Genomic DNA, 66,239 nt, shown 5'->3' with positions numbered 1-66,239 from the left:
AAAAAATAAAAGGAAAACAAAATTGAAAAGCTAGAATAGTACAAAGAGCGTTAGAGAAAACACATTATAAGCTCTTAGTCCTTACTACTTTGACCTTAGCTACCCTTAGACCATTCTCCTCTCATCTACAATACTCATTCTCAATATCAAAGAATCAGGTTAAAACATTTTGAATCTTTTTGGCATCATTATACAGACTGTGAGAACAATATAAAATCAAATTGGCAGTATGACATCACTGGAACTCCAAGATTTAAACTTAAATATTATACGCCCATTTGGATTTGATATTGAAGAATCATTATCTCATATCTTTGCTTCATGTTCATTTACCAGGGCAATCTAGTTCAATGATTTAGGAATTAATTCCTTTGTTATTTTAAATCAAGGCCTATAAGATTGCACCATCTTCTCTTTGTTAGTGATGATGGTAGAAAATAATCAAAGCATGATCAAAAGCATTATAATTATGGTCAATTTGATTTGGTGGAAAAGAAATCAAGTGATTCATCAAGGTGCAAGTTTCTTTCTATCTTAGATAATAACATAATTTAATTGCATGATTCACTACCTCAAATGTTGGATATAAAAGAAGGGAGACTTCCAAGCTCAATTAGCACAGGCTATAACATCCTCAAAAATTATAATCTTAACATGCAAAGGTTAATCTAGGGTCAAAATAAAGGATTAGTAATCAAATTCAAATTATTCAAAACCAGCATCTAATTTTAGGCTCAACAGGCCCAAATGAAAATCTTGGATCAAGACATCGGGGATTATTGGGCCACTTTAGGGCCTAAATAGGATCGCTGGAAGGGGGCCTCTCCTACTATACTATCTGTCACAACAAAAGATGTGTACATTGCAGTAGATTGAGCCATTTTCAAAATTTAAAGGGCATGATAAAATAAAAAATAGAAGAGAGGGACAAGAGAAGCACTAAGAAGGTGACTTTTCTATACTAGGGTTAGGAGTTTTCAGCCTTTAAAAGCTAATTGACACTTGGGTAAACGCTAATACCTTCTCTCTACCTTTCTTCATAGTTTTAATTCTCAATTGGGTTTATAGGGTGAAGATTTGAGACTGGGATGATGTTAAGTTTCTTTAATTAAAAGGGATTATAGAAGTTTAACTAAGTATTCTATACTTTGGTCTAGGTTATTTCTAGCGTTTTGAGTTTTAAAGAGACATTTATGACAAAACCGTTGTATGGATTAGCTTGATAGTTAGTGATTTACAAATTTAATGAAAATTATTAGTGGGTGGGAGCTTAAATAAGTTATTGGAGTCTAGGTGAAGGAAAAGATAAGAATTAGGGTTCATAAGGAGGTTTGGGTCAAGCTTAGATTAAGGAAAATCTATTATAATATAGTCTTGAATAGTCTTTAATGTCAATTATGATGCTTGAATGTAGTCTATCACTATCTTTAGAATGCTTGAGTTTGCTAGAGGTTGCCTTAGGCTACTTAAATGAGCTTTTAGTTTGGTAAATTGGTGGTTAAGGTAATTGGGCTTTACATTCTTGCATATGATTGTTGCTTTGCAAATGTGTGATTTAATTAACTAAGGGAATGACATTAAACTACAAATGGAGCAACAATACATTGAAACTAGATGCTTGCATTGCGACATCCTATATGTGAAGCTATAGTTTATATGGAGCATGGTTTAGTGGTACTTGCAACTAAGAGGTATGTTGACTACATGACTATGTTTGCATTTTTGTATGAGCATGTTTACATTCAAAGCTTGAATGAACATGAGAAATAGAAGCCTAAGATACTTATAAGGGAAGTTTGATTGTGATGAGCATGCTTGGGTACTTGCTTAAATTAAGAATGCACAACCCTAATTTGTGTTGATTATGATGAGATGAGAGCATGGCTTGAGTTGCATGATCACATATGGGTAAAGTTCACCTGAGAGTGTAGAGCGAGTATGAAAATCCAAATATGATGCCTCCACTAAGAGTGGTGCTTCATGGCTGAACAAAATGATTAAACAGTGCTTAGTATTGTCATCATACCACAAGATATAGCATGGGTTAGGCAAATGCTCTATATCACCTATTTCTTAAAAGGGATTATATGGGTTGGGCACTAAATGACACCCTCAAGTTTCATGGAAGGAGGAATCCATTGTTTAAGAGTGGGTGAGAATACCTTAGCTAAGTAATCCCTCACAATTATAGAGTGAAGTTAACTTAGCCACATGAGTTAGTTCTATGTATTAATAGCTTATAGATTCATTCAGAAGAAATAAAGAGAGGAATAAGGCAGGATACATGATCATGAGCACTTCATAAATTATGCTTGCATGCGCGCACAAGTGTGCCTGAGAGAAATACTACTAGCTACTTACAAGACTGCTCTCATAAGCCTGGGCATTTAATAATGCTAGCCTGGACAAAATTATAAAATACCCTAATCAAACCTTAGTTAATAGTCAACATTTGTAATTTTTAACAGTGGGATAAAAATACTCTGTTTTTGAATCTTTTAGGGCAAAAATCTCCAGAAAGAAGTTTAGGATGCCAGACTTCTCCAGAAAAAAGTTTCAGGATATTTTTTCTATTTAACCATTATGAAAATATAACATAAAACTTAAATTACAAAATAGTATATATATAATATATTGCATACATAAAAGATATTTATTTTATAAAGATTTTGTATAACAAAAATATTAATAATAAAAAGTAATTATTATTTGGTTATTATTGGATTTTATGATATATTCGTGGATCTCTATTTATAAAAAAAATTAATTTATTATTTTGTTATTTTAAAATTTTATAATATATGTGTATCTCCATATTTTTATGGCATTATCTCTCATGTACCATAGATTATTTTCAAAAATTATCTAAAGTAGCTTCTCAATTAAAATAATCAAAAATATGTTTTTCTTTTCAAATTCGGGTTACTTTCAAAATTTTAAACAAACATCATAAAGATTTTTTAAGATTAAAAAAATAAATAATTTTTAGATAATTTAAAGATTTTATAAAAATATTTATTTTGTAGATATTTTATAAAAAAACATATATTGTTTTATGTTTGATTATAATAATATAAAAAGTTATTATTATGTTTGGATCTGGCACTCTAGGTTCAAATGCATACTTGATAAGGCCCAAGTCACAGATAAAGTAAATAATAGCCCAATAGGTTCAACCTTGTGAACAAAATAAGTAGAAAGCTCTGTTTATGAGGTGTAGTGATCCTGCATTGGCGATTTCCCTGATTTCTTGAAGAAAGTGGAGCTCTTACCTTAATACTCTCCCATAATGAGGCACACCAACAATACACAAAACAAAGATTAGGGTTACTTGATCCTTTGAGTGCCAAAATTAAATTCAAAGGAGTGTATCGTTGCCTTCATCTATAAAAGGCAACAAGTCCACCCAGCATGACTCATTCTATTTTTATAGCCTAGGTTTCATAGGTCATTTATTTAGTTTTTCCTTCCATTCATCGAAGCACCAATTGTATTTATTTGTCAATAAAGCAATCATACTTCTTGCTTTCCTTAGTGTACCTTTAGTTTTTTTTTTTATTTTAACACTCTAAGATTTTGTTTGGTTCAAAGGAAGGGGAGGGGAGGAGAGCTCCCCCCCAATTTGGGGGGAGGTTTTGGAAGGAAGGGGAAGGGAAATTTCTAAAATTTTTCCTCCCATCCCCTCTAACTAAACAGAGTTTAAGAAAATTATTATAGATGACATTAGGATCACACACAGTCAGTTGATTCACTACTCACTTTGAGGGTCTATTTTTTTGACATGCTTGGTAAATTCACTAAGGGCACCGCACTCCAATTCTAAGACCAAACCAACAATTAGTTATTTTTTAATTTTATAATATTTATCTTTATTTATGTTTTATAAAAATAATTTATTATTTAATTATTTTAAATGTTGATAATATCTTTGTGTATCTTGCATTTTTAAAACATTCTTTCTCATATATCATTTTAGATCATTTTTAGAAACTACTTAAAGTAATTTATTAAAATAATTAGAATTTTTTTTGGATTTTGAATTATTTTCAAAAGTTTAAATAAATATCATAAAAATATAAAATAAAATTTTCAAAAAAATGATTTTTTTAAAAATAAGTTGAATCAAATCAGACCAAAATTTCATAAAATAGATTCTCTACAAAAAAATAAGTGGTTTTTTTAATGAAAAAAGCTCGACTATTTTTTTTTATGAAAAATAAATTGGTCCATAATTTATGTTTGACTGCTTTTTTTTAAAAGCCAAAAGTTGAAGTAAAAAATGTATATTTTCAGTTTTAATATAAATGGTTTTTGAACCAAAAGCTCTCCTTTGGCTATTTTGTTTTTCCAACATCTTTTCAGGCTTTTCAATAAACTTTTATGACTTAAACAACTTGGACTACCCAAATTTCAGCTTATATTTTATCCAAACATAGCCTTAGTTGCAGATGCCTTAAGCCTTTAACACTCCTTGAAATCATACTTTTTTCAGAAAAGCTTATGCCCATGAAAATATAACAGAAAACTTAAAGTACAAATTAGTATATAAATAATATATTTCACACATATGACAAAATCACTGGATTGAAATCTATAAAAATATTAGGTAGCTTAGCATATATTCTCAATAACCAAGAGAGATGCTCTTTGGATTGTTGCAAAATGTCACAAGCTGTATTTAATTGCAAATGATGATATAGACTAGTTTTGAAAAGAAGAGCATGATATTAATTAATTGAAACCCTTACAGATGAATAATTGAATACGAGGAGGAAGCATATGAAGCTTGCAAAGTTTCTCCTTAAAAAAAAAAAAAAACTGTCATAGCCATCTTTTCATCGTGTAAATGTGCCTCTTGTTTCTTTGCCTGCCAGGGGGATCTTTTTATTTTTATTGGTCATAAAGTTTTTGTTCTTTTTGTTGAGACTGTTAGCTTTTACCAAAGAGAATGACAAAAAATTCGCTCGTCCCCTCCTTTTAGAGTCTAAAATTTGAGCAGGTTTTATTTGAGTTGGACTCATTTTAAATATAATTTATTCAGATTAAATTTAAAATAATATATATATATATATAAATTATATAGTTAAATTCGATCCTAATATATAAAGTTTATTTGAGTGAACCCAAAAACCTGAATTATTAAATATTATTTTATTTTTTAGCTAATTTCAATTTTATCTAAAAAATTAAGATTTTCAACTTTTATCTTATTTTAGGTTTATTTTATTAACAATATAAAATTTTGGATATTTGAGTTAAGTCCATTTAGGTTCAGCCTTAGCCCAAATTTTTTTAAGTTTATTCAAACGATTAGAACAATTCAGAAGTAAAGAAATCTTCGAAACTCTTAAACTTAATTCCAAATTTTTTTAAGTTTATTCGAGTTGGCTGATTGCATTTGACCTCAATAATAGCCTCTAGTTCCTTTATAATAAGTGACACAAGTCTAATACCAGCAATCACTTTCGATGACAATCTTAAAAAAAAAAAAAATTATGCTGGTTTTAGAATTGGTGTATAAAAAATCTAACTTTCTATATTAATATAACTTTGTGGGGTTAAGATGTACATCTACTTCAGAAGTTTTACATGAAGATCATCCGATGTTCTTAACTAATGAAAAGGATAATGTTACCCTTCAAGTATCTGAAACAGTGCAATGTCCATCCTTTTTAATGGTATAGCAATGTTGATTATTAAATGATTAATTTTGATCAGATCCTAATTGGCACGCCACACGTGAATATTTTCTTATCTCTATCTTCTTTAGTTTCGGTATCTCCTAATCCTATTCCTCCCCGAATCCCAGTGTGAATTTTTCCCCCTCACAAGACACCTTCATCTCCAAAATTCAAGCTTTGGTGTACTCCATTTTGCAAGTTGTTGTGTATCTTAGATTATCACCATGGTTCTTCACAACCCATTTTTCCTATTCATTCTTATCCTTTTCTCGTACACAATTCATGTTAGTTGAGTTGGAGAATTTTAATAAAGTCTTTTGAATGTGATATAGTTTCAACAGAATTTCAAAAAATTTTAAAATTTCACAATACTTCTAAATTACTGAAATAAAGTAAATTCTCTTACTTGAATGACTAAATTACCATTCAATTATAATTGGTATTATTAAAATATCAAATCAAGTTATAATTTGTATAAATAACATTAGCAAAATAATAAATCAAGTTATAAGTTTTATAAGTAATATTAATATTAATAGAATAAACATAACTTTCTATTATTTTTATAATATTACTTATAAAAATTATAACTTAACTTGTTATTATAACAATGTTACTTGCAAAAGTTATAACTTGCATTGCTATTTTATTAATGTTACTTTAAAAATGGTAACTTGACTTTTTATTTCAATTATATTACTTGTAAAAATTACAATTTAACTTGTTATTATAATAATATTATTTATAAAAATCATAATTTGACTTGTTATTCTAGTAAATATACTTGTAAAAACCACAACTTAACTTATTATTTTAGTAATATTAATTATAATTAAAGGGTATTTTGGTAATTCAAGCAAGATAATTTATTTCATTTCAGTGTTTTAAGCCTTTAGTGAAATTTCAAAATTCTTTGGGGCTCGAAAGAAATTATGTCACATCCAAGAAATTTTGATAAAATTCCCCCATGTTAACGCCTTCGTCTTCGAGTGTGTTTAAATTTCAGTTGGGTATAATTGATTATAAAAAATTAATTAATATGATTGATTTAGATATAATTAATTATATTATGTGGTATATAACTAGTTTATAAAATTAATTAATAAGATTGATTTTAATTGAAATTGAAAAGCAAAATAAAAAATAAAGTAAAATTATAGTTTTGTAAAAATATATTTAAACACCCATGTTATATGTTAAAATTAATTATGAATTCAAAATCATATTTTAAAAAAAATCTAAACATCCATTATGCATGCCAAAATAAATTATGAACTCAAAATCATAATTTTCTTAAAAATATCCAAAGAGCCCCATACATGCCATAACCAATTATAAATTCAAAACCATAGTTATCTCATAAGTTACTATTATCTACTTTTCAATTCAATTTTTTAACTATATATTTCTAAATTTATGCAAAAATCATATAAATTATTTTACAAATCATATTTTTAGTTCATAATTGATTTTAACATAATAAGAGGTGTTTAGATATTTTTTAAAAAATTATAAATTTAGATTTATAATTGATTTTAGCATGTATAATAGGTGTTTGAATATTTTTAAGAAAATATAATTTTAAATTTATAATTAATTTTAACATATAATATACTTTCTCCGTGTAAAAATGTAAGGCATTTTTTATAGAGTTGGATGTTAAAAAATATGAGGTATTTTTAGTTTTTTTATATGTAATTATTAATTTTTTTATAAAAGTGCCTTCATTGATAATAATTTTATATTTATTATAAAATTTTTAATAAAATAAATATAAAAAATATAAATAATTTTAAATTAAGTAATAATTTTATTAAAATAAAATTTAATTAAAAATGATTATGTAGAGCCAACTTATTTTTTACTGAGATTGGGGGTTCTTTTTTTTAGGCCAATGAGATTGGGTTTTTAGTTCCACGTAATTTATGAAAGTAAATGGTAGTATTCTGCATAAATAATATTGAAACAAAATAATTATGTAGAGCCAACTTATTTTTTACTGCTCTTGTTATCTTATATATAAAATAAAAAAATTTATAAAATATTTTAATAATTATTATATTTATTTTTATTAAATGTAAAAAATTTTATTAAATATTAAAATATTATATTTTAAAATAGATATGTTTAATAAAGTTAGAGTTATAATTTATTAAATTTTTAGATAGAGTTAATAAATTTTAAATTTTTTTAATTTTAATAAAAATGTTAAAAATTATTTACGAGAGAAATTTATTAATTTATTAATAAGCGTAATGCGCGTAACTTTTTCACATCTTTATCCGTTTCAGACTTTCGGTGACTGGGATGTTCGGAAAGTGAGTACGTGTTCACGTGCTGGTCAATATATACCGTATCAGAGGCTGAAAAGGCTCACATGGTTCGCACCATACCGTAATCCCCCCTTGAGATTCTCACTGTCTCTGTAATTCAACGCAAATCCCTGCCCCACTTTTGTCTTTCCAGCCCGCTGATTCCGCGGCGCGCGTCGTTTCAGTCGCATACCCCACAATATAACATTCCGATTCTGTCCTTTTCATTATGCGAAATCCATTCTACCCTCGTCTTCATTAATTCCCCTCGTCATCACCAATTTGTCTTCTTCCTTTGAAATTTCCTCGCTTTTAAATCCTATCGCTTTCACCATATCGTGATTACGTTCTGCATCTCTCTCTCTAACTCACTGAGTTACGTTCCGTTGGACTCAGCTAATCATGAGGCGTTTCAGGCGATTCGAGGTCATTGAAGAACCATGCTTCTTCAGAGAAACCTCGATTGTTTGTCCAAAAACCCTCACTTTCCCCTTGTTCATTGAAGAAGATCTTGATGTTAGCTGCGCTCTTGATCTCTTCAATTTCAGCCGTTTCACGCTTCCGAGCCCCTTCGATTTCGACGTAGACGATGTCGTAACTGATCTGGTGCGCATTGATCGGACGCCGTTGTTTAAGCGAGTTCAGCGAGTGGAGAGGCTGGTGGGAACTGACTTCCACTTGCAGTCTCTGAGCGACCGTGTGGCCGAGTTGGAATCGCGGTTCGATCGGCTGGTTAAGTCGAAGGGGATCGACAGCAGAGAGCGGAAATACACGTGGACGGCCGAGATCAAGGGTCCGGAAGAGGAAGGGTTTGATAGGAAGTACCAATGGGTAGCAGAAATCGTAGAAGAAGCGAAGAAGAAGGAAGAGGAGAAGGAGAGGAAGAAGAAGACGAAGTGTGGGATTGCGAAGAACTTCAAATGGACCGCTGAGATTAAAGGAAAAGGGGAGGATAGTGGGAGTTCAAGAAAATACAAGTTTGAGGTAGACTGTGGGGATCATTCGAAAAGGACAAGAAAGAGAAGGAAAAGAAGAAGGGTGATAAAGATCAGGAGAAAAAGAATGAATTGCGCATTGTGGAGATTGAGGAGCCCCGTGAAGAAGGAGCTGTCATTTTGAGACAGGTATGGTGACTCACATTTTCTCCTGTGATTATGCTTGATTCTGTATTTGTTTGTCTTAAGAACGATGTCGTTTTCACTTTTCATTCCTATGATCTTGATCTACTTCCCACTTAGATAGGGATTAGGGAGTGGTATATAGTGCTAAACAGCAAAAATAATTTGGATTATACTTCCGTTTTTCCTATTCCTCTTCTTGGTTAGGATTTGGTCGGGTCAGCAAAATTATGTTAGCGGATAGGTGTTTCAGCACGTGGCATATGTACCGTGTTTACAGCATTGATGAATTGATTTCTATTCTACCATATTCCGTTTATGTTTGCGTTGCCTGTTACACGTAAATGTCAATTTAATGAACATATATTGTTTTAAGTACATCCGAGCAAAGCAAGCAAACGGAGATTTTCTGCAACTATGCAACAGCTACAGAAAGATAAGTCCTATTTAACAGTGGGTCCTATCATATATGATCATATCTAGGGAGAATGACAATTAAATTCGAAGAGCAACTATTTAACAGTGGGTCCTATCATATATGATTATATCTAGGGAGAATGACAATTAAATTCGAAAAGCAATGATTTAAAAATTAGACCAAACCGAATGGTCAACTTGAGTCGTTAAAGGTTCAGTTTGGATCAAAAATGTTTTTTAGGATTGAGTAAGATTGGATTGGAGTTGAGCTGTTATTGAGCTAGAAACTAGAGTTAAGTCGGCAACTAGAGCGGTTTTTAGAAAACCGGACAATTTTAAATGTAATATTAAAAAAAAGCTTAAAAAATTAGAAAAATTCAAAATTTAAATCACACTAAAAGTCAACTTTATTTTTGGGTAATTCATGTGTGTAAAATATGATTTGAGATCATTTTTTTATGAAGATGTTGGCAATTATAGATGAAAATACAGATACTGTTCAGTCTACTCATGTATGGTAAGTTATAATCATCAACCTATATTTGACGAGTTATAAAATTATAATTTATAATATTATTAATTTACAATCATGTTATGTCATTTTATTAACATACTATAGATTTTTTTTTTCTTATATTTATTTAATATATACATTTAACATTATTTTTATTTAATTTTTATGTCACCGGTTCGGCCAATGGTTTAACCCAGCTCGACCATGTAAACCGTTGGTGTTTTTGGCTTAATATCTGGTCCGGTTCGATATCCAGTTTGTTTTTGAGAACATTGCCGAAAGGATTAAGTTAATAATAGTCAGGTCCCAACAAATAATTTTGAAAGATGAGTTAAAAATATTGATTCAGAATTGTAAATTTTGGCATTGGTTTGAAAGGGCATATGCTATTGATTTCGACCGTTAGGTCTCACATGCAAAGAAGTAAACGTGACCAACCTCGGTATCTGCTATTGATTCAATCACATATGGTTTGTCTTTGCATTTATTGTAGGAAATGAAAGTCTACTCATGAAAGCTGGTATTGGTTTCATACCAATCAGTCAGTGTTGAATTTTAGGTATATTCTAAGCCAAAACTGTAATGGAGAAACAGTCAATTGTAGCCTGTCAAGTAGTTTATACTATTTCAGTCTAAGAAAAAGGTATTTTATTGTTTTTGGGGCCGTCTCAATAGTTTAGATCATCAATCCAAAAATTATGACTAATGCTTAAGGGTAGGTATATCTGGAGTTCTGGACACGAAATAATGGAGACGTAAATGCATGGACAGAATTGTTGTTACCTTTTTTTCTTTTTCAGTTTGTTATGATGAGAGAAGAGAATGAATAAGTTTTAACTAATCTTTCAAAGTCCTTCCATCTAATATATTGATTTCTTTGGACTAAGGGGACTTTGATGGAGAAATTAATTTTTATTTTTCTTTTAATTTTTAACACTCAGATAAGACAACTTTAAATTATTTATTTCATCTAATCTATCCCTTTGCACTCTTTTTTTTTTTTTAAATCTATTTGTTAATGTAGTTACCCTCCCCTCTTTACCTTCTAGCTCTCAAATGTGTTTTAAAAAAATCAACTTCACTTCTTGATGGCAGAATATAGTTTATCAGAATACCTTTTATTTAAAGAAATCAGCTCTCAAAATGAAGGTTAAAGACTGTGCTCTGCTTGCAAATTTTAAGAACGGCACTATGCTTGAGATATTTGAAATACTGATTTGATTTAGAAACAACAACAACAACAACAAGCCTTTATCCCACTATGTGGGGTCGGCTACATGGATTGCAAGACGCCATTGTGCTCTATCATTTATCAAACTTTTAGAAATATTATTAATTAAGAGATCACGTTCAACAACTTCCAAGAGTGTTCTCTTAGGCCTTCCTCTACCTCTCTTAATCGGACTCAAAGTTATATGTTCTACTCTTCTCACTGGTGCCTCCCTTGGTCTTCTTTGTACATGCCCAAACCATCTCAACCGATTTTCTACCATTTTTTCCTCAATAGGTGCCACCCTCACTTTTCACGTATGTGCTCATTTCGAATTTTATCTTTACGTGTATGTCCGCACATCCATCGTAACATTCTCATCTCTGCTACTCCAACTTTATGCTCTTGCTGTCCCGTTAGAGCCCAGCATTCACTACTATATAACATTGCCGGTCTGATAGCAGTACGATAAAACTTTCCTTTAAGTTTATTAGGCACCTTACGGTCACAAATAACTCCTTTAGCTTTTCTCCAATTAAACCACCCAGCTTGAATTCTATGTGAAATATCTCCACTGATTTCGCCATCATTTTGAATAATGGCTCCCAAATATCTAAACTTTTCCACTTGAGGTATAATTTGATCTCCCAATTTCACTTCCAAATTATTTTCGAATAGTCCTTTACCAAATTTACAATATAAATATTCCGTCTTACTTCTACTCAGACGAAAACCTTTCGACTCCAATGTCCTCCTCCATAACTCAAGTTTGCAATTAACCTCTTCTCTTGTCTCTGCTATAAGAACTATATCATCCGCGAAGAGCATACATTTCGGGATTTCCTCTTGAATATGTTCTGTCAAAACATTTAAAATCAAGTTGAACAAATAAGGACTCAGAGATGATCCCTGATGTAGTCCAATCTTTATAGGAAAATCCTTTGTTTGACCACTAGGCGTTCTTATACTAGTTTTTACCCCCTCATATATATCTTGTATGGCTTTAATATAAGCAATCCGTACTCCCTTTTTTTCCAACGCTTTCCAAAGCACTTCTCTTGGTATACGGTCATAAGCTTTTTCCAAATCAATAAAAACCATGTGTAGATCTTCATCTTTACAACGATACTTTTCCATTAATCCCCTTAGTAGATAAATCGCCTCTGTAGTTGATCTACCTGGCATAAAACCAAATTGATTCTCAGAAATACTTGTCTCCAATCTCAACCTGTGCTCAATTACTTTCTCCCACAATTTCATTGTGTGGCTCATGAGTTTAATCCCTCTATAGTTAGTACAATTCTGAATATCTCCTTTATTTTTATAAATAGGAATTAATGTACTTCTCCTCCATCATCAGGCATTTTCTTGGACCGTAAAATCACATTAAATAACTTAGTTAACCATCTCACCCCTTCTTCACCTAAACATTTCCATGCTTCGATAGATATACAATCAGGTCCGTTGGCTCTACCATTTGCCATTTTCTTAAGAGCTTCTTTTACCTCCTTATCACGTATTTTTCGATAGAATGACAAATTTTGTTCTCCTTCACCAGTTACTAAATCCTCCAAGTTACTAGATGAATCCTCTCCATCATTGAAAAGTTTAGAAAAATAAGTCTCCCATCTATTTTTAATTTCATCATCTGTAACTAAAATTCTTCCCTCTTCATCCTTAATACACCTTACCTGTTCTAGATCTCTTGATTTTCTTTCCCTACTCTTGGCAATCTTATAAATATTTTGCTCTCCTTCCTTCGTCTCAAGGTTCTTATAAAATTCTTCAAAAGCTTTAGAACGAGCTTCACCCACAGCTCTCTTAGTTTCCTTCTTAGCCATACGGTATCTCTCCCAATTTTTCTCATTGTTACACAAATGTATGGCTTTAAAACAGTTCTTCTTATACTTGATTTTGTCCTGTACACTATTATTCCACCACCAAGACTCCTTATCTCTCGGACCAAAACCTTTCGATTCTCCCAAAACTACTTTTGCAACCTCCCGTATCTTTTTAGCCATATCCTCCCATATGATTTGATTTAGAAACATTATAGTATATATGTTCTAGATTGTCAATAAGAGTAATCATGATCCTCAGAGTTTACAAGATTGGAAGATAAATTCATCGTGTGTAGTTGAAGATAAACAAATTAAAATTGCAGAGCAAACAATTGAAGTGAATTTTAATGTTGAAGCTCCTTTAGTTTCTTTTTTTCTAGTTACATGTTATGCCCTGGCTTATAATTATTAGATACACCCCGCTTGATATTATTGAAATAGGAATGCCTGACTTAGATAATAGATACATTATATTATGTTCTGATGTTTGAACTGATTAGAAACATTTTGACATGTTTTTAAACTGTGAATGAAGAATTCGTATCCTTGAGCTGAGTTTATATGGGGCCAGCGTTAGAAGCAGTTTCTGATGTTACTTTCTCTAACTACATGGATGTTACTTTACCGTTTAACCTTTCTTCTCCAGTATAATCCTTAGTAAGTAGACTATAGATTTGTACAAACTACTGCTTGAATTTAGGAACATTATATGTAGTATACTGAGTTGTCAAGTGAGGTTTCTTAGGCATTTGCGAAGAGGTTTGGAGCTGTCCAAAACCAGAGGGGCAAGAAGAAGGAGTTATCTGCTCAAGATGCTGCATTGTTGATCCAAATGAGCTTTAGGGCTTATTTGATCCGAAGGTCAAAGGCTCTCCGTGCCCTTAGAGAACTTGCTGTTGCAAAATCAAAGTTAAAGGAAATCAGGGCTCAGTTCAATAACTTTGCATACCGACGTCGTTTATGCCGTGATGCGGTGGAGCGCCAAAAGTTCTCTGAGAAAATCATTGTACTGCTTCTCACTGTCGATGCCATTGAGGTAATGTCATTTCCTCTTTGTTTTAGTCTCTTTATGCTTGCAAAGTGCTTTAGCAGTTTCCTTGTTTGCAGATTGTTTTACTTTGGATGGAATTTTCATTTGTGAAGATATCATAAACTATTGTTGTTTTATTTTTATATATTACCATTTGTCTTCAATTAAAAACTCCCGTACATTTTCAATGCATCATGACCTTTATTTTTTCTTCCTAGAAAAATTGAGTTGTATCTGTTCATACATTGTCATGACAAGTGAAAATATAGGTATAGCTAGACTTCTTTACCGGTCTGTTATACAAAGTTTGAGAATAAGCTGCACTGTTCATAGTGCATTATTATTGTGGCCTGTTAAAGATCAATATCAATATCCTCGGTGCATCTATAAAAGTTGTGAGAAGTCATATTGTTTGTGTGGCTCATCTAGGGCTTTATGTAAATGCACAAGGCTCGCTATAGTTTAATGTTGTATATTTATGTATTGATCCTTTTTAGGGTTTTGGATGACAGGGGAAATCAGGCTATGTTTGGTGTATTCATTTAAGAGACAGAATACTTTTTTTGCACAAAAAAGTGAGACATTGTTTAAACTAACATCTATTGTATAAGCACCCCCAAAGAGATTTAAAAATTTTCTTTATGCAATGTCTATTATAATCTTGATATATTATTTAAATTTTCCTGTATATTTAAAATAAAATAGGGGTGTCAGAGTCATTTTTCATTCACATCTTCATTCTCCTTCACATTACATACCGGGCATTTTGTGTATCAAGTGGTCGCTAAGATTATGATTGTTGACGCAAAGTCTTGCAGTAGATTTACCATTTTCAATCAAATCTAAAATTTTGGGAAGTGTTTTATTGTATTTTAAAATTCAGTTTCTAATTTTATAATTAGACCTTAGTTCAGAGGTAGACAGGTTTCTTCTTCTTCTTCGTTTTTGGGCCAATGGACAGGCTTTGTTCATTGGAAAAAAGAATAATTCAAATTATTACTTATAAATAAATTTACAAAAGCTTATAATTTTAGAAACACATCCGGACACACTTTTCTATTGGTTCACCTCTAATTTATCCATACGACTTTTTCAAGATGAGAATTCTATCTGAACATATTTACAGGACGTTTTACAAAGTTATAGGATAGGATCTCATGATGAATGATATTTGGGTACAGTTAATTGTTAATGGAGTATAATAGTGTTGTGTGATCTATATAGGTTACCTAGTGTGATAAAGCTGCTTGTTGTTATTGTTGCTGCTACTATGAGTCTGTGAGTCTATATCTAAAGATTTATTACATATTCAATCATTTGTGAGTATTTCATTAAATATGTCTGTACATGTTCAATCTATAGGGAGTTGACATGATGGTGCGATCTGCAAAGAGGTCAATGGTGGACGAGCTGGAAGCTATGCTTGATGTTGTGGACCCTCAGCCTGCAGGTAGATCTCTGTCCATCAAACGAAGGACCTTCGACATGCCAGATGGCCTCATTCGCAAGGAAATTGAAGAAGGAGTTGCTCATATCGTGCAAATGATTGATGAAGCCGATCAGAGCAGCAGCACTTTTGAAGCTTGCTAAGAGAGCTAAGGGGCAATAAACCAACTCAGCCACAACCGTATTGAACATAACATGAACTTGTGTTTTATACGGATTAGTGTTGGCGTGCTTCTTAGGAGATGATATTTATGCGCTTTTGAACTGGCATGGTGGTTGATTGCTAGGTGTATTTTAGTCTTGCATTTTGGAGACTTCTAAACTGAGCTTTCATCTTATGGTTTTTGTGTTGTTGAACCTTATGTGGAATGAAAGATGTTGGCTTGTTTTGCGGATCATTTTTGAATGGTCCCTTTTGATGTTAAGGGGATTTGTCTTCACTTTGTTGCCATCTCAGTCTTCTGTTTAGAATGTTTCTTCTGCTTGTTCAGGGATTGGAAAATGACGAGACTGATCCGAGCCAAAGTGGTCTAGATACTGGAGATGGCCTATTCCTGAAAAAGTGAAACTGTTCTTTTGGCGAGTTTCTCATGAGAGGCTTATTTCAAATTCCCTCAAGGTCCTTTTGAGTGTTATAGTGAGGAAGATATCACACACATTCTTGGTGATTGTAACAGAGCTAGAAATGTCTGGAGCGTTTTTATATAACCTAACATGCTTCAAAGTTTGTTTTGTTGGAAATTTGCAGGTGTGGCTTGCTTGGAATGCTCATCATAATCCTGGGGGTAACCAATTCAGTCAATGGCCGTGGGTAAAAATTTTTGGACCAGTTTAATAAGTTCGTGTTGACGTTGATGCCTTGGTGCAGAACCGATGGCAGGCATCTCGTGGAGGTGTGATCAGAAATTCAAAGGGCAAATGGATCAAAGGATTCCAGAAGGAGCAAAGGCCAATGACTGTAGTTTCTGCTGATATACAAAAGAAGTGATTAAAACAGGCTTGGAAGTGTGCAAATCTTTGGGATACCTTGAGGTGAAGTTATTTTCTGATTCCCTTGAAGCCATAAATATTTTTAAGAGGGATGGGGGTGCTGGTAGCAGATTTAGAGATGTCTTGGAACTCACGAGGAACATTATTTTAATTTATTGTCAAAATATGATACAACAACAACAACAACAAGCCTTTATCCCACTAGGTGGGGTCGGCTACATGGATTGCAAGACGTCATTGTGCTCTATCATTTATTAAGCTTTTAGAAATATTATTAATTAAGAGATCACGTTCAACAACTTCCAAGAGTGTTCTTTTAGGCCTTCCTCTACCTCTCTTAATCGGACTCAAAGTTATATGTTCCACTCTTCTCACTGGTGCCTCCCTTGGTCTTCTTTGTACATGCCCAAACCATCTCAACCGATTTTCTACCATTTTTTCTCAATAGGTGCCACCCTCACTTTTTCACGTATGTGCTCATTTCGAATTTTATCTTTACGTGTATGTCCGCACATCCATCGTAACATTCTCATCTCTGCTACTCCAACTTTATGCTCTTGCTGTCCCGTTAGAGCCCAGCATTCACTACTATATAACATTGCCGGTCTGATAGCAGTACGATAAAACTTTCCTTTAAGTTTATTAGGCACCTTACGGTCACAAATAACTCCTTTAGCTTTTCTCCAATTAAACCACCCAGCTTGAATTCTATGTGAAATATCTCCACTGATTTCGCCATCATTTTGGATAATGGCTCCCAAATATCTAAACTTTTCCACTTGAGGTATAATTTGATCTCCCAATTTCACTTCCAAATTATTTTCGAATAGTCCTTTATCAAATTTACAATATAAATATTCCGTCTTACTTCTACTCAGACGAAAACCTTTCGACTCCAATGTCCTCCTCCATAACTCAAGTTTGCAATTAACCTCTTCTCTTGTCTCTGCTATAAGAACTATATCATCCGCGAAGAGCATACATTTCGGGATTTCCTCTTGAATATGTTCCGTCAAAACATTTAAAATCAAGTTGAACAAATAAGGACTCAGAGATGATCCCTGATGTAGCCCAATCTTTATAGGAAAATCCTTTGTTTGACCACTAGGCGTTCTTATACTAGTTTTTACCCCCTCATACATATCTTGTATGGCTTTAATATAAGCAATCCGTACTCCTTTTTTTCCAACGCTTTCCAAAGCACTTCTCTTGGTATACGGTCATAAGCTTTTTCCAAATCAATAAAAATCATGTGTAGATCTTTATCTTTACAACGATACTTTTCCATTAATCCCCTTTGTCAAAATATGATACATGAACTTAAAATTTTATATGTTAGTGTAAGGTATAAGTTTTACATTAAAAACACGTGCATAATGTTAGTAGTTTTTGTTTTTACAATAAAAACTGTCTTGAACCACCAACTAAAATTGATTGAGTGGAAAGACGTTCATCATTTAATTAAGTAGTTGGAATTCAAATGCTAATCCAACTTTATATATATTTATATATATATAAAAATTTAATTTGAAAAAAATTATTTTTTTTTCTCAATAACTTGAGATAATTTCTACTTATTATTATTTTTCCTAATTGTGTATTCTTTTTTTGGTTGCCTACATGTATTGTCCTGCTATAAATAATCTTGTTAGAAACGTTGTCGAAAATGTGGGTATTTTTCCTGTGAGGATTCAAAGTCAATTAAAAGATATTAATCCCTTTTACTGAACTCTAACTTCGTGGATTACCTAATTGTGTATTGCTTGTTACCTACCAACTTTCTCACTTGGTTTTCACATCCATTTTCAATTTGGACTCATGCAACTGAAAAGTAATCTAACTCATGTGGAACTGTTCAGCTGTTCAAGCACAACAGGATTCGGATTCACAATGTGAAACTAGGTTGCTGAAGAATCACCTGCCCACGAGCAACTTACAGGCGCAGATGCAACATTATACATTTATACTGAATTATTTATGGAAGATGAAACTACTTTTGAATTTAAAAAAGGCTAAGACTTATGTACTTAACCTTATATATTTAATATACTTATATCCAATTAATATTAATATATTAATTTAATTAATAACAAGAATTTACTATAAAATAAATAATCTATAAAAGATTTATATCTTTTGATTTAATTGGATGCAAATACCTTAACTCTTGGTTAGGAGCTTATTTTGATGATTTAAAGTAATTAAATGCTAATTAGCATGTGAGATGTTACATTTATCTCACCTTTTAAATCTTATGGGTAGCCCTTCTCAAGAGCTCTTATATTTTTCAAGCTGCATCAAGTGCAAAATGAGCGGGAGTGCGACTTTTTTCAACTTGAGAGGTAGAGTTCCGCTGCTACGGGTTAAAACTAGAAGATTAGGACTTATACATGTAACTTCATATATTTAATATATTTATATTTAATTTAATTATGATAAGTGAATCTTAAAGTGTTAATTAAATTAATAACAAGGATTATTTATAAAATAAATAATCTATAAAAAATTCACATGTTTTGATTTAATTAAGAGTGAGTATATAAGTTTTTCTCAAACTAGAAGACTCTCTTAGTTAAAAAATACTCCCTTTGCTTTCAAATATAGCAGAAAATAGCCAAATTTTCACACTTTAAAAAAGTTAGTTAAGTATAATAAATATGTTTGAAATTAAAAATTTTAGACTAAATTATCCCTATAATTAATAAAATAAATTTATCTAGTGAAAATAAATATTAACTTTATAAGGGACAATTTGAAAAAAATGTTATAAATTCTTCTTGAAATTTATAGTTTTTTTTTTATAAATAGAAACAAAAAGATACATGATAGTTTCTTATAGAGTTGCACATGGATAGGGTCAGGCGATGCATCACCCTTCCTAGTGCCTTGCCTGATGTGTAGTACGGGCTAGCTTGATGCTTGAGTGTTGCGGCTAGGTTTGGCCTGATTGACCTAAAAAATTTTTACAAGCATTTTTTTTATGAATATATAAAAATGGTTTCTTTGAAAAAAAATTATTACTACTATTTAAAATATATTCTTTATAAAAATAGTATTAGAATTAAAAGAAAAATTTTTAAAAGTACATATAATCAACAATTGTCAATTATTTTTACATAACATTAAGTTAAAAACAAATTTAAAATTTTGGAAGATATTTAAAAAATTGTAATGATAAAAAATGTTTCAAAAATCATAAAAATAATATAGTTCATGATAACTTTCAACAAAAAATGATACCATAAAATAAATATCATTCACAAAAAAATTTAAAAAAACACAAAAAATGGCAAATGTTTAGTCTAGGTTGGGCAAGGCAGGGTTTAGCCCCTGTCAAGTTTTCGACCCAAAGTGCCTAAATGCCTCATGCAGGGTTGGGCTAACTGAGCATTTGGGCACTATATATGCACAATGCTAGTTTCTCTTATATTTAAAAATGGAAGGAACACTTTCTTAATCTCATATTATAAGTTACTTTTAGATAAAATCACACATATATATCAATATGATCCATTGGATACAGAATGAGATTAAAAGAAAAGGCACAAATAACATCATTGAATTTTGTTCTAATGAAAGCAATAATAACCAATGAATGTTGGATTTATTGGAAAGGGCAAGTCCCGCATAAGTCACAACGCGGCAAATTATTTCTGTCATGAGAGGTGCCCACATTTAGTACTTAATAGTGTCTCGAATGAGATTGCCTCTATTAGAAAGCGACTTACAGCAATCAATAAAAAAAAAAAAAAGAAGAAGAAGCAATAAACAACAACCATTTGCTAAATGAGTCCTGTCCAAATGAATTCTGAGGTGATGAGCTACTAATATATAGTTAGAATCTCACTAGTTGACACTTGAGAAAAATCCTGGTGGAAAACGTAAATGGAGAGAAAATTAAATTAATCTAAATAAAAAGGGTAAATGGGCTGGCCTTTTCAAATATTTTCTTTAATATTTATGACAAATGCAAAAACAATTTTTATCAAACTCGTGTTTGATAAGCATAGAACCTTATTCCAAACATATATACAATTCAACAAAATTATTTTACATTTATAATTAGAAAAAATAGTCATTTAATCCTTTATCTTGGTTGCGATTTAATTTCGCAAGTTCAACTCATCATGATTCAATTTCTAAATTTTGGTCAATTTAAAATTTCCATTTTTAACATTAGCAAATCAATTGAACCACGCTAATGTGTCTCCAAAGATGCTAACTATTTTCACCATTACTTGCTTGGCATCATGATGGTTAGTGCCTTCACATAATGTGAGTTAGATTGATGAAATGAGTTAAACGAACCAAACTTTAGAGATTAAGTTATAATAAATTAAATTAAAAAAAAAGAGAGTTACAATTGAGTTCAAATTAAATGATGAAATGAGATGATTAATTTTTCCTTTATATTTTCTATTTGTTTCCTTAATAGATGCAATCAAGATAGTCCAAGTCGTCCTCGTGATCATTTTTTTCTTTTATTTTAGTAATATTTTTTTATCACAAAATGATATTATTTCCTTATGTTATTTCTTTCTTTCTTTCTTTCTTTGTTTTGTTTTCTTTTGCTTACATTTCCTGATGTTTTTATTTCTAATTATTTACAAATTATTGCCCTATTTGATTAAAAGTTATACATAACGGGTGGAGTTGTATTTGTATGTTTAGTGTTAGAAGTTATATAAAAAGACATTGTTTAAATTATTACGAATATTAATAATTTTAAATAAAAACTTTGAATATATTTATTCATTTGTGAATGGACGTATCTTTTTCAAAATTTATGAAAAAAGACATGAATTTTAATTTCTATCTAACGTGAGGGGATGAATATCTGGTTTTTAATATAAAGATAAATTTTAAAAGTTTTTAAATTTTTGTTATAAGGTAAAGTTAGAATAATTAAATTTATTTTTTAATTTGACCCCTTATTTATTTATTATGTTTAAAATTTTTGAATAACAATTTATTATAATTATTAATTACAGAGAACGGAAAAATTGAAAAAATTATATATATATTTTAATAATTTTTAAGATATAACTAACCTCTTTTAATAAACATGAAATTGATTAGGTTTGTTTTACATTAAAAACCATGAGTACAAAATACTCCAAGATTTAAGTTCATTCATTAAGGCAATTTTTTCATTCTGATCATAATTAATTAATGTTGATTCCAAGAATGAAGTGTGCGGCCATTCCATCAAATACTCGATAGGATATGTGGCCATTGCTTGAATCAGTTGCAATATGACAAACTTATTCCTGTTAAAATGCATTATTACAACTAGAACATATAAAGTTGCATCAAAAATTGAAGATTAGAACGGTGTTATTTTAAAGGGAAAATAACAAAAAAGAGAACATTTTAAATATGCAAATGATAATTAAATTCTGTGAAATGTAATAATGATTTTGATTTTTGATGAAATAATATATTTGTCCTCAATAATTATTATAAATTTATTCATCAATCAAGTGTAACTAAAGTAGTTATTTTTTAATCAATTTATAAATTACAAATTTAAGGAAAGGAAGTAGTCAATTTCTATTCCATTTTACTCCATAGCTCAACTAAAATAATCATTCAAAACAGTATAATATCACTGATTTTTAATATTTGCACTTGATTGTTGAACAAAATTTGTTGAAAGAAAATAATCATTTTATATTCTGTTTTAATTAATAGTCCAACTAAAATAGTCATTCCCAATGTTGGTAAAAATATATTCCATCCGTTTAAAAATATAAGATATTTTTGAGGTGTTGGATGTTCAAAAAATGTAAGGTATTTTTAGTTTTTTAAGGTGCAATCATCGTCTTTTTTTTCAAAAGTGCCCCTATTGATAATGACTTTATATTTATTGTAGGATGTTTAACAGGAGTCAATATGAAAAGATGGAGTTAATTGAAAAGTAAGTAACTATTTTATTAGGGGGTAAGATTCAATTAAAAATACCTTACATTTTTGAATAAATGGAGTATTTATATATATAATCATTTTCAATGTATAATGTCAGTGAGGAGTGAGGACTAATATGTCATCTTGTCAAAAATCAAAAAATGAAACAAGTTCCTACAAATTAAATAAATTATTACATGTTATGATACTTAATTTTTATTTGCATACTTTGAGTTTTTTTTTTTTGTGGTTCTCCTATTTTTAATGCAATGAACAGGAGATGTTAAATGTACATAAAATGAACTTACTGAATAGCTTTGACGAATCATTAGCTCTGAGAGTCATTCTCTTCTTATAAATCCTAGGAAATTAACTTGGTACAATCTCTTTATGATAGTCATACTTCTAATCTTACTCTCAACACTTCTCTTCCTTTTAATATCGCAAGAGGAAAAAATTATTTGGAGTGGATCAAACATTGATGAATATTCTGCTAAGAGAGGGTACGAATTGTTAGTGAATCATCAACCTATTCCTCCTTTAGCTATTCATTCTCAGTTTTGGAAACAGTCTACCACAAAAGAGTATTCTATTTACTTAGAAGCTTCTCAATCGTGCCTTACCAACAATAGACATCACATGGGATTATCATTTGTTGAATAATAATTTATGTCCTTTTAAATGCCCTCATGAAGAGTATCTTCAACATCTCTTTGTGTATTATTCCTTAGTTAGATCTTTAGAGTGTGTTTGGTGTTGTAATAATTGAGTGATGTATCAAAAGGAAAAGTCTCACATTACTCACTTAAGAGGAACTCCAAGAATACAAGTACCAACAAGTGAAGTGAGCTAGTGAATGGCCTAAACGAGAAATGAATTTATGTGCAGAAGACAGATTAATGTGAGGCACTTGTTGTTGAAAACAACTTACTTAGCCCCTTGCATGCAAGTAAATAGGCCTAGAGTTTGTTGTTGTCAAGTCATTTTTTATTGAATTTACTTTTGCAAAAAATAAATAATAATTCATTTAAAAATAGCCTCATACTTAAGGTTGTTTGTACTCTTATAATTTGTTCACGCAAATAGAATGACTTACACCAGCTTTTGAGTTTTCGAGCTATCTCTCCTCCACTCTAATATTGCCTTGTTGTTGTTGTATTCATGAGTTTATTCAATCTATTTAATCTTGATGAGTTGCCGTGCGATTGATCTAGTCTGATAGAATAACTTTTAAAAATAGTATTTTTTGATGAAACTTAAACTTAAAATTATTACCTATTGCTAGCTTTTGGTTGGAGAGGAATGAAATTTTTCCTCTCTTTATTTGGCAATACTATGGTGGAGAGGAGGGGAGGAAATATTTTAATTAATTTTTCCTCCCTTTCCCACGTAACTCTCCTCTCTTAATTGAGAGAATTCAGAGGGATTCCCCCCTCTCTCTTGGAGCATAAACAAGCACGTTTGTGTGTAAATAAATTTTAAAAGTAGACTTATATTTAAACTATTAAAATAAAACAAGTATAAGGATTAAGATCAAAGTGCGTTAAAAATATAGATCAACAATAATATTTTCTAAAAAAAATATATTCAGCCTTTCATGAAAGGCGGCGTAATTTACTCCGAGAAAAGAAGCTATAAAAGAAATTAAAAAAAAACACACACGTGGATCCCACTAAAAGACGTTTTTCTTTCTTTGAAATAATAACCCACTAAAGTAAAGTGCGCTGGGTTTGTTAGGACTTAGAATGAGGTGGTGAAGCCAAATTTTGTTACAAACTTGTGCGTCGGGTAAATAGCCCAATGGCTGATTTGACTGTCACTGACTCACTGATTCTCGTCGTCAATGTAATTTTAAAATATTATATTTATTTTATTAAATTTTATTAAAAAATTTGGACTTGGCTTTGTTACGTTTTGCAAATGTGCCTCTGCAGCTCCGCTGAATTTTTTTAAAAAAATCTAGACTGTTCATATAAATGTAAATAGTCTAAATTTAATATTTTAATTTTAATTTTAATTTTATATTTATTAAAATAAAAAATTTAATAAATTTGATCATTAGTTTGAACATTTTAGGTTTAATATGAATAGTTCATATTTATAAATTGTTTTAATAAATCTAATAATCAATATGAATAATTCATGTTTAATATGAATGATTCAAATTTATAAAAAAATTAATAAATTTAATTGTTATGTTAGATAGTTTAGATTTAATATGGATGATTTGAATTTAAAATTAAAAATTATAAAAATTATAAAAATTAAATCTATATTACCTAGAGTATATATAAATAGTTAATTTATAAAAATTATAAAAATTTTAACATTAAATTTGAATCATTTATATTAAAATTGTTGTTCAGATTTACTAAATTTTTTATTAATTTTTATTTTAATAAATATAAAAATAAAATAAAATTTAAAACATTAAATCTGGACCATCCACATTTATATGAACAGTCCAGATTTCTCTCAAAATTTAGTTGAGCCGCGGAGGCGCGTTTGCTCAGCAGAGCGAAGCCAAGTCCAAAAAATTTTTTTGTTATTGAAAAAATTGCACTTCATATTTATTATAAGACACCTCTAACCATCTAAAGGAGAAATAATTAAATTATTAATTTTATTTGACAAAAAGTAAATTTTTAATTTTATCTTATTTAAATGAATTTTTTTTTTAAATTTACATTACATTCTCTCTTATAATTAATAAATTTAAACATAGATAATATTAAAAATATATAGAGTAATTAATATGCTATCAAGTGTCTTATATTAAGAAGTATTAATTTTTTTAAAAAAGTGCCTTATAATAAAGATTTAACGGAGTATTTCTTTGGCTTGAAAATTGATCGAACCACATGCTCCTGTTTTTTTTTTTAGTGCTCCTGGCGTAAGTATTTTCTTATGCAAGACAATCCTATTCATTCTAGGATTGAGAATATGATAAGCAAATTTCAACCAATTCATAAATTTAAAAAAAAAATTGGTTAACTATAATAATTATAGCTAAAATTCAAAATAAATTAAATTATCTTTGTAATTATTGAAACAAATTTATCTTATGAAAATAAACTTTGATTTTATAAAAGATAATTTAGAAAAAAATGTAATAAATGTTTCTTGATTTTTATAGTTTTGTTTATAAAAAATAAATAAACTTGTAGTAGTTTCCCTTATAATAAAAAACAAAGGGAGTCTTTTAAATTTATGTAATTATTTTATCATTTTACTAACTTCTACCCAATTTGACGAAGAGGCGCTTAGCTTAATTTGTTAAGAGAGTTGAATTAATTTATTTTATAATTAATCTGGGCAGAAGATGGTATTATCCTTATGTTATCAAGATACGAGCGACAGAATAAAAAAATTATACCCAATTTATTTAAATAAAAAAATTACCTTCATAAATTATGTACACAAGGTTTGGCACATTTATATAGACAGTGTAATTTTTTTTACATATGTAATATTAATGAAAAATACTTATTTATATAAACCAATAACGTTTTAATAAAATATTATTAAATTTGTGCTAACCTCGGTATTGATTTTTTTTATTCCATCTAGTACTTAATAATTTTGATTTTACATTACTTTTTTAAAAGCACGAAACGAAAGTAATTTTTCCGCCATTTTTAAAATTTTTTTTATCGTGACAATCTTCAAGTTTCTATACTAAATTGAATAAATGATAAACAAGCTATATTTTTCTTGTTAAATATTTAAATCCATACATTTATAAAATCACATATAAACTAAAAAATTGACAAGTCAATACAGCCTTTTTCCTGTTGACGCAATACATCCTTTCAGTGGTAAACTGATAGATTTAAATTTAATCACAGCATTTTAGTCTTGGAGTCCTGATGAAGCCAAGTCTTTAAAGCTAAGTCAAGGCGTGTTAAGAAAATAAAATAAAAAGGAAGCATTTCAATAGTGACCTTTGAACTAGATTTATTTAAAATTCTAAATTTTTAAATTTTTGAAATTTTATTGTAATATATATGTACTGATTTGATATTAAATTTGTGATGAAAATGATAAAATTACCTCTCATTTAAATTAATATTAAAACTGTCCTACTTCATTTATTCATTGTCCTACTTCACTTATTTATTTATTTATAGAATGTTGCTAATTGTCTCACTTCACTTATTCATTTTTTTTTAAATAAAATCAAGTAAAACTTTGGCAATAAATAAGTGAAGTAAGGTAATAAATAACAATTTATAAGAAAATGAATAATATATATTATAGAAACTAATAAGTTGTATTAGGTTATTTAAACACCTAAAATAAAAAACCAGTTAAGTAGAGCAATGAACAATATTCAATAAGTAAATTAACAAGCAAATGAGAAGGTTTTAATATTAATTTAAATAAGAGATAATTTTATTATTTTTTTTAAAATTTAATATTAGATTAGTATCCTGCAGTAAAATTTTAAAAATTTAGATGTTTAAAATTTAAAGAAATATGATTCAATAGTATTTATTGAAATTCTCCCGAATAAAAAAGTGTTGTTGACTTCCATTAAAAAGAAAAACTAGAAGTGTTGTTGACGTAATGAATTGTCTGACTTTTTGGAGCCTCAAACTCACGCTTGGACCCATTCAGTTGATCTCTTTTTCAAAGATATCAAACTATGAAACCAACTTTTATGTAAATTACAATTTAATTTTTTTAATTACAGATGTGAAATTTGCTTTGAAGGAAGTTTTTTTTTTTAAAAAAATAAAGTTTTAGGTCCTGAAACTTTTTACCTAATTTGCAATTTAGTCTCTTTATTTTCATTAGTATTAATCAGTCCTTAAAGTGTAAAATACTTGTAGATTTAATTTTTTATGATTAATAATTAGCACTAATAAAATAGAAAATTAATAATGTCCCGTTATGCTTGTGTTAGTATGCAAATGTCATCTTAGTTGGATAATTATTGCAATAATATAAGACATTAATGCTTAATATTAATCATTGGGATTTACTCCATCTGATTTTAAATATTAAGACATTAATGTTTAATATAAATATCTTTTCAATTTTCTAATTCTAACATTGTTAGTTTTAAATGATTATTTTTTATGTCAATCATTATTATTTTTAAAAAGTTAGGAAAAATATATTTTTTGATCCTTGTACTTTGCTTTCGTTTTACTTTTGGTCCTTATTTTTTTTTTATATTTTAAGTTCCCACACTTTTATTTTATGCCTCTATACTTTATTTATAGAAAGACTAAAAGTCAATAAAAAACAAAAGTTTAAGGAGTTAAAATATTAAAAAAAAATATAAGGATTAAAAACAAAACGCAAGTAAAGATTAAAAGCTATATTTTTTTAAAAAAAATTAAATTTAACATGTTAGCATTTGATAATGTTTTCTCAATCTGTAAAAAATTAATGTATAATTGGGGATCGGGGAATTAATTGAATTTAAGACAGCTACTTAAGTTCAAGGACGGATCGAGAAATTAATACACAGGGACCAACAAGAAAAGATTATAAGAACGTGGGGTGGGTTAATATTAAATTTCACATGTATTATAAATAATATATATATATATATATATATATTTAAAGAAAATTTATATTATGGGGCGGGTGCAACTGTGCAAGGTCTCCTGCTTGCCCCCATTCTTGCTTATGATATAGCAAGGGGAAAAAAAAAGTAGAGTTGTTGTTTTTCAAGAGATCATTGCTATTTTTTTAAATAAAATATATGAAATAAATTATTTGACGTAACACACTAAGACTTCATTTGATTAATACGAGAAGAATAAAATAGTTGTCAGAATGGCAAATCTGCTTCTTTATTTTTTTTTATGTGCGTGTGTGCATACATACATACATTCATACATATATATCAATTTAATGTCCAAAAATATTATTTTGTTCTGAGTTTTCTAGCATCACTATTTTTTATTACAAAGAATACTTTTATTTAAATCCTAATAATTATCCACGCATCATCCCTTATTTAACACCTAATTAATTAGCACTATATATCTCTAACATTATCATTTTTTTTGGTAAGCATAAGTAGACCCATTGATCACAAAGATTATCTCCTCAACATGAGAAACAAGGGATGGAAGAGATTATTACATGGACTCGATTTATTGCATCATCTATATTTTATTCAATAAAATTGCACCATTTCAATTAAAGAAAATCTTATGTATCATTATTTTTAATGATTTTATTTTTATAATAGAATGTTTATTTAATTTCTTATATTTTTTTTTTACTATTATTAATGACATACTCAAATTATATTTAATGCTATCCAAATATCATGTTTCTATTGGATGTAGCATGGGTGATATGGTGCTTTGGTCCATGCATGAATTTCTTTTGAGAACAAATCATAAGACAGAATTTCATGAGGGTGCTCGAATCTAGATCCTCTCAGAAGCCATTTGTCTCAGCGCACCTTAGTGTCCCAATATTAGCAATTCAATAAATGTCTAATGTTTCATGTTTTGCCACATTATTTCATGTAAAAATACTTTTATTTTAAAAAATAATTCTTTCAACTTGTTCTAAAAAATTTCTCTTTAAATTTTTTAAATAAATTTTTATTAAATAGATCAAGCTAGATTTTGAATAAGCTAGGTGATAAGTATCTGTTCATAGTACTGACTTATTGTGTAAATTTTTTTAAATGAATTTTTATTAAATAAATTATGCTAAAGTTTGAATAAGCTAGATTTTAAGTACCTGCTTATAGTCTGATTCACTCTATACATTTTTTAAAACAATTTTTTATTAAATAATTCAAGTTAGACTTTGAATAAGTCATACTATATAATGAAGGAACAAGTTTTGAAAATAAAAATGAAATGAAAAATCTATTTAATGAAAGAATTATTTTTTAAAATAAAATTATGTTTATATGAGATGATGTGGCAAAATATGAGACATTGGATATTTTATTGATTGGCTAATATGAAGACGTTAAGGGACGCTGAGGCAAATGGCTTTTGAGAAGATATGAATCCGAGGGTGCTCATATCTAAACCTAGATTGTTTGTGATAAATTATTTTATTATTAATATTTAAATATTTTTTACTTCATAGTTTATACAAAATGTAACATAAAAAAATTAAGTAAGAAATGTTTAAAAGAATTTCAACTTCAAAATTTGGATTGGATTACCTATAACTTACATTTGATGTTCCAATTTGGTTTTAGACCATGATATTGCAAAAACAGATCAAGTTTCTCCCTACATCCTATTTCCTAAGATAAAGTGATTTGGTGTTCTATGATATAAAATATTTTGAAAAAAATAATAAGTCATTAATAAAATTTCCTTCAAAATCACACCGGATTATTGTATTCTTTAAATATTTTTCTTTTTTTCTACTCATTTAATAAATGAATTAAAATTTTATATTTTTTAAATTAAAATTTTAAATGATTGACTTTATTGATATTCACAATTTTATTAAAAAAAAAAACCTTCATATAAAATGAAGTGGAACTTGGAAGGAATGTTAAATATTTTACATCTTTGTTTTAAAAAATCCTCATAGATTTTTTCTTTTGGGAGCAAGAATTATTTATCCAAAGAAAGAGAGAGAGGAGAAACATCATTATTGTTCTGCCAAAAAAGCATCATTATTTCGGGAAAACAATCCTCGACAAATTTTCTTATTTACTTATCAGTAAAATTTTGTCAAAATAAATATCTTTTACTCAAAAAAAAAAATCTTTGATAGGGTTCGAATCTGTAATAATTCCATAAATTTCACAGAACCCCTCAGCCAGTCACGCTAAACAAGACTCCAAAAACGTGCTCGACGTGTGCGACTCGACATTCTGTCTCTCTCTGGCCCTGTGCTATTCGTTTTTCTTTCGCAAGAAGCAAGTTTCAGAAATTCGAATAGCATCTTTCTCTGCGATCATCCATGAAAATGACTCCCTCTCTTTTCTCACTCTCGCTGCTGCTGCTGCACATTGCTCTGCTCTCGTTCCTCTGTTTCGCTGGCGACCCAACTGTTTTCTTTGAGCTTCGGGTCTCTTACACCACTGTCTCGCCTCTCGGTGTTCCTCAACAGGTTCGTTCGTTCGTTCGACTTGTTTCGTTATTTTTAATGTGGTTCACGATGATAATGACGACGAGGACGAGTAATAATTTGCATTTCGCTCATGATTGTTCTGAATTTGCGTGCGTTCTTTCTGTTGGGAATTTGATTATACGGGTTATAGCACCTCCGTGTAGCATTCATCTTTCTTTCCAAAGATCATTTCTTACGTGTTAAAGAATGTATGTGTTTGAATGGTATAATGGATAGTTTGAATTCCACCGCTCATTGAGTAGAAAACGGGTCTACTTCTCTCAGTCTCACCGCAGTCCATCGTGCCTTTTGAGTTTCAAGATGGTGTCTTTTGAGCATCGTTGAAACAGAGCAGACTACCAACTTCTTGAACTGGGTTTTGCTGGACTTATAAATGAGATTTGAGATTTTATTATTTGATTTTGTGTCTATTTCTTTTTGTGTGTTTTCTCTAATTGTGTTAGTTCTGCGATCCAAAGGTTCTTTTTCTCTGATTCCCCAAAATGTACAACGCTCTTGGAAATTTGGCTGACTCCACTGTTCAATATAATCTTATTGCAGGTGATAGCTGTCAATGACAAGTTTCCAGGCCCTCTCATAAATGTTACTACTGGTAACAATCTAGTTGTGAATGTCTGGAATGATTTGGATGAGGATCTCCTTCTTACTTGGTTGGTATAAGAAATAAGATTTCTCTACTCTCTTTGGTTTTAAAAGCACAGATACTGATACACATGATGATATAATCCCCATAACAACAAACTATGTATTGTTTAAATACAATTTCATGGTGCCCTGTTATATCTAATATATGAATGTTTAATAACTAATGTATTCTGTTTTGAAATATCAGTACTTCATAGTCCTTGATTAGCATGCTTAACATTGAACATTGTGGAAAATATTTGTGCTAGGCCTGGGGTTCAAATGAGACGAAATGCATGGCAAGATGGTGTTCTGGGAACAAATTGCCCTATTCCTCTCAAATTGAACTGGACATATCAATTTCAAGTGAAGGATCAGATTGGGAGCTTCTTCTACTTCCCTTCTCTGAATTTCCAGAGAGCCTCTGGTGGTTTTGGTCCCTTAGTTATCAACAATAGGGAGGTTATCCCAATTCCTTTTGCACAGCCTGATGGGGATATTGTTCTTATCATTGGTGACTGGTATACACAAAACCACATGGTTAGTAACTGTTTCCACGATTTTTATTGCTTTAAAATTTTTAAGATGATGTATGTTTTCCTTAAATGCCTGATTGATTATTTATTAGAATACATGCTTCTCTTAAATTTAGGCCCTGAGAACAGTACTTGATGCTGGAAAAGAACTTGGTATACCGGATGGAGTTCTTATCAATGGGAAAGGACCTTTCCGATACAACACCACTTTGGTACCTGATGGCATCCAATATGAAACTATTAATGTTGATCCTGGTATTGTTCTCTCTCTGCATGGATACTTGAGAAAATAATTTGTCTATCAAACATTTTACAATTTTTTAAATTGCACCTAGACACCTAACATTTTATCGTATTATGGTTCCTTTGTCTATATTGTGTATTCTATTCATGTTGCTGTACAATGGTCTTAATCTATCCCTTATAGGGCATAACTTGTTAAAAATTCTATTATAAATTTATATTATTTCTTCATCCATAGAAATGATGTTTTGGTGATGTGGCCTATACTAATACTTGAAAGAGTAGACGTGCCTGTACTCTGTGTGTGTGTATTCAATATGGTATGCATACAGTTCTTTATAATACTTTTAACATGTTCATACTTATATCTTATTATCTTTTTGGCTCTTTTTTCCGCATCCAAAATGCTCTGAAACTGCACAGAAGTTCATAGAATCAATGAATCATTGAAATGCTTGTTTGACATTTTGTTTGAATCGAAATGCTTGATCAAAACTCAATTTTAGTTTTATATTTTCCATTTTTATGTGTTAATTTTTTTTTACTGTATATAAACACCTGTTGAAATGATATTAAAATTTTAAAACTTTTCATATTTAACATATCTTGCCACGTCTGATGAATGTACCAGTATTTAGGCAACATTGCAGCATATTCAATTTTCGTTTGGTTTTTTCCTTTTAATTTGAGGCATTTCCCAATTGCCACTGCCCATTGCTTTTGTGCAGCCTTTTCATGTCTACTGTAGCTTGGTGATCTTTAATCGCCTCAATTGCTTTCTTGAGTAGATTATTTAACTAATGTTTCTCATTGTAAGTTATTACACTTTCTGTTCCCAATGGACTTCAAGGTATTCCTGCTGTTTCATTTTCTAATTGATAATTAAAAATGTTTTGCTCATTATTTTCCCTAAAAATTTGTTGTTTCCAACAACCGGAACTGATATGATATGGGATATGAAAATGTGAGACACGACAAGATGTTTAATCTTTAACCGTGATTTGGAGTGTAGTGTTGTATTTGGTACTAAAACTAGCATATTGAATATAACACTGGTTAAGAATTAGTGTCCATTAACTTATGTTAATTTCTAGTCCTCTATTTTTGTCTGTTTTGTGGTTTGAACAACTTGAAACCTGATGATCAGAAGTCCAAATAAATTTGGCAGGCAAGATTTACAGAATTCGTGTCCACAATGTGGGGATATCAACTAGTTTGAACTTCAGGATACAGAATCATAATCTAGTTCTGGCAGAAACAGAGGGTTATTATACAGTTCAAGCAAATTATACCCAATTTGACATTCATGTTGGGCAGTCTTACTCTTTTATTGTGTCTATGGACCAAAACGCAAGTTCAGACTACTATATTGTGGCAAGTGCAAGGTTTGTCAATGCATCATTGTGGCAGAAAGTCACAGGGGTAGCAATCTTGCATTATTCTAATTCTAAGGGACCTGCTACTGGTCCTCTGCCAGACCCACCAAACGATCTATACTACAAAGAGGAATCAATGAATCAAGCACGAAGTGTGAGGTATGTTAGAAGTTGATGGTGTAAAATCTGTTCTGACGCTGATTGCAATTTTTCAGTTTGATTTTCCTTTGTTCTTAGAATATTATGATGTCTATTTGTCTTAAGATCCTTAACAATGGTATCAAGGTATCTTGGAATGTAAATATCCATTTATCATGTGCCTCTGTAGTGACATCTGGACAGATTTAATAGCTTGGCTTAGTTTGTTGCATAGCTGCAGATATATAACAGGAAAGCCAAGTTGTTCTTTACTCCATTCTTCATGATTTCACGCTTCACTTGAGTATTTGCAGTAATTTCTTTGTGTTGTTGATCAGGCAAAATACATCTGCTAGTGGAGCTCGTCCCAATCCTCAAGGATCCTATCATTATGGCTCCATCAACATAACTGACACTTATCTTTTAAAAGTTCTGCCACCAGTGACAATCAATGGAAAAGTTCGAGCTGCCATTAATGGGATTTCATTTGTTAAGCCAGAAGTACCATTCCGGCTAGCTGACAAGCATAACTTGACGGGAGTTTATAAACTTGATTTTCCCAGTAAGCCCTTGGATAGGCCTCCATTGATGGACAGATCTATTATCAATGCTACTTATAAGGGGTTTATTGAAGTTGTGCTGCAAAACAATGACACCACAATGCAGAGTTTTCATTTGGACGGCTATTCAGCGTTTGTAGTTGGGTAAGAATCCTTTAAAGAAGCAAAGGATATGAGATATGAGACTATATAGATAGCTAGACTTTAGGGTGTATATATAGTATTGAAAATAATTTAAATTATTGGGTCATTTTTTTATGAGCAATTATTGGGTCATATTTGATATGAGTGGTAGATACATATCAAATATAAAAAGCTCTATTTTTTTTTTAAATTGTTGGTATTTTATTGAAGGCGGTTCCCTCTTTTTATGTGTTTGAGTGTAATATTTTCTTTGATTGTCACATCACTAAAAGAATGATTTTTGAATTCAGGATGGCTTATGGTAATTGGTCAGAAGATTCCAGAAGTCAGTATAATAAGTGGGATGCCATTTCTCGAAGCACAATTCAGGTGTCTACTGCACTACTAAAAATTGTCACATGTACAATCCTTTTTATTGATGAGGCCATTTAACGTTTTTTCCCCTCTTCAATGGTATTGGATAAGACTTCCCTACTATTTTGTTTTGCCACTAAGATGATGATTATTTCAAATTTAGTATGAGCCTTTCCATTTATGCTACTTAGGTGCTATATTTGGGTCTGATGATTATTTCTAGCTAACATTCAAGACTAAATTCCTCTCACCTTGATGCAAGTTAGAACTAAGGTGGCCCGATTTATTTTTAAAGAAGTTGAACAAGAAACTATAGTCTTAAGTATTTTATTATAACTTGATTTCTTAGCAAGGTATACTATATATAGTCAGAGTTATCTTTTTTAACTTTCTATATTCATCTCAATAGGAAATTCTAGAAGAACCTTGCTTAAAGAATTAGTTCATAGGGTTGGAGATCGTACATTATATTATTATTGTCTTTATAGGTCTATGCTGGTGGATGGACAGCAGTCCTGGTTTCTCTTGACAATGTTGGATCATGGAACCTGAGAGCCGAAAACCTGGACAGGTGGTATCTTGGGCAAGAAACATATCTGAGGATTGTCAATCCTGAAGAAAATGGTGATACAGAGATAGATGCACCGGATAATGTTCTATACTGTGGTCCCCTCAAGGATCTACAAAAGTAAGTGCCTTAAAACCCGCATAAATCTCATTGTCTCTCTCATGCTTGCATTGGGTGTTTTGACCTTTTCTTTTTTTTCTGGGAAAATGATGACACTTATGGAAAATTAAATGAGGCAATAAAAACACTGGACAGCCTTAAAATTAAAATTCCTTGGAAAGACCAAATTATCATTGATGATTTGTTTTGGTCTTTTGACGTCATCTTAAGCATGTTTATTACCTGCAGGCACCCGATTTCATCTTCTGGGTCGGTTGTCTCTTCTCCCGGAGGAATTTTCACATCCATGCTGGCACTGCTCATGTTAATTTACGTGTTGCATATATAGATAAAAGGGAGAGGAAGGAGTAGTACATAGACATGTGTAGGAGTTTTTTATGGCTCCACGTACAAGCAATTCAAATATGTTATTACTTGTGTCCTGTGTACTTATTGTCTTTCCTCTAACTTTGATATGTTCCAGTAAATCAGTAATTGCTTTACAGGCATTAATCTTCTTAAGGTACAAAAGGAGTGCACACACACACACAGTGTGTGTGTGTGTGTGTGTGTGTGTGTGTAGATATATATACTTAAATGAAGAGGTTTCTGTTACACTTATGAATGGGAAAGTTTTGACAATAATCATATGATATAGTTTGTTTCTTTGGTTATTTTACATACACAGGCTGATCAAGGTAAATAAAGGGAATCTCGATTGTTCTATAAATTAATTTGCATTCGCATATGCGAAATTCAATAGATTATGTATTCAATTATATAAAGGAAAAAAAATTAAATATACCTATTATTGAGTTGAAGAACTAATATCTCTTTAATTTGCTAGTACAAAATATCAAGAAAAAATGACAATAAAATCACAATGAAATATACAAATAATAATTAGATTTTTTAAAATATCATAATTTCTCTTAAGTTCTTGAGTATCTTTTTGTCATTAACAATATTAGGTTGAATGATTAAACTATTCCGTGTTTAAAATAAAAATAATAGTTTTGGTTTCATTTTTTCAAACATAACTTTTGCTGCTTTTTGTTGTGTGAATCGCAAAAATTGAACAAAAAATCATAATTTTTCATGAGAAAGTTATTTTATGATTGATAAATTTTTTTTAAAAATAACCAGTCTTAATCACAATTTTTATTTAAACAATCATAATTTAATTATGTGAACCACAAAAATTGAATAAAAAATCACAACTTCTATATAGAATTTCTTTTATCATTAAAGTCCAAATATTGAAAATAACTAACACAACTTTTGTTTAAGCAATCACAACTTTTATTCTATAAATCATAAAAATTGAACAAAAAATTAATTTCTATGTGAAATTTCTTTTATCATTAAAGTCCAAGTTATGAAAATAACTAGCTATAATTTTTGTTTAAGCAATTACAACTTTTATTCTATGAATCATAAGAATTGAATAAGAAATTACAACTTCTCATGTTATTTTAAACAAGGGGCAATTTAGTCATTTAACATAAAATCACTAATGTTAGAAAGATACTCAAGGACTTTAGAGAAATTATGACATTTTGAAGGACCTGATTGTCATTTATATATTTCGGTGAGATTTTATTGTCATTTTCCCAAATATCAATGTCTAAAATTTTATATCTATTTTGTATAAAATTGATATAGAAATATATCCCATCCCATGACATTTTTATAAAGGGTAAAAGTGTAAATTTAGTTATAAACTATTTTTTAAGGAGCATTTGATAGCTTAGGTGGCGCAAAATAAATCTTGAGTTACAAAAAATGGAGCATCACGTGCCTACTAATGAATGTTTTTCGACCAAATTTGATTGAAAAAAGTTAACAAGCCACATGTCCTCCTCTTCATTTGATCCCTCTTTCTTCTTTACTAGTATTAAGGATACAGACTTGGAGGATGAAGAAGGTAGGAGTAATGTAAAGATGACAGCATTGATGGAGCCAAATAAGGTGGAGGTAGCGATGATGTTGCTCCAGGGGGTCTTGTCCTTTGATATTCCCAAATACTACTAGATCAACAAATCAACCACAATATTGTCTGATTCCAACTAGCGTGATGTCGTTTTGCACTGACCAAGAGAAACCCATTTCAAAGTTTATCTCTGTGATGATGCAATCCAACAATCAATCAAATTCCTTCTTTAGGTCATTCTTTAGGTTCCTTCTTCAGGCTTGACTACCATATTGAGACCCACGACAACATGTGAATTACGAAACTCTCATGTAGAGGGATTGAATTGGGGGGGGGGGGGAGCAAGCTCTCATGTATGCCTCCATGAATTAGGAAACTTATCACATTTAACTTCTTTGTAGTCATAAGGGCTGGCACCTCCTTCAAGTCTCTAGCAAAGTTGGTGGGTTGTTAATTGTGGTAGTGAATTATTGAATTTTAGAAGAACACTTTGTGCTCTTAGAAGGCGGGGGCAGAGCAAAGGAGGCGGTGGAGGGGGCAGTTGGCCAGAGGAGAGTCGTTGTTTGGGAAAGGAGTAGGGGCGTCCCCTCCTCCTTTATTGATCATCTATGATGCTTTTCATTGGGAGTAGGGAGGTCTGAGAGTGAAGGGTAAAGCAAGGAAGAAGAAAGCATGAGTGAAAGAACACATAAAGAGATAAATGTGGGGCCCACCATTAAAAATAACTTGATATTTTTATAGTTTATGATTTATTTTGCACCACCTTATAATATTAAGTTACTATACGCTCCTAAAAAACAATTTATATCTAAATTTGTACCTTTGCACTTTCATAAATAACCAGATTAAATTTTGAATTTTCACAAATTGAAAGAACAACATGCATAAGTTCTTTAAATAACATGTACATAAACATGTTGAGTGAATTATTTTTCACATTTTAGGATCAAAAGGCATTTTTGTTGGGGAGAGTTCTCTTCAAATGTAATTAATATTCTAAATTTTTATTGAAGTATTGTAACTTGCAACTTAGCCCAATTTTAACACATAAAATGTTGACTATTAAGTGTGTTGTGTAATAATATGTTGTTATTGTTGATAAAAAATTGCTTAGTTGGCATAATTCCAATTATTATTTAATTAATTACTCTGGGTGTGTGCATGTGGCCAAATACAATCTAAGAGGAAAAAAGTTGAAGTAGATGTCTCACAGGGAGTGAGCCTCATAAGCATATATTGTAGAGTCAAAATAATAGTCCACGTTTGGAATTTGACAAAAATGGGGAACATTGCACTACTTTTAAACTTGAGGGAGAGAGTTTTTAACATTAAGTAACAAAATTGACTCATAATTAAGTTTAAGGTGCCTATTGACCTTTTGGGTAAAATTGAAAGACAAAAATGACCCTTAACCCTAGTCATAATTATCATTAATGCTATGTAGAGATACCAATACCTTTTCCCATAGTTATAATTTGGTCTTGTAAATGTTACAAGAATGTTTTGCATTTGTAATTATAAGAAGCATGAACGCTTCCTTTGAGAAGTATCAGTAGTAACAATATGGAAAGTACAAACAACAAGCTTGATCTTGTTAGAGTTATACAAACATTCCATCTATTTCCAAAACCAATACAAACTTCTTTATTTGATTTTATTGAAATCATGCAAAAATCACTTGAAACTATAAGAATGGTTTGTGCAATTTAAAAAAGCTCAAAGAAATCTTGTGTAATCTATTCATGTAACTTAGCATAATTTTGAGAATCCTTGTAATTTACTTTTTATTTTAAGAAAAGCTAGTGTTAGTTTGAAAATAGAACAGAAGTATGTAATAAAATTATAAGTCTTCTTCCTTTTGGGTCTTAAGTATCATTTTTCTATTTCTTCTTCTTCTGGGCCCAGCATTTTGGGTTACAAATTTTGCATCATTTTTCTATTTTTCTTAAGTCTTGAGATTTTTAATTAAAATGTGATATCCTTTCACTATTCTTACCAATTTCTCCTCTCCTTCAGTTTCTTGCGATCTCTCTTCATTTTTAACAAGTGGTATCAAAGTCAGATTTCACCTAGGACCAATAAACCTTTTATTGTACACATGTTTTAAGTTCAAAATAGGAGTGGTCTTGGCTGCAACAGGGACTTCCATTGGCCATAGCTGGCCCTAGCAGAGACTTAGTTTTTGGGGCACCTTTGATATAAGGCCTTAATTGTCATTTTATATTTCTTTAGATTTTACTCTTCTAGCATTCTAACTCATCGTCATCATCTTCTTCTACTTATATTGGGTCTTAAGTATTATTTTTCTATCTCTTTTTTATTTTACTTATCATCCAGCATTTTAGCTTACAAATTTTGCATTATATCATCGTCCAATAGGAGGAGAAAGACTAAGAAGGAAGAGGAGGAGGTCTTCCTCCCCCTCCCCCTCCTTATATATAGGGTTTTAAATATGCTTTTTATTTTTTTATATTTTTATTTGTTAGGTTATCTAAGTGTAAGTGAACTTAGGAAGATGTAAAAAGTCTTATGTTAGATAAAGTTAGGCTTAATAACTAATATAAAATAAAGAGAAATAACCCATAAATTGAAGTCATGATGTTTGAGTTAAGATGTCATGTTCTTTCACTACTTTTGCCTGTTTCTCCTCTCTACCCATTTTTGGGTGGTCCCTCCCAATTTTTAACAAATGGTATCAAAGCCTAGCAAATACTTGGTTTTTGAGGTGTCTTTGATAAAAGGTCTTAATTATCATTTTCTATTTCTTTAGATTTTACTCTTCTAGAATTCTATTCATCGTCGTCGTTGTCGTTGTGATCATCATATTATTATTCTTCTCATATAGAGTCTTAATGTAATGACCCTTAAATTTTAAATTGAACAAAATTTTTTTCCTAATGAATATTTTATTTAATAAGTTTTATAGTAATTAGAAAAGGGTAGTTTATAGGAAATTATGCTAGAAACTTTCGCAAGGATCTAGAGTCCAAATTTTCTAAGTAGAAGTTTGGTTTTAAATTATAAAATTTTGTGTCCTTTCTTATAATTTTTTATGTCTTTTATTGTAATTTTCTTGTGCTCTTTTTTTATAATTTTTGCCATTTCTTCTTTTGCTTTGAATCAGCTCGTTCACGCAAATATAAGATAGAGCATCGCGCTTTTTTTAATCTCCATCGCCCTTATACACTTCTCTAGAATTTCATAGTCGGTTTATCTCTCTGATTCTTATCAACTTTCTTAGCTAGCTGTTGGTTGGGCGTTTTATTCATTGCTGTGCTTCGTTTGCTGCCATCCTTCCCGTTCGTGTTTGCCTGCCACAGTGGAGTGAGCTGCTGATTCTCTTTACTTGTCTTCGTGTTGTTTGTGTCAGCGAGATGTGAGCAATACTCTCCTTCTTTCTTGGCTATTGGGTTGTTGTCTTCCTCTTCTCTATCTTTATTCAGCTGTCACCTTCTTCCTCTTCTCTATCTTTGTTCGACTGTCACTTTGGGGGAGAAAGTTACAACTTTCTTTTGTTCTTTTCTGAAAAAGGGCTGTCGGTGGTGAGTGGAAAAATAGCTTTCGTTTCCTTCATCTTCACCTACTGAACATCCATGCTTGAAGAAAGCTTAATATTTTGCTGCTTCTTTTCTGGTCTATGAAGTCTGCTCTGTCTCTTCCTCTTGGACCGTGGGGTTGTGGCTCTTTTATTTTTCGTGCTGTCTGTGAGTCGTGTGTGTTGCAGCTGCTACTATGTATTGATCAAGGTAAGATATTGATTCTCCTTGCTTCCGTGAGTATAGGTTTTAGTGTGCTGTGCAATTTACTCTTCTTTCTTCATTGGTTGAAAGCGTACCCTGTTTCCATTTGTCTTAAGGTGGTAGAAATAATTGGGTGGTGTGGATTAGATACTATTTTAATATATATTGAGCCAGAACTTTGTAAAAGAAATTAGAAGATGAAAATTATTAGTGTTACTTGGATACTTGCTTCATGATTTAGTATGGTGCATGTTCTCTTAGTAATTGTAAGTATACTTGAAAGATTTATAGGTGGGAATAAGATTGTTAGAGTTTATAATAAAGCCTAGAGAAATTATAAATATTCATAATGATAAGAAGATTGTTGGGTTATGTGTGTTAGATTTATTTTAGGACACCATTGGAATAAGCAAGGAGTTATAGGAGTTGGACTGTGAAATTTTGAAAACTTAGATGACTGGGTAGCATTCCAAATAAATCTTTAGTAAAGTGTTTATAAAATCCTCTATTTAAATTTCACTATTAATCCTTTATAAATTGTATAAATATCATCGTTAATCCTATTTTTATTCTAATAAATGTCTTATTAATGAAAATGTCTTGATTTTATGAATGAGCTAAATTGTTGATAAGCACAGGAGAAACCTACATATGATTAATGATGTATATTTTTAGTTGTTTAATTACTAAATTTTATGTTGATAAAAAATTTTAATGCAATGACTTACATATGGAGGAAATAATGATTGAATTGGACAATAGAAAATGAGGTTGAATGGTATTTGAGAGAAAATTTTGAAAATGTTTTCTCGCTACACACATGCTTGATTTTATTGAGGAGGACTAAGTTTAGAATACTAGATGCTAACGGCGGTCCTGTTAATCCTAACGCGCTATGGTACACTTAACTAGCACGGTGCTTACAGGAGGTACTAGCCCTGTGCGATGGCCAACGCACATGGAATGAAGGGATGGTTATTCGTGAGTATTGTACTCATGCTTATAGTCATAGGCTTCAAGCCTGTGCTTGGTTCGTGGCTTCTGCCATGCTTGTTTCATGGCTTTCGACTGCGCTTAACTAGTTACTTACCCTCGTAGAATGTGTGTCCACGCTTGTTATTTGTTTTGATAAAGCCTTCCTGAAATTTTAAATTCAAAGTTTATCATTTTCTTGAAATTCTTTGAAAGTACTTTATCGAACTGTATTTATTGTAAGTCTTTATATTTTATGAGCAGTAAAATTTTAATACACTTATGTGATTTTATCAGCCTTGTCTAAATTCACAATCACACTATTATGAAAAATCATTATTTATTTTTAATTTTGGATAATTCATTATTTCATTAAGTTACTTTAAGTTAAATTTGTTATTTATTATCTTTATATTTTCTTTATTATAATATTGATTGGAACGCTACTCACCAGTTAATTTTTGGTCTTAGATATCATAGCTACCCTACACCTCCAACTGACCATTGAGGGTCCTTCTTGCTTTTTGGATAAAAGAAGTACATGGTGATTACCCTTTTTGGTGAAATCTTATATTATTTTGTGAATTATAAGTTAGTGCTCCACGTACACCATAGTTAGATCATAGTTTTATTTTGTTATCATAAAAATTGCTGAAATGGAGCTAGACTCCTTGCTAGTCTTGATTGGCAGCTTTTGTTGTTGTTGTAGAAATTTTAGGAGGTTTAAATGATAGGGGAGACTCTGTGAAATTTCTATAAAAACTTTAAAATTTTATCAACTTTACTATTATGTATATAACTTGCATATATCTCTATTTTAGCTTAATTTCTAGTTAATCAAGGCTTATGAAATGTGAGTTCACTTCATATTCCATGTCGATCATACCCTCAGTATCGGGTGTGACACTTAAGTATCATTTTTCTATTACTTGTTGTCCAGCATTCTAGCTTACAAATTTTGTATCATCATCTTCATCCTAGAGGAAGAGGTCTTCTTCCCCCCTTATATATAGGGTCTTGAGTGTGATTTTTTTTATTTCTTTAGATTTTTATCATTTTTACCATTTTATCATATTGGGTCTTAAGTATGTTTATTACTTGCAAGGAGAGGGAGCACCGTAAATTTTCTAGCTCAATAGTTGCTTTGTCTTTAGGAGGATACTAGAATCTTTTCACATTGATGCTAGCACTGTTCATGATGATTTTTTGCTTGTGACTAGTTAAAACCATATATGATTTAAGCGAAATGTGTTGTATATATAGATAAAATAGTAAATTATGGCTTAGGCTTTGTTCAAAATATAAACTATAGGCCTACCAACCCAGGCTTCACCTATAACAGTAGACCAATTTCTTGTAATTAAGCTTTGAGCTTCTAATTTTATAGTGGGCATTGACCATTGCATGTCTTTTTGCAATAAAAATAATCATATTCTAAATAAGACTAGGTGATGGGCTTTCAATAAAGTTTTTCATTGATACTTGGCTAAGACCTCAGTTTTATATTAAAAATATATTCTTGATAACAATTTTTAAAACTAAGATGAAATCTTTTGTTGCTGATGGTCCATTACTAGACAATGTGACTATGATAGAATTTTTAAGTAGACTTGAGATAATGTCAGAAGTCCCACATCATATAAAGTGCATAATAACTAATTAAAATAAAAAGGAATGACCCATAAAATTGAATCTTGAGGTTTTTAGTTAAGATGTAGTGTTCTTCTACTACTCTTGCCTATTGCTTCTCTCCTCCTATTTCAGGGCAGTCCCTTCCTATTTTTAATAAGTGATATCAGAGCCAAGTTTAACCTAGGACCTATTATGCACACATTTGAGTACAGGAACTTGATATCTAGGGCGTCTTTGATATGGGGATCTTATGTACTTGAGGGAGAGATTATTGGTTATCCAAATGTGAGTGGATTTAAGATGATGTGGGAAGTCCTATATTGGATAAATTTATGCTTAATAACTAATATAAAATAAAGAGGAAGGACTCGTAAACTTGAGCCTCAGAGTTTTGAGTTAAGATGTAGTGTTTTTCACTTCTCTTTCACATTTCTCCTCTCCCTATTTTCAGGCAGTCCCTCCCTATTCCTAACAAGTGATATAGAGCACAATAATTTAGTATAATTGGTAGGATGTTTTTTGTTCTATGTACTTTTGGTTTTAGAGTACCCATTAGCACAATAATTATAAGAAATGAGCACAGATAACCACTGTGAATATGGCACTTTTACCATTAAGGATGCTTATTTCTGACTATAAAATCATGAAAGCTATACCACATCTTCCTTATTTAACTTAATATGGAAATGGAAAGGAGTTGAAAGTATCTGTGTCCTTCTGGTTAATGTGAGACGTCATAGATGGAGTAATACTAATCCATATTACTTATGGTGTAATGTAGCAAATGAGGACATTTTGAATGGAATCTAGTTGATTGGGCTTCTTTTAATTTGAGGAGAGATTTGGGAATAAATTGGAAACTAAATTGGTCCCAGCTATAAAGTCGGAAGAATTTATACATTTTCCAAGAGGATCTTGTTGAATCAAAGAATCCCACCGTCAATATCCTTAACTTATATGAGAATTTTATATTCAAAAGGAGGCCCCATTTGTTAGAAATAATTTCAATCCTCCTCATATATAGTACTCATAACTGGACTAAACCAATGGATGTTGGGTTAAATGTAACAACCATGTGGTGGCTTTCTTGGTAATGTTAATGGAGAATGGAATTAAGACATGTGGAGGTTGATTCTGATTGATTGTAAGAAGCTTGTGGATAGTTTGCTATCTGATGACTAAAAGTTGGGATATTCGAATTTAGTTTATTCATCGGGACTGTAATAGAATAGTTGATAAGCTTACTAAGCACTCCCTCTCTAGTGGAAATTCTTCCTATATCCTTGATATGGTTCCTAAGTATGTCAGGGCACTAGTTCAGGCCAATGTTTTGGGAATCTTTATCCCCACTAGTGTAATTTCTTAGTTTCTAATTGGTCTTGATGTCAAATCCTCACTTTTAACACTTCCTATATAATAAGAACAATACGGTTCAGTTGAATGAAAATTGAAGCCCATAAACTAAAATTTACATATTAATCGTCAGGTTACTGCCTATTTGGTAGTCTATAATTTTTGCTAAACTTTGAAAAATTATAACTAAGTCTAGAAAAATCATATGAGCATGGTCTATAATCATATTGAAAGCTCTTGAAGTCCTTTATCAAAAACAAATATAGATATGGCCTTTACTCATGCCTAACAATACAGTTTATTGCTTTTCTATAATTGCTATGTTTTCTTGGACAAAATTTGTACCCTAACTTTAAAAATTCATAATTCATTTATAAAATTGCTTTTGATATGATTCTTGAGTATGTTTAACCTTGACAAGTCCTCTAGAAGAGAAAAAAGAAACAGAACTTCCATTGAGCCAACTGATATAGTAAATACATTCCCTAAAGTTGCTCTGTTTCCAAGACTAATTCCAATCCTTCACTTAGAAATTAATAACTCAAGCTATAGGGCTCCAATTGATTTTTGAACTTTCTAGAAAGCTTAGGATGTCTAGATTATGAATACAAATCAAAGTCAAAAGAGTCCATTTACTATAAACATTTTAATGAAATGGTAACAGACTTTCAGAAAATCTTACATCAGAACAGGTTGATACTTAACTACTTAAATCATAGCTTCAAGAGATTTCTAAAGCTTCAACTCATGCTTTATCACCCTAGACATACCAAATGTGCATAGTATTGTTTTTTTTTATTGAATTTACATAACATCACAAATTTACATGCAATTGAATTCCTAGAACATACTTTTGCAACACCCACTGACGATCCTACTCAAATGAACTACCATTTCTACTCCCACTTTTAATCTCACAATATACTGTTAAGGTCTAACATTGACTTTTAATTCTATTAGCCTTAAAATTGAGAAACTAAGTACTCTACCCTACACAATTTTCCCATTAAAGTCAATGGCTAGGTCCATCTCAACAAAATCACATCGCTCATATTGAAATAAGCTTGGCCTAGAGAATGCCTGTTACTAACTTCCAGAATTTTCTTAAAAGCATGATTCTAACTCTATCATGGGTTAAGATTCCATTTTAACATTCATCCATACCATGTTCATATGTAAATTCTTTTATTTTGAAATATATCCATGAGATAGGATGGTAGTGTTGGGTTATCCACTCTTGGTGAATCAAAACCCAGAAACAAAGCCCATTAGTGTGGGGGCTTTATCAAAAATCAAGTAAAAAAGTGTGCCAATGAGGGAAATAAAACTAGGACTTTTTGTGCGATATTAGCATTGAGCTTTTTGGAGGGAACAATTATTAAAATTGTTGTTCATGCACGTCCAAAAATAATGGTGAGTGCGTGGGAGTTAAATAGGGTATATGGTTATCACTCAATTAAGATATTCTCATTAGTTACACAAAATATACAGAATGCTTTTTTTTTTCCCTCTCTGCATTTTGTCCCTTCCCTTCAGAGTGAGTTTGTTGTGTTCATGAACTGAGTCCTTGCCGTGACTTCATTCCTGCATACGTCTTGTCTAGTGCAACTTATCTTATTAAAGTATGCTTTTCTCCTCCAGAATCTAATAAGTAGCTTATACAAAGTTTCTCAAATAAATCCTCAAGCCAATCACACTAATAATTGGAGAATGCTTACTTGCCTCTTGAATACTAATAGAATTTGTTCCGTAATTCTTCCAATTTAAGCTAGCCCTTGAGATCAATTTCTTCATCTATGGAAAATATATTACCGTCGGTATGAATCCCTTGAAGAGATGAACACTTTTCTAAAGGAACTTTTAGGATTAGTAGAGGTTCAATGGAAGAAATTGAAGGTAAAAGCTCAAGTCTTCATATCTGCCATCTTCATCTTCATGAGCGCTCCCTAATCTCCCTCTTTTCTTCTTTCGGTTTAAAGCTGATCAAAGACATTAAAATAAGCAAAATACTGAAACTAATGAAGACTGCATTGGTTTAGGGATTTAGGGAAGGTCGGTCAAGATGTGGTCCAGTATGGGTGAAACACTCAATCATTTATTAAGCTACAACATGCCAAGTGTAATCCCACTAAATTTTGTTAATTTCTGAGCAATTATTTTTCCAGATTTCCAATTTGGCTTCGTTAATTTGTGTCCAAGTGAAAATGGATAATATATTCCGCTTTTGTGGTCCAATGTCATGCCCTTCTTGCTTTCTAAATGAGCTTGGATTTTCTTTATATTAGCTTTAAATTATGGATGGCAGCTTTCATTTGGATATTTTCCTCAATCAAAATAGTATTTAAATTTCATAATCAATTCTTTAGGAAATTTCTAACCAATAAAATTAGTATAATTCTTCCAAATATTTCTTCCTTTCATTTAGTAATTTCCTAAATTTTGGCAATTTTTCTGTAATTACAGTTAAAGAGCTAAAACTTTCAGAAATTATATTTTGACCTTGGTTAAGGTTGACATTTCCAAACTAATGTTCACTCTTGTTCATTTTTAACTCTAGGCATTTTGTCATAATCTCATTATAATATTTATTTACATATAATTACCCTTCAACATTAATATTTACCATTCGTGTCCTGGATATGATGTTACTTTAGCTTGCTTCTTCTTCTCTTTCCTTTCTTTTTCTAGCCTAGTTAACAATTGAATTATCTAAGAAAAAGTCAAGTATACTCTCTTAGTAATGATTATCTAAACTTAAAAGGCTTTTATATTATAAACTCATCCTATACTATTGTCTTCCTAGAGATTTATTGTTGCTATAAAAAAAACATTTTTAACATTGGTTAAAAATGACTTTTTACATTGATTCCAAAATCAGTGTAGAAAGAAGGGGTGTAGAAAGTCTTGACAAACTGGTGTAAAAGAAAGTAGATTTTTTACATTGATTATAAAGGCAATAAGTGTAAAATGTTCATTTTCTACACCTGTTCTAGTTACAACTAGTGTAAAAAGTATTATTTAAAAAAAGATGTATTTTTTGGATTGGAGGTTATGTAAATCATCTCCAATCCAAAAAATGCCATTTTTAATGATTGTATATATTCTAATAGATCTCATAATAAATAAAAAATTACATAAATTTTGACCATTGAATAATTTTAATAATATTCAAAGTACAATAAATTTCATAATATACAAACTAAATTTTAAGCTAAAATAATTTACTACAACCTTAGCACAACAATATGTTGTACATCAGCTATCCTGTTACATAGCTTCAACAAAAGAGATAAAAACATTCCTAGTGATACCCAGAGTAGCTTCTCGAGCTCTTGATTTGGCCTGCATATATTGAGGAAAATATCTAATAAAGATAAGGAATATCTCTAAGTGTTTCCTATCAGGTTTACAATAAAATTTGTCTCTATGTCTCACATAATAATTAACATTTTCACGCTATAACATTCTCACTGATGGAAAGCCTTATTAAATCATGTAAACTTCAATCAATTGATATTGTTGTCGACAAATATGAAGAGTTTATAACAGCAACGGTAACAAGCTTCCATATAACTACTTTTGTCTATGCCTAGTGTAAAAAGTATTTTTTGTAGCAATATGTACACTATGTGGCTCAGTAACTTTCTACTAAGTCTATTAGCTATGACCATGATATCTAATTACAATCTTCCTGAGCTCTCTTTTGATATACTATGATTTTTATGATCTAATTGCGACCCACTTTTAGGAGATTTAGGATATAAGAATAAAGTTATTAAATAACTTTACTTTTGTTTAATTTGACAACTGTATTGATTATTTTTCGAAACTAATCTTAAATACATCTATTACTTTCCTAGGCTTTATTTGTTCCTTTTTGCCTGTCTTGAATGCTTCTAGACTTTAACTTGTTCATTTCTCAATTCTTGAATACTTCCTTAAAATCTCTAAAAATATTACACTTCTCATTAAGAAAGATTTTTAAATTGTTTTGGTCCTTGAAAATCATTCATTTTTTCAGTGTACCTTTAGGACTCCTAATTACTTGGGTTTAATAGCTTATTGAATTTTGATATATTCTTGAGCTTCTGGATCCAAAATTCAAGATGTTACATATATATATATATATATATATATATAAGAAAGACTGTAGAAAGGAGAATATTTCCTCATTTTGGAGGGGTCTCAATTGGATTGGGAGGAGAGTATTCTCTCTGTAAGGCAGTGCACGCTTTCTTATCATCTCTATTTTGTTTTTCATCTTTTCCCCAACCTCTTCTTTGCAATCTATTGGGTTATTTCTAGTTTTTCTTTATTTCTTATCAATATGTTTTTGCTTCCTGATTGTGAAGATCAACACCGGAGATTTTGTCAAAATCATTATCTATTTTTGAAAGTAGTAGTGGACAAGAAACTATTCATGCTTCTAAGATCCAATCGTTGATTAATTTTTATTGGAAGCTTGGTGATGTGGTTCAAGTCATCCAACAACATCAGAATCACTTCGTTTTGTATTTTCGATGTGAGGATGATTTAGTTTTTATTTTGGATCAAGGCACTTGGTTATTGAAAGGTTTAACTGATCTGGTTTGTTCATCCATGCATCTCCCTCTCCTCTGATTAATAATATTAATGCGCGCGCGCGCGCACGAAAAACTAGAGAGAAATTAAAGAGAGAGAGTTTGTGTGTGCAAGTTTTAACGAGAATATAATAAATGGATTTGTATATTATCATGAGAAGCCTCCATAGCCCAAACAAAATTAATTAATAAAAGCCACAAGTTCATACTATGATCAGCTGAGACAAGTCAATTATTTCAACATGCATCTTTTTTCATGCAAACACAGCACATATGTACATGTGTTCCATGATTATTAAAAGTGTAGTCAATTAATTAAAAGTGTTCCATGAATATTTTGGATCGGGTTATACACTCAAAGAAGAAAGAACATGTTTTAAGTGAACACATGTGACTACTTGACATACACTTGTAAGCTTGCATTTGTATACATGTGCTACAAATGGAAACGTGGTTTAATTTTGGTTGATTCAGAATTCAAGTGTTTTTTAAGGCACAAGAAGTATACTTTGTTGAGAGTAGAGACTACACTCTCATCCATGATATTAACGTTATTTAGTGGCAAAAGAAAGCCTTAAACCCTAAATCTCAAACCCTCTAATCAAACCATCAACATCTACTCTAACATGATCCTAAACTTTAAATCCTCTAATCTTATTTATAAGTCATTTTTAACATGTTCAACAAAGTTAAGTAAAATTTTAAAACTCATTAACTCTCAAAAAATATATTTACTTTGATAAATTCACATACTTCAATAATGTATTTTCTCTCACTAACACTTATAATGGGATAAAATAAGAAATTTGTGATAAAAAGTCAATGATATGCCTTATAAATAAAATTAAAAAAAATTTCTATCCATCTTATAAATAGGACTAGTAATGGAGTAATTTGAATGAATTACAAATAAAATTAATTTGACTATGTGAGACGGATATGTACGTGTATATGTACACTACAAACAAATCAAAACCACCTGTTATTGTAAAATTCATATATAGATTAATTAAGAAATTAGCCAAACATAATCATAATTCCAACATACTTGCATACATTTACCCAACACAACTCAAATGAGCAACAGAAGAATGTCAAATGCCTCCAATTAAGCTTCTAGAATGCTTAAAATTAAATATGTTGAAGCCCTCACATGAAGAGGCTAAAAATCAATAAAAGTGTCATGGAATCAAACGAAGCGCTTCGTTTTTCTATTCAATTAATTTCTTAATTTTGGATAAAAATATAATAAGATTGAATTGTGTTAATATTATTTTATTGATAAAAGAACAAATTGACATTTAAACTATAGGTCCAGGAGAATCTAAAATGTTTTGGACAATATAATATTTTCTTTTAATTTTTGAAAACAGTACAATTTAGTATCTATTATTAATAAAAGTTAACTTTAATCATTAGTTGATCAAAAAATGAAAAAAGACCTCAAAAAATACAAAAAATGGCCAATAAAAGTTAACTAAAGATTAAAATTAACTTTTATTAATGGTAGAAGTTAGATTATATTACACCATTTTTAAAAGTTGAAGGGAAACGTTATATCAAAAATAAGTTAAGGGTCTCAGACACTTCTAAACCTATAATTTAAGAGCCAATTTGTCATTTAATCCTATTTTATATTATTAAATCCTATTTTATTTAGAAGATGCGTCATATTTCCTCGTTAATACTCTTTATATATATATATATATATATATATTCCAAATCCACCGAAAAATACATGTACAAGCAATCGTTGATGCACAAATTACACCTTTGTGTAAATCCATGTGCCGATAATTCTTAATTACATTGGCAAAATGGTTATTTAATTTAATTAACTTTGTTCTCATCCGATACAGTTTCTTTACGAGCGTCCAAAATCTGAACTCGTTGACCCATGAATCAGCAGCAAAATAAATAATTATTGAAAAAATGATACGGATTTTGTCAAACATCCATTACAATTGCTTACTGTGTAAACTATATGCACATGGGGTGGGTGTGGGAGTGTGTTTGTGTGTGTGTGATCCTAATTAACTTGTGTGTGATTAAAGTAAAACGCGTACAACGTATATGTACCAGGTGAAATTGGATTACTCTTCATTTTCAAGATTGTGATATCAGTTTTAAGTATGATAATTGCTAAATAAGTAAATATATTCAACTATTTCTGCTGAGAAAATTAAAATACTGTTTCTTGCGATGAAATGTTTTATGGTGGCGCCGTCACTAAAATGAACACTTGGCTAAATATTTGTTATTGCTTTTACCGTTAACAATTGCCGCACTATATAATATTATTTGTTGTCTTTCTTGTAGTTTCTATTTACTAATTCTTACACATTCGCCTCGTATTAAACTTGGCCACCACGTATGCCAGCTGACAAATAATTCAAGCAATATCTGTTGAATTTTCTTGTTGAGTTAATTTTTTTTTAATTGGAGAATGACAACTAATTTTCAAAACTTTAAATTAATAATAGTGAGGTTCCTGAAATTTTTTTCCGAAAGCTAGGCTATAAATATCAATTAATCACACAATTTCAAATAGAAAAGTCTAAGCTTTAAATCAATAACTAATGACAATTAATTATTATAACTCAAAATTTGCAACTAATATTCTCCTTCCGTTTCTATATATAAGAAAAAAATATATCATAAAGTATAAAAAAATTGATTAACTATGATAATTACATCTAAAAATAAAAAAACTGGATTAAAGTACCATGTGTTAATCAACATAAAAGGGGTAATTTAAAAAATTTGTAATAAATGCTTATTGATATTTTTTGATTATTTTTATAAAAAAACAAATCAAAAGTGACAACTTCTCTAACAAAAAAAAAATGAAGGAAGCAGTGGTGGAGTCAGGATCCAAAGTCAAGAGTGCAAGATAATTTAATAAGAAAATTAATATATTTTTTGAAATAATAATTTAATAGTTAAGAATAACAATTATGTTAGGACTAAAATTGTAATAATATTAATAGATTGATTATCATTTTTCATTTAAAAAATTATATATTTAATAATTTTTTGAGTCCAAATATTTGTTATTTAATTCGAGGGTTGCAAAATATCAAGAGTTGAGGGTGTAAAGTTAAAAAAATTATATGCCCTACTTATAATTTTTCCAAAATGAATATAAATATAATGTGGCTCTGCCACTAAACTGAGATTTTTATATTTGTAACTATTTGGATTATTATTTGTAACTTATCTCTTAAATTTTTTTTTTGAAAACCTAACTGTCATTAAATTGGAATTGAAGTTCCTAATGCCCAACAGTGGTTCTTCCATATCTTTATCGCTATTTCGATTGCTAATTTTGTTTTCTATAATTAATTATACGCGATCCAAATGATAGAAACACTGCGTGACAAATATATTTTAGATTATAAAGTACATGCCCGAAACATTATTAATTAATCTTCTAAATTAGTATGTATCGTGTACTTGCATAAACTCTATGGTCATCGTTCGAGTATTTTATTTAGCCGACTAATTAATATCCTTCTACACGCTCCTCCATTTTCAACGAAAACCCTAATCTAAGCTTTGAATGTTTTCTGAAACACTATAAATATACACATACAGATCATTGACATAACAAAACACAACAAACACAAGATCCACTCACTGCAAATCAAAATGGCATCAATCATTGTTAAGCTTTTCTTTTCTCTCACTTTATGTTCTTCAATTTTCTCAATATCGTCGTCGTCGTCGTCATCTTCTTCTTCATCTATAGACTTTTGGTGCAACCAAACTCCTCATCCCGAGCCATGCAAATACCACATGAGCCAAAGTCATCACCACCAGTTCGAACCGCAACACCGGTCCGAGTTCACGAAAATTCTGGTTCAATTAGCACTGAACCAAGCCAAAGCCGTGCATGAGAAAGCACAAGCACATGGCCAAAAATGTGCGACCGAGATGCAGAAATGTGCATTCACTGATTGTTTAAAGCTCTACGACAACACTATCTTCCATCTAAACCGAACCCTTCATGGCCTACACACAGCTTCGTGCTCTCCATCAGATGCTCAAACATGGCTCAGCACTGCCCTCACAAACACAGAAACCTGCTGGAGCGCCATGTCGGCGGCGCAACTGGCAGAGTTCACAGCTCAAAATAACGTGAGTGACAATGTTAGGAAGATGATAAGCAATGTGCTGGCTGTTAATGGGAGATTTCTGAAGCAAGAGAATTATACAGAAGAAGAGATAAACGATGCACATGGTTTTCCGAGTTGGTTCTCGCGGCATGACAGGAGGTTGTTGAGCTTGAAGCCATCTTCGGTGAAGGCAAATCTTGTGGTGGCTAAAGATGGTTCGGGTCATTTTAAGACGGTGCAAGCCGCCATTGATGCAGCGTCAAGAAGAAGGGTGAAGACGAAGTTTGTGATACGAGTGAAGAGAGGGATTTACGAAGAGAATATTGAAGTTGATAAGGATAATGAAAATCTCATGATTGTTGGAGATGGAATGAGAGCAACCATTATAACTGGTAGCAGAAGCGTTAAAGATGGAATTACCCCGGCTGCCTCGGCAACAGCAGGTCAGTTATTTACTTTTTTTTTAATATTTTTCTGTGAAATTTAAACAATTAAACATTCTTGTTGAGTTTTTTTGGAAGATTCAATTCTAAGAAATGGTTGTAAAAAATAGGTAGCGCTGTTTGTGATTTGGTAATAGTATGACTAGCTTGTTATAAATTTTAGGGGAATGATAGTAAATTCTTGAAACATCAAATTGATGATAATTAAGTTTTAATAAAAAATTTTAAAATGAGTTGCAAATATTAATTTTGACAGTTACAAGCAGGAACTCTATCAAGAGTTATATTTAAAATTTAAATGTCTTATTTACAATTTGAAACTTCTAAATTTATAATTATTTGAATAGATATTTGCAACTTACTCCTTCCAATCTTTAATATAAGGCAAAGTTTGAAAACTTTTTATAGTCTTTAATATAAGACAAAGTTAGAGTAATTAATGTTTTTCTTTCAATTTTATCCCTTATTTATTTATTATCTATCATATAAATTCCTAGCAAATAATTTATTTTTGTTATTAATTGAAAAGAAGTGTAAAATTTAAAAATTACATATTTTTAAATAATTTTAAGGACATGACTAACATTTTTTAATACGCATGAAGTTGATTAACTTTGTCTTATAATAAAGATCAAAGGGTTTTACTTTTATTGGAAAATTTTATCAATGACCTCACTATGATTAATTTGCTGTTTTAGGATTTAATTGTCATTCTCCAAATTTTTTTATTATATATTAATATATTGTCATATTATATTAGAAATATATACATACGAGCGCTCGTGTGTGTGTTGAGTAACTCATTTTTAAATAATAAAATTTCAGGCATAGATGGAGCTCGCTTCATTGCACGAGACGTCACTTTCAGAAACACAGCCGGTCCAGAAAACGGCCAAGCCGTGGCACTCCGATCAGCCTCAGACCTCTCGGTCTTCTACCGGTGCTCCATCGAAGGCTATCAAGACACTCTAATGGCTCATGCACAACGTCAATTCTACAGAGATTGTCGAATTTTCGGCACTGTGGATTTCATTTGGGGTAATGCCGCAGTTGTTCTACAAAACTGCAGAATTCTCGTAAGAAGGCCACTTCAAGGCCAAGCAAACATGATCACAGCTCAAGGACGAGGCGATCCGTTTCAGAACACCGGAATATCGATCATCGGTTGTCAGATTCGAGCCGCGCCGGATCTCAGGCCGGTTGTGCGATCATTTCAAACCTATTTGGGTAGGCCATGGCAGCAATATGCTAGAGTGGTGGTGATGAAGAGTTACATTGAAGGAGTGGTGAATCCATTAGGTTGGTCTCCATGGGGAGATAATGATTTGGGTCAAGACACGTGTTATTTTGGGGAATATATGAATTTTGGAGCTGGTTCATCAACACAAAGTAGGGTTCAATGGCCTGGGTTTCATGTTATAAGTAATCCAAATGAGGCAAACCAGTTCAGTGTTGCTAGTTTTCTTGCTGGGCGGACATGGCTGCCTGTCACTGGGGTGCCTTTTTCTATTGGTGTTTAATTTAGTAATGCATGTGATTGATTTTACAGGGATATACATGTACAGTTCATTATTTATTTATTTTTAATAATTTTTCCGGGGATTCATTTATGTTGTATATTAATTATTTGTATAATTATATATTATTCTTTGATAATTGATATTTAATAAAAGATATGCTAGATCGATCAATTTTATGTTTCTGTCCCCTATATTTGTTCTCTGTTTTTCTTATATATTCTTTCATATATTATATTTTTCATTTATAGTGACAACAACAAATGTATTATTAATATATATATATATATATATATATATATATATATGTAAGTGAATGTTACACGCACACATGAAAAGACACCTTTTACAAGAGTTTGACAATCCTTAATATAAAGAACTTAATCGATATATTAATTATATTTTTTTAATATTACCTCAATTCGAACTTATTAACTATAAGAGAAAATGCAAATTTAACAAATTTTCATTTCAATGTGACCAAAATTAAAAATTTATTTTATTTTTAGATAAAATTAATTACTTAACTACTTTTTTATAGTTCCAGTAAAGTGGTTAGAAATTTCTCATAATAATAATAATAAATCAAGTAGTATGTTCGATAATGTAGGAATCCACCTTTGATGGATTAAGATAACCCAAGCCCATATTGATTATTGGATCTTTCGTGAGAAAATGAATAAAATTAGGATTCTTAAATGTTACTAAGCAAGAGTTGGGTCTAGCAAAAGGAGTTAATCCCTCACAACATAACAAACTAATATATGAATCATTCTTGGGAGAAGTGCTCACATTTAGTGTTCGATAGTGGCTCGAATAAGATTGCCTTCAATAGAATACTTATGAATACCCAAAAAAAGGTTCTTAAATGTTAGTCTATTCTACCAAAAAAAAAATGTTATTCTAGCTTTTGTTTTAAATGCTAGGAGGCAACTGTTATATATCCCCTCATGCATGATTAGAAGTTATATGTGAATGCACTTGCGTGTGGATTTAGACCTCTTCCATGAGAGACGTTTTTCTCTCTTCCAAACTGGGGTAATTAGTTTATTTGTGTGTGTGTCTGAACTAAATCCGTGTGAATTAGTTCATATTGTATTGTTATTGAGGTAAGTTTAGATATTATACAATAAAATTAACTATATATTGAGGTAAGTTCATATTGAATTAGTCCATATTATAACTATAGACTAAGAACATGAAATGAAAATATGCTGGAGGAGGGAGAGAATTGATGAAGGACATGGTGATGGCAATGATTTGTTGAAGAGTAGAAAAAGAAATTGGTAAGAAATACTCCCTCAAGTCTAAAATATAAGTAATTTTTAGGAAAAATTTGCATACAAATAAAATATATATTATTTTCCTTTTTTACCTTAGTCTTGATTACCGATGCAGTTCATGATGATTAAGAAATAACTTTATATAAAGATCTAGGTTAATAAATATAAGGGTTAAAATGGGAAAAATTTTACATGTATTCAATTGTTTATATTTTGAACCAAGATTAATTGATGAAAAATACTTATATTTTGGATTGAAGGAAGTAAGTATGTAGAAGATGAAATATTGACTTCAAAATTACTACTAGAAAAATGCAAATTAATGTAGGATCTTCTATTCCTTTTTAAAATGTTAAAGTAGGGAGAAGAAATAGCGAGAAACTATTAATTCCTCTCTAAAAATAAAATAGTTAATAAGAAAAATAGCGAAAGAAAACACCATGTCCTTTTTAACATAAGATAACTAGTAAGGAGAATAGAGAGAGATATTTATTTATCTCTAAAATAAAATATTTAGCAAGGAAATAGTAAAAAACTGTTAATTTTTCTCTAAAATAAAATAATAGGAGAATTTTAATTAAGGATCAAGGAAGAGATTTGATTTTAGGTGGATCAAAAACATTTTAAATTTCAATTCAGTCTAGGAGAGAAAAGTCAAAGAATTTCAACAGTGAAAAGACCAAAATGCCCTTTATGGGTTATGCTAAATTTGTAACGCCATCCCTTCACATTACCAAATACACATAACACCAAATATAGAATACCGTTATGACAACCAGGATAATTAAATCTTGAAGAAGCAGTCATCATAACACAAGTGTTATAAAAAGATTTAGAAATCGGGATAAAAAAAACTCTTTTTCAAAAGCCATTTAAGCTTAAATTATACTTTAAAACCAATTAAACAAGACAATAAGAGCATAAAAACCCATAAGCAATATAAGAAATATAAAGGGGACAATTCTGGAACAATTGTCTAAAAAGTGTCATAGTGCACTGCGATATAGGCTCCATCAGCTGCAGCGGACTACACAGAGGGACATGTCTTGCTCTGTGCCTCATGCTGTGACTATCAATGCGTCGTGGCATGTGCATGCTATCATGACAGCACTCTGAGCTAACTCCTGAAGCATGCCATTTTGCTGTTTGATGTCCGATTCGAGCGATTCAAGTATTCACATGTAGCTCTTAGAGCCACCTAAACATTGGCACTGGTCCCACACCCAAACATTAAGCCAAATGGAATTTAGACACACAAACTTAAAATGACATGTTTCCTTTCCAAAACTAACATTAAGGTGTCCAAACTCACACACCAAGTGCCAATAATTGTGGAACAACTTGAACTAACTCAAATGAACTATAAACAACTTGTACATACATTCAAATCACAACAACAATATTCCAGACAAATTTTGGCCACAAAACCCCATATTGAACATAAAATTCCATCAGGGTTAACAACATATAATAATCTTTCAAATGGCCAAACAAACATATGAATCAACACCAAACTAAAATTTACACTAGTTTCTTGACCTCTCATAACCATTACACAATTACAACATCCTAGGTTGAGAATACCCACAGTTAATAACATAAATCATGCAAGTGCGTACAAAATGACATATGTTTTTCCTAAGTTTGCATATGCATATAATAATCATTACAAAACTAAAGGAAATAGAAAGGACTATACAAATACTAGCTAGTCTCCTTAATGCCTGATTGCACCTTCCTTTCCCTTACCCCTATCAAAGCCTTTTCTATAAAATATAACCATGGAGTGAATCAAGAACTCAATAACTAAATAGTCTAATCAAACTACTCATGTGTGAGAATAGATAGTGCGTATGTGAAGTGACATCAAAAACATATAACAAGTCATATATCCACACATATGATTATAATATGATATGCATGATTCACACACCACCTTATACCCTCCTTATGTCTTTTGACTGAATCTGTGGGCTGACAACTCAATAGAACCAAGTCCGTGTGACTGGACTAACCCAAGCTCACCATTAGTAGGAGGCAGCCCCGGCCAAGAGCACCTTCATCCACTATGGACCACAGATTCTCCCTATCCACAAATACTAGAGATGTCGATATCCAATTTACCTCATGTAGTACTGAAACTTTCAAACAATATAATATTAAGCACCGGGGCCTCTATAGTGTCAGTATACCATATGGATTTCCAAATAATACTCCAAACTATAGAATAGGGTGAACTACCACCCTTTCACAATGATCATACCAAATATGTTGAATAATTCAACACATAATCATAAAATATAATTTTTACTAACATGCTCATTTTTACTTAAACCATATAGTTTTGCAATTAATTACACTTAAAAATAGCATTTAGCCTTCCAAAAACCCAAAATTAAATATAAATTTCCATTCCACTTTACATAGTTTCCAAATCATAAACATTTTATATTAATACTATATTAGTACAAGACAAGAGCATTAGCTTTAAAAGCAAATCACACAACCATCCAAACAGGTAAATAGATAGTTTAAATAATTTGGTTACCTCAACTTTTTTGTCACTAAAATGATTACCGTGATTAAACAATGACTTCACACATTCCTACTAGCACCACAATGCTTAGACAATAGCTAATCTTCAAGATTGAACCCTTAATTATCAATCTATACACTAGTTACCTTACTTGTAACACAAATTACGGGTACCCAATACACTCAAAACCTTAATTTAGTCCCATCGATTCTTCCAACATACTCCAATAATTCTATTTAACATCCTAACACTTAAACAACACCTTTTTACTATCCACATTGCTTTTAATCTCCTAATTTCTACTTAGAGTTCATCTAACTCAAAGCCAAAAATTCTAAATCATTATAAAATCCATAAATCTAGGTTTAAGGACTTGATTTAACTCCTTAAGACCTCAACTACGGAAATGGGTTTAGCTATTGCCTAAGAACAATCAATTTTCATCCTAAAATACCCCAAACTTTCAGAAATTTGAATGTAGGGAGATGGAGAGGTGTAGAAAGCTTACCTAAGGATAAATTTGCCTTAAATGCTTCTAAATTGGTCCAAAGGTAGTGCTCTAATAGTCATCGATCATTTCCAATCGCCTCCTCACAATTTCTCTTATCCCATTTCTAATTTTCAGTCTAATTACAAGTCTGATAAATGCTAATTTTGCATGTACACTCTAGCGCATTGACGCATCTGTCGTGGCATATGGCATAAAAATGTCTAGACATATTTGGACCTCACTCTATGCCACGGCCCATTTAAACTCTAATCTAGCCCTCTTCTAAGGTTGTCCAATAATCCATTAACTACATTAGTCTCCCAAAAGCATCACTAATTAAAAATTCACTTAATTTTACCATTATACCCTCTTAAACACCAAAAATTCCCAAAACAAAAATCTAAGATGTTATAAAATCACTAGTTGTTCATTTTCTTACTGCACTTGTTAATTTACCAATATCACTTGTAAATTACATCCTCTTATCAGACAATCAATAACATTAGTTTTTAATTTGCTAAATTACAAAACCTATTAGTAATTTACAACTAGTGTTAGTAAATTAACAAGTAAATTTAACAATTTGATAACTGATGTTTTGCTGTTTATGATTGAAAAACTAATTTCAAGTTTTATATAATTATTAACATGTCAACTCATGTAATTTGTAACTCATATTTGTAGATTAACAAGTAAAGTAAGAAAATTAATAACAAGTGATTCTGCATAACAAATGAATAGTATTTTGGTCTTTTTACCATTAAAATTTTTTGACTTTTCTCCCCTGGACTAAATTAAAATTTTAAAATATTTTTAAACTCACTTAAAATTAAGTCTATTCCCTAATCCTTAACTGAAATTCTCCCTAAAATAATTAGTGAGAAATATACCAAAGAACTGACAGTTCTTCTCTAAAAGAATATAATTAATGAGGGAAATAGTTAGAGATATTTACTCTACTAAAAAAATAATTAACGAAAAAAATAGCAAGAGATTAGGTAAGGATAAGGTCTTCTTTAAATGTTAGCGAGGGTTGAAATCCCTCACCTTGTTGTTTAGTGAGGAAATACTAGTCTCTCACTAAATTTAGTGGGCCTTTTTTATAATGAATTTAGCAAGGGTCATAATCACTTGTTAAAATCGCAATTAACGAGGGACATAACTTATTTAGCAAGCTAAATTCTCCAGGTTAGACTAGTAAGGTTACCCTTGCTAATCCTCCCCATTCTCTCACATTACAATATAATCAATCTTTTGACATAATTACAATTGGCATAACCAAGTTTTTCAAAATTTCAAATGGGAGAAAATAATTTTCAAACTATTGGATTGGGATCCCAAGGTTTCAACATTAAAAATACTCATATTCACTCTTAGTAGTCTCAAATCAAAGTTTTAAACAGATGTGGAAGCTAGGATTCAAATAAGAATCAAATTATTTAATTTAACACTCAAAGTTATGAATTATGTAGAAATTAGCACATACGCCGTAGCTCGTAAGCTTCTATGCCATGTGCCGTGGCACATTGCATGATTTAGACAGCAAAATTTCTATTGTCAAATGATAGCACAGGGGCAAAATTTCAACTTGTCCCAAATCTCCATCCAATGTCCTATTGAGGTAATTTCAGTGTTTACACAGAGCTTTTTCATAGCTCTAGCCAATGACATAAGTTTAATACTCAAATTTATTTTTATACAGATTTAGACACTCAAATCCATTTTCACTCTTTTTTTACAATTTCACACATATGGGCATCCTAACTCACACACAAGTGTCAATAGCCTATACCAACCATTTGACCATACTTAATGGACCATATAAGACTAGTGCAACACACCACAACCATTCATATACATATATAACAAATATTTACCACTCAGCCCTAATTTTTATAAAACACAAGGGGAAGGAAAACTTTGCACCAACATTCATTTTCATTTCAAAACATCCCCAAGATACACACACATAACACTGTTTGCATAAGTATTTTAGCCCTATACAAAGTTTACAACTAAAACTCATTAACCCAAGGCACAAAATATATAAGTTATACACAATTATAATGCAAGTAGCTCAAAATGATCATGTGAATCCTAGTTGGCAAATTTACAACATTAATACACATAAAATAACACAATGAGGCATGCAAGTGGGATTCACTTTACAATCCTAAGCCTCAGTATGTTTTCCTCAATCTTGGTCTAATGAGCTAGGCCTTGAAAGTATTGAAGATTGAGGGGTGAGTGAAATTACTCAATAACCAAGTTTCACCTAATCTATACAATTATATATCAATTAAAAACAGATGCAATAGGCAATAAACACACATATAACACTTCAAAGAAGCTAGGGTTTGAAGATGGAGCAAGTAGGCATGGAGACATTTAAGAATTTTTTTGAATCATCTCCTCTTTGATAATTTCTGTCCCTCTATGTGGTTTCTTCTCTTCTTTCGGTTAGCTTTCTTTTTTATTCTTTCCAGTATTACTTATAATGTAAAGAGAAGAGTTCTTTTTTTATCCTATTATTTATAAGGCATGTATTTGATTTTTGTTATAAAAACAATTTCCCAATTACTCCGACAAGCTAGCTATTCATGTAACACTTGTGAAGACTACTTATATCAATATAGTACTCCCCCTAGGTTTTTTTTTTTTTAGTTTGAAGAGATACCATTAACCAATCATAGTTTTGAGTAATACATGAAAGATGAACGCCTCTTATCATCATCAACCATCTTCCAACAATAAAGTAAGGGTTGATTAAAAGAGATAAAAGACCCCAATAAATCAAGACCATGTATAATATGAAGATTGGTTTTGTGGTGATGGATTTTAAATAAGACATAAAAAACCCTAATTATAAAAATATAATTAGGTTAGCTATTTTAAACAAGAAGGGCTAAAAATGATAATATAAATTCCAACAAATTATTAAAAATAAAGTAAAGAAGTCAAAAAAAATTAATAAAAATAAAAAATGTAGTTAAAATAATAATAAATATTCATTAAAAGAACTTTTGGCCTCTTTTAACAATGGAGTTGTCTTCTCTCCATTTCCTTTCCATTTCCCATTTTAACCATTAAACTTATTTTTTAATGGTTGAGATTTAATGTTTTATAAAATTAATTTTTTTATTTTTTAATTAGTATTAAAACATCAAATTTATGAAAAATAAATAAACTTAAGATACAATTAATTTATTTAAAATTTAATTTAAGATTTAAAATTATAAAAATTAATTTTATAAAATATTAAATTTTAATTATTTGAAAAAGAATCTTATGACTAAGATGAGAAATGGACGGGGAGGGAGATGGACAAAGGCCAAGTTCTCTAACGATAATGACGTTTCTTCAAAACATGCGAACAATTAAAGAAATAAAAAGAAATGACCTTCCCAATGTCTGCTGCATATATTCCACAGCTCCTCTTTGACCTTTCCCATCTTATATTGCTTTTATATTCAACATTTTTACTTTTCATTTTTAAATTATCATCTCTCTTCCTTTGGCCTTTTATTTCCGACTTGCCGTCCGTCCATCGTCTGTTCAATATCCCATATTTTTCTTTTTTTTTTTGCAATAGTCTGTAACAGTTGGTGAAATTGAAGCAGCAACCATCAAACCACAGACCCACCTTCAGTCACAAAAGGGGAGAAAACTGAATCATGTCCTCCACTACTTCAGATCATTCTTCCAGTGTTCACCTTCCTCCATATGTGGTGGAGGACTGCCGCGGCGTCCTTCAAGTTTACAGCGACGGTTCCATCGTACGCTCTTCAAAGCCAAGCTTCAACGTCCCTGTCCACGACGACGGCTCTGTTCTATGGAAAGATGTCGTTTTCGATCCTACCCATGGCCTTCAGCTTCGACTCTATAAGCCCGCTGATTCGTCTTCATCCTCCAAACTTCCGATTTTCTACTATATCCATGGCGGTGGCTTCTGCATCGGCTCCTTTACCTGGCCCAACTTTCACAACTACTGCCTCCGACTCGCTTCAGAGCTCCGAGCCGTCGTCATCTCGCCGGACTATCGGCTGGCTCCGGAGAACCGACTTCCAGCCGCTATGGATGACGCATTCACGGCTGTCAAGTGGCTCCAGGCACAAGCCACGAACAATGACCCGGATCCGTGGCTGAGCGAAGTGGCTGATTTCAATCGGGTGTTCATTTCAGGTGACTCGGCCGGCGGAGACATCGCTCACCATCTGGCGGTTGGGCTTGGTAGTGGGTCGCCCGAGTAAGCGCCGGTTCGGGTCAGAGGTTACATTCTTTTGGCACCCTTCTTTAGCGGCAACGTCCGAACCCGATTTGAGGCTGAAGGTCCAAAAGACGCTTTCCTCAATTTAGAACTCATTGACAGGTTCGTAACTAATAAATGTCTCTTATGCTGATCTTATTGTTTGATATGTAATACTTTCATTCGAAAACCTAATAGAAGAAATTCAAGTCTGTCTAGGCACAAATGGCCGATTGTTCAGTTTCTGTGTCTCAGTTTTTTGCGTGATGAATCAGATTTTGGAGGCTTTCTGTACCGATTGGAGATGACAGGGATCATCCCCTTGTGAATCCATTTGGGCCACGGAGCAAGAGCCTTGAAGGCATTGATCTGGATCCAATGTTAGTGGTGGTTGGAGGAAGCGATTTGCTGAGAGATAGGTGTGAGGATTATGCAAGTAGGCTTAAGAAATTGGGGAAGAACATAGAGTATGCTGAATTTGAAGGGAAGAAACATGGATTCTTCACTATTCATCCTAGTTCAGAAGCTGCAAACAATCTGATGCTAATGATCAAACAATTTGTAGAGAAACATTCATCCTGAATCTGTATTATTCAGACAGTCTCGCAGATCTTGAATATCCTGCCAAAACTAGCGGGGTGTTTGCTATCAGTGTTTTCCAATAAGGTTGATGGTTGATGGTTAATGGTGATCTGTTTTGGATCTCTCTCTCTCTCTCTCTCTCTCTATATATATATATATATAAAACATATATTATTGGTTTTTGTCCTGATAAATTATGCCATTGTTTGTTTGTTTTTCTTTTCAATTCAATCCGCTTAAATCTTGGCTGGTAAGCCCTCTTGTTTTTATTTTCTTAATTTTTTAATATTTCTTGTGATTTGAGTTAATGGTACTTGCCGATTTGGAACTTGATAGAATTGTGGGGTTGTAGATGATGGTTTCATCCCGATTTGGAACTTGATAGAATTGTGGGGTATGATGGTTTCATCACTACTGAAGGTGCCTGTTTAGTAAATAGGTTTAGATTTATTTTTTAAGACCTAATCTATAAAGTCTATAAATTCTATAAATTGGCTTATTTACACACATATATTACGTGATATATTACAAACATATTATTTTTGTCATTTAATTTTTAATCAATTAATTTTTAAAAAAATAATATGTTTTCAATCATACTGCACTTATATATTAATTTTAATATTATTTTATTATTATATTATATTATAGTTGGTGAATATTTTTAATTATTATATATTGTAATTAATAAATTAACTTATATATTGTATTTTCTCTATTAAAAATATAAAATATTTTTAGTCTTTTAAAGTGTAATTATTATTTTTTTGAAAAGTATCAATAGAGCCGGTAATTCGGGCGGACTGGGCTTATTCGGGTCGGGCTCAATTCGGACCAAGCTTATTCAGATCGAGCTTAAAGAATCCTACTCTTTCTAAAAAGCTCATATCGTCAAGCCCGGCCCTAACATCTTCGGGCTTCGGGCTTATTCGGGCCGGCCCAAATACCCGAAACTTTTTTTAAAATATTTTTTATTTTTAATCAATTTTAATTTTTAAATAATTTTATTGAGCATAATATATTATTTTAACTTAAAAGGAATAAAAAAATAATAACTTATTAACTTTATAGTTAAGTATTTAAGTAGCTTTGTTACTATTTTGTTGTATTATGTGCAATTTATTCATGAATATTTCCTTTACTTGTAAATTAATGTCTTATTTTTTTAAATATTACCCTTATTATAATTATATAAAATATTTATATATTTTAATTGAATCATATTATTTTAATTATGATCAAATTAATCTCAATTCAACTACGGTTAAATCATTAATTTAAAATTATTGTCCTAATTAGTTCAAAGTTTTTAATAACTATTGGATAAACTATACTTTTTATTTTTAAGAATATGAAAAAAATAGTCGTCATTATATTATATAAAACAAAATTATTTAATTATGGGCAAAATACTATTTTTTTGAATTTTTTTCTTTAAATATTTTACATTGTTTAAGTCCTATATACAAAAAGTATTTACTTTAGTTCATTCTTAATTTTTAACTAAGTCTGGCGTGGATAATAATCAAATAATTATTTAAAAATATTATTTTATTTATTATATTTGTTTAGTAGTAGAGTCGAAAATTCGTACATGTCCAAATTTTATTTTTAAAATTAT

At 30.8% G+C, this 66,239-nt stretch overlaps 3 protein-coding genes and 1 pseudogene across 3 annotated transcripts; all 4 read left to right on the top strand.

The window, feature by feature from the left end:
* The first annotated feature begins 8,297 nt into the window (after nucleotides 1–8,297).
* On the top strand, nucleotides 8,298–15,994 carry LOC129312567 (BAG family molecular chaperone regulator 7-like). The gene is given in 4 exon segments (XM_054955224.1): nucleotides 8,298–8,993; nucleotides 8,996–9,117; nucleotides 13,839–14,129; nucleotides 15,486–15,994. Coding segments are annotated over 4 exon segments (1,239 nt in total). The 5' UTR covers nucleotides 8,298–8,395; the 3' UTR covers nucleotides 15,714–15,994.
* A 14,309-nt stretch (nucleotides 15,995–30,303) lies between these two features.
* LOC129314606 (monocopper oxidase-like protein SKS1) lies at nucleotides 30,304–35,695 on the top strand. Its single transcript, XM_054958085.1, has 9 exons — nucleotides 30,304–30,530; nucleotides 31,092–31,201; nucleotides 31,445–31,715; nucleotides 31,828–31,966; nucleotides 33,123–33,489; nucleotides 33,807–34,172; nucleotides 34,463–34,541; nucleotides 35,015–35,214; nucleotides 35,443–35,695. Exons 1-9 carry the CDS (start codon nucleotides 30,381–30,383, stop codon nucleotides 35,540–35,542), a joined length of 1,782 nt encoding a protein of 593 aa, XP_054814060.1. The 5' UTR covers nucleotides 30,304–30,380; the 3' UTR covers nucleotides 35,543–35,695.
* Nucleotides 35,696–53,032: 17,337 nt separating this feature from the next.
* LOC129314641 (pectinesterase-like) lies at nucleotides 53,033–55,570 on the top strand. Its single transcript, XM_054958124.1, has 2 exons — nucleotides 53,033–53,964; nucleotides 54,790–55,570. The coding sequence occupies exons 1-2, from the start codon at nucleotides 53,055–53,057 to the stop codon at nucleotides 55,482–55,484; spliced, it is 1,605 nt and encodes a 534-aa protein (XP_054814099.1). The 5' UTR covers nucleotides 53,033–53,054; the 3' UTR covers nucleotides 55,485–55,570.
* Nucleotides 55,571–63,323: 7,753 nt separating this feature from the next.
* Nucleotides 63,324–64,729, top strand: LOC129314495 (probable carboxylesterase 15; annotated as a pseudogene).
* The last annotated feature ends 1,510 nt before the right edge of the window (nucleotides 64,730–66,239 follow it).

Source organism: Prosopis cineraria, unplaced genomic scaffold (assembly GCF_029017545.1).
Source record: "Prosopis cineraria cultivar Desert tree isolate PC_DT_omini unplaced genomic scaffold, ASM2901754v1 PC6, whole genome shotgun sequence".
Taxonomy (NCBI): Eukaryota; Viridiplantae; Streptophyta; class Magnoliopsida; order Fabales; family Fabaceae; genus Prosopis; species Prosopis cineraria.
Note: the sequence above shows the minus strand (reverse complement) of the source record. Positions and strands in the feature narration are given on the sequence as shown.

Excerpts from the sequence above, each read along its gene's own strand:
- LOC129314606 (XM_054958085.1), top strand. The coding sequence starts at position 30,381 with ATGAAAATGACTCCCTCTCTTTTCTCACTCTCGCTGCTGCTGCTGCAC. Across the intron at positions 33,490-33,806 it reads AATCAAGCACGAAGTGTGAG|GCAAAATACATCTGCTAGTG; the intron begins GTATGTTAGAAG and ends GTTGTTGATCAG. Across the intron at positions 34,542-35,014 it reads TTTCTCGAAGCACAATTCAG|GTCTATGCTGGTGGATGGAC; the intron begins GTGTCTACTGCA and ends TTGTCTTTATAG.
- LOC129314641 (XM_054958124.1), top strand. The coding sequence starts at position 53,055 with ATGGCATCAATCATTGTTAAGCTTTTCTTTTCTCTCACTTTATGTTCT. Across the intron at positions 53,965-54,789 it reads GGCTGCCTCGGCAACAGCAG|GCATAGATGGAGCTCGCTTC; the intron begins GTCAGTTATTTA and ends ATAAAATTTCAG.